We start from the raw sequence: 72,089 nt of genomic DNA on the forward strand, positions 1-72,089 counted from the left end.
ACTCATTCTTAATCTTGAAACTCCAGCAGAGAGGACAGTGAGTCCAAGAAGTGAGTGGATTGTCTGTAACTCAGGTGTCTCCAAGAAACAGACACAGCCCAGCCAGGAGATCTGATTTCTATTTTGGCCAGGGAAATCTCTGACCCATTGATCTGATTTCTGAGGCAGACAGAGAAAGAGAATGGAGACCTCTGGGGAGGGCTTTAGCTGTACTCACCCCAAGTCAGTGACCGGTAGTGGGTGGGCAGCAAGGAATGGAAAGGCTGAGCTCATATGGATCTCTCATCAATTCCCAGGTTTTGACATCAAATATGAAAAGTTGATGATTAGTGAAGATTGGTAGTGAGACAAGTAATCAGGCTCAGAAGGCTTCATTTGCCCATGCAGCAGCATGGGGCCTGGAATAGGCAGCATGTAGGAGGCATAGGTACAAGACAGAATATCCAAACCCCTGGCGGTTGGGGTTCTATTTCTTCTTGTGCTGAGGTGTGTTGTTGTGATTGGCCATAGCTTATGTTAAATAGGAGTTAAATCAATATCCAATGGAAGTTGTTGAGGCCTTATGTTAATTAGGTGTTTTTTCAGGTATATGATTATTGGTTACCTTAGCATTTAAAGTAGAGTTTCAGATGGTACCAATGACATGGACTTCTGTTGCAGTTATGAGTTCTCTTGTCTTCTGATTTTATGGGAAACTCCCACAGGAAAGGAATCACTATTTTCAGTATCTTTGGGTGGCACCATAAGGGGAAAATAGAATAGTTGAATCAGGCTCCCTCAACTCAGGTTTGGATGGGGGTCAAAAAGCACATTTCTTGTAAACAAGTTGTGTGTGTGTTTGTAGTGCACATGTGCAACAATGTACCTGTTTAGTTTTGTTGCTTTTGTGTGTTCTTCAGTTTGTGAAGGGTTGGCCAGCAGAGAGCTCGTTTCTAAAAATAGAGCATGTTTACTCTGCTGGCAGCTGCTCAGTTTTCCTTTGGAATTTGCTGGTAGCAGTTGAGTTTCTGAGTTTCTCTTCTGTGTGGCCTAAATCTTAGATGTGTGTGTGCTGAAAAAAGACTATTCCTACTTCAGTCAAGTCTCCAAGCAACATTTTATCTGGTTACCTAGCTCATAGAACTGCCTGTGAAGAGTTTGTGAATGGGCTTGAGGGATCTGTAAGCCCCAGACCCTGGCCCTAGCTCTACACACCATCTTAAGTATTTTTCCTGAAACGTAATACATAGGATGTCAAAAAAAATGATTTGGATAGCTAGAAGTGATGTTTACACACCATTCGGAATGTATCTAATTTTATGCAATTTTATGTTTAAAATGCTTCAAGTGGCAAAAACTTTGTTATATATTTTTTACAATAATAAATGTATTAATAATGAAAACTCCAAACATTTGGTATGATTTCTGGGGATCCTTTAAAATCAGAATGATTAGCAGTGGTTGGTGAGGGCAACTAGTGACTATATTCCATCCTCTAAAATATAGATTCTCATTCCTTTTGTTAGTGTGCCTCAGTCTTTTGTCCATAAAACTGGAGACAGTAATACACACTTGGATGTGTAGACTCACCTTGATCCCATTTTTGTAATATAAGGTTCATGAGTGAAATCTCTTTTCTCTGTCTATTAAGGTACAGTTCTCAGAGCCAAGGACAGGGGGCTCAGGAGTGATATGTAAGTCTTTCCACACTGGCCATGTGTTGCAGTTTTCACTGTTCAAGGTTACACTTCTTTTGTTTGAGTAAGTCGTATTTTTTGCTTGTGATATTATTTTACCTAAAATTTTTTTCTTAATTTTATTTTGGGACACTTTATTCTTATGTAAAGAAATTTGAGGAATGTCTGTACATTGATTTTTCTATCCTATTACTTTCTTCAGATTGTTTATTAGTTTTAGTATGTTTTACTGAATTCCTCATGGTTTTCTAAATACAAGAACATGTCATCTGTGAATAAAGATGATTGTACTTCCTCTCCAGTTTAGATGCTTTTTGTTTACTTCTGTTGCCAAACTGCCCTGGCTAGCACTTCTAGTACAGCAATAAGTAGATGTGGTGAGTAGATACATTGACCTTCTTCCTGATCTAGGAAAAGTATACTGGCTTTAACTATGAAGAATTATGTAAGCTGTGGAATTTTAAATTTGTTATTTTAATGCCCTTTATCTGTTAAAAATGTTTCCTCCTATTCCTATGTTAAATATTTCCATCATAAAAAAATGTTGAATTTTGTCAATTTCATTTTGTGCATCTATTGAGATGGTCATGTGGTTTTGTTACTTATTGTATCAATATGATATACCATGCTAAATGATCCTTAGCTGTTAACCACCCTTCGATTCCTGAGAATTTAAATTGTTAATGGGGAATAATTATTTTATATTTTGCTGAATTCTGTTTGGTTATATTGATTTTGAAGGATTTCCACTTATACTTACAAGATAAAGTGGCCTGAATTTTTTTCGTGTGTATGATATCTCAGTATGCTTTTGGTATCATAGTAAAATGACCTCATGTAATGAATGTAAAAGTGTCTCTACTGTGTTTCTATTTTTTGGACAGTTCAAGCAGACTTGATATTAAATCTTCTCCAAATGTTTGATAGAATTAAATAGTGATGTTTCTGAATGTAAAATTTTCATTGTGTATATATTTTTATTATTAAAATATTTGTAATATGTCCACTCAGAGTATTTATTATTTTCTTGAGAAAGTTTCCATAGTTTCAATATTTCTAAGAATTTCTCAATTTTATCTAAATTATCTAAAATTGTGGCATGTAATCCTTCATATTATTCTTCTCTAATATTTCTTTTACTTTTGTAATGTTGGTAGTAATGATATTTTTAATTTTTGATTTTAGGTACTTGAGATCTCTCTCTCTCTCTTGCCTTGGACTAGCTAAAGATTTTTCAACGTTTTGGTCTTTTATTAACCTCCTTTTAATGTTACTGTTATTCTTCATTGTTTTTTATTTCATATTCCATTGCCCAATTTTTGTAATTTTATTCTTTTCCTTTCTTATGCTTACTTTAGATTGTGTTTGCGGTACTATTCAATATCTTTTTGTGGAAGCTTAGGTTATTGATTTGAGATCGTTTTTTAAATATACATATTCACATGTATTAATTTACATATAGTCACCACTTTAGCAGCCTTAGAAAATTTTTATTCCTATTTATTGATAGACACTTTCATAATTATAAAATGTTCCTTATTTTCTCTATTTAGTTTTTATGTTTTAAAAGCTATTTTATATTTTCTAACAGATCTGATCATTGTTGATAGGTCCCAATAAATTTTGGCTACATCAGCTTGATACAAATAGAGAAATTAAGCTGCAAGGGACTCTAACTTTTTATTTCTTCATTAAGAAATCGTTACAAACATAATGGCTTAAAATAGTAGAAATTTATTCTTTCACAATTCTGAAGGACAGAAGTCCAAAATCAGTGTCATTGGACTAATAGCAAAGTGCAAAGTGCTGTCAGACCAACACTCCCTCCCAATGTCATAGGTGAGAATCATCCATTACATTTTCTATCTTCTGATGGCTGAAGGTATTCCTTGGCTTGTGGTTGAAAAGGTTTTGATCCAGCTCCTGAATGTTAAAAGTCTTACAAGCCCATTCACATAGAAAACGTTCAGAGTTCAAGCAAAGAGGCTCCTTCAGTCTCACAAGGTCTTGCTCCCATAGCATAGGAGAAGATAGATATTTCAGGGAGCTTGACAGAACTTGAGAGAAGGAAGCTAATGCACAGGAGAATGAGGGATAGGAGAAGGCCCCTGTGCCTGCAGACTAAAGCTAGTGATATAGGAGCCCTGAGGGAAACAGAGATGGGGAGATGACAACAGTGTGCAACACCTCAAAATTTTAAATGGAGGGCATTTGGAGGCAGTGGGGCATCCCAGACAGACCTAGATGAAGAGAGAGAGCTGAGTCTAGATGGAGAGCAGGAGACAGAGACCAGTCTACATGAAGCATCTCACCTGCAAGTTTGACTAGGCATGTAAAACATTTCCAGACCCCCTAGAGCCCTGTAGTGTTCCAATTATTGCTCTCTTTATCTTTTGCAAGCATCTCAATCTTCCCCTCCACAACACCTGCTCCCACCCCCGCAATGCATGTGGGGTGCTGTATTTATCCAAACAATCTGGAGGAGATGCACATATGAAGATATCTCTTTCTCCCTCTCCCTCTTTCTCTCTCTCTCTGCATTGCTCCTTCCTCTCCGGAACCCTGTCTGTAAATTCCTGTGGCCTCACTTTCTGAACCCCCACTTCTATCATTTCAACTCAGCACATGTAAATGCTCCCTACTCTGTGGTATGGAGAGCTGGTGCAGATTGTGAGACCCACCAGTTTTGAGTTTATTGTTCTCCATTTAAAAAATAATCTTATCTCAGTGGTTGTTGAGAAGAGACAATTTTATGTATAGGAGACATACGTACAAAGAGAGCGTATGACAAACTCTGGCCAGAGTGTTAAAGATCAGGCAGTGACTCTCACCACCCAATCCCTCCCAATCATGCTGTGTTTAAAGGATCCCCACATACCATACCAATAAGGGTTTGAGAGGCATGGAATTTAGGAGTTCAAAGATGGGGGTCTGTAGTTTCTAACATATGAGGCAAGAGGGCCGTGGAAAGATCAAGGCTGTGTTCCCTGCATCTGCAAGTAGAATCACTGAGGGGAAGTTGAAGGATCTACGAAAGCACAGGAATTTCGACAAGGCAGGAAATACATTAGGAAAAGAGAAAACCAGAGATTTTAAGCATGACTGCAGCCTCTCATACGCACCATCCACACACCCCCAACGTTTGCCCTTCTTTCACTCTGCCCCACATTCTAACACTCCAACCCGCATCAACCCTGATTACTGAAGCTGGGCATTTTTCCATGTTTTGTTTTCTTGTTCGGCAGCTGGCCAATACTGGGTTCTGAACTCTTGACCATTGTTATGAGCTCTATGTTCTCCCAAGTGAGCTAACCAGCCAACTTTATTTCCCTGTTTTAAAAGGAACTTCAGTGTAGCAGAAACTTTTATAAACCCGTGTACAGATCTCCTTGTCTAGTTTGCTGCAGAAACCAGAGAAGAAAAGGCAACGTTCTTGTCCACCACACACACACACACACACACACACACACACACACACACACACACACACACCCCAAGTTACTTGAAATTGATTTAATAGATGAACGGATAGGTTCATGGTACATGGGAATTTCTGTGCAATTAATTATCAGACCCTGCAAGTGTAAATTGGCAGAAGGCTTAAGAAATGCACCTACCCTGTGACCCGGCTCTTTTATGTCATTGTAAACACCAGAGCAGTTTTTCTAACTGTGTAATACAGTGCATTGAAACTCACAAATTAGTTTGTTGGATGAGATGAAACATCTTCTAATGTTTTGAAAGAAAATTACTACATCAATTTGTTGTTTAACAGATTTAAAATAAAATAGATATGATTTTTTCATACTTTAAAATGCATCTTTAAAAATAGATTTGGGTTCTATAACAGATACACCTGGGCCGCATTTGAGTTTCCCCATTACTGCCACAATGTCTTAGGTTGTCAAACCAAGACTTCATGAAAAATCAGAATTAAATCTCAGTGGAGTGGAGACTAGTCTGTCACGTGGGTAGAGACCAGTCTTGATCCAACAAGGCCTTATCTCCCAGTAACAAGATTTCAGCTGGGAAAATTTTAACAATTTTCGCAGTTGGTTCCCAGTTTAGGGCTGCAGCGTCTTCTGGGAAATGTAGTCTCGCTGGCCATTAACATCACAGGCACAGGTGTACTTCTGCCCCTGCGCATCCTCACTCACTGCGCCATGTGGGAAATGTAGTTTTGCCCAGCAATGACGTTACCCTCCGAGGACTACTACGGGACAGGCATTTCCGTGATTCTACTGCGCATGTGCTGCTACGCCCACTCCGCCATGTTTTGTCTGGAACTTCCGGTCGCTTTTGCCCTCCCCTCGCTGCTTCTCAGAGCCTGGGTTTGGATTGCGCGTCCCTGAAGGTGGGTTCGAGGGTGAAAGAGGAGCCCTCCAGGCCTCCGGACTCTGGGGGCAGGACGGGTGTCCCTGCACTTGTTGGGCAGCAGCGCTGTGGCCCTCAGGCGGGCGGGGCCTGACGTGTGACGCGAGCGCAGACCTGGGCCGGGCGGGGGATGGGGCACCCGGGCTGCGCTTTCCACAACGGCCCCGTCAGAGGACGGCGCTGCGGAAAGGCGGGCGTGCGCAGCCGTTTTTCAGAAGCCGGTTCCAGATGTCCCCGAACGGGGGCTCAGATCCAAGTGGCCACAGGAACGTGGGTGGGGGTGTGTGAAGACAGCGAGCCTGGGAGGTGTGCGGGAGGCCACATTCCAGCTCCGCCGTCCAGGAACCTGGTACCGACCTATGGGACGTTCACTTTACCCGTCTGTAACATGAGCGTGTTGACGTTAGTGTAATGCCCCCAGATTCTCATAGAAATAATTGTGAAGTGTGTGCAGGCTGATACTCTGTGTCAGTTTTGTTTGTGGGGTGTCTTGATGTCTCTTCAGGAAGTCAGGTTTCTCTCCCTTCCTGCACTGTGTAGCCTGCCTACCACTCCTGGTCTCAGTTTACAGAGGATAATGCAAGACCTCGTTTTCAGGGACAGTAACTTCTGGAGGGAGATTGAGGCTCTGCATGACATTCTGATTTTTTGGGGGTAATAGAGCTGTGACAAGAGCTTGAAGGAGGGCGCCCGATGAATAGGAATCCTGCCTGGGAGAACATCATTGTGGCCTGAACCCTCTCAGTACTGCTTCAGAGCAGAGGCAGAAGAGTCCCAGACAGGTGTAGCTTTGCATAGCCCGTGCAGTTATTTAGTCTAGTGCTTACAAATGCACAAGAGTTGACAGATAATACCGCATTCGGCAGCGATCGTGACTTGGTGACATGGGAAGGTTTGGTTCAATTTTGAAAAGGGTGAGTGAGTTTGAGAATAGGCAAGGACCTTGCAAATGTTACTTATTGAAGGGGTCTGAAGATGTTCTTTGGGGTACAGGAATAACCTGTCATAGATGAGAGACTCTGTCTACAGTGCTCTCTGAACACAGTCCCGTTCTTTCAGTCTTCCCTCATTGTTCCCAGGGTCTGAGCTCTCTCAAACCTAGACTATCACCAATTTTGGCATCTAGAAATATACTTATGGTTTTGTATCTGCTTTGTTTTTTTCTGGTAGTTCAGGAATGGCTTGTCTGGTATTTCTACCTTGTAAGAAAAGTGAAAATAAGTAGATTTTAGGAAATGTGACTTGCCCAGGGTCACATGATTTATTGATGTTAGATTTCCTGACTTTTTGTCTGTTCTCCATTTTGCCACACTTCAGTCAAAAACAAGTGCTTGTTCACTGTTGAAATTACTTTTGTAATGCTGAATGAAGTCAACTTAGAGCAAACATTGCTTTAACATACACTGTTTAAAACATCCCTATCCTTTTTTATCTCCAGTGCTTTCTGCGAATCATGTCACCACAAAGTGAATAACATTAAGTATTTCCAACTTAATGTCAGTATTCTGTTCTTAAAAATCAGAAACATTGCATATATGTATATCGGATCCAATTTTACATTACTTAAATGGGAAAATTACAATACTCGTGTGCTTCAAAAACTTCATGGAGATATTCCTTTTCACTTTTAGTTATCTTTTCCCATGAACTTTTCAAAGTACCATTTTATGGTTCACTACTACTTTATAAGAAACAGACCCTTTTTATATTTTTAAAGTAAACAACTTCTATATGATATATTAAAAAAAGAATAACAGAAAGTCTTACTCCGTAGTTCACTGATGTGTATAAAATTGCTTTTTATGATTCACATGGCCTCCATTAACATCAGGGGCTTCAATAAAGTAGTCCTTTTAGTTGACAGTCATTGAAATTTTCAAAACTCCTTGTGGTTATGAAGGTATATTGATTGTATTTGATATGTAATATAAGACTTTTGCCCACATAATTTTGTTCAAAGCATATTGAGTTCTGGAGACTTAAATGTATCATTTCGCATTTGTCACATACGGAACAAATGAAAACCCATATAGCTTAAAAAACCCAGCCATTTTATTATGTTGAAGTGCCAAGAATCCACATTTTGGGTGTGTTGAGCTGGGCAGCTCTCATGCTAGTGTTGGCTGGATTAAAAATTCAGCTTTAGTTACTTGGTCCCTTGACTGAGGCTGGTTGGTTCAAGATGGCTTCACTCACATGTCCTGTGGTTTCTGCTGACTCTTGGCTGAGTTCCATGTCTCCAAAAGTGTAGCCTCAGGCTTTTTCACACCATGATTGTGTTTAAGAGAGCAAGCACCAGTGGCCATTACTTATCAAACATGTTTGCATAACATTTTCTAATGTGTCATTGGCCAGAGCAAGTCACATAGCAAAGCCCAGTCCATTGTCAGAGCATACTATCTGAGGGTTTGGGTGCAGGGAGATCCATCGCTGGCACAGTGATGGTGTACCAAGAGAAATATACATTATGTATGTTACTTTACCTATATAATGATGGGCAAAAGATTTTGGATTACAAGATGCATACTATTTAGATAATTAGCTATATATAAATAAGATGTGTTGTAGTGGAAACACTTATCTGGATATATTAGTCTGTTTGTGTTGCTATAACAGAAATTCGTGAGACTGGGTAATTTATAAGGAAAAGAGGTTTATATGGCTTATGATTCTGGGACAGCTGCATCTCGCACGGGCCTCAGGCTACTTCTACTCATGGCAGAAAGTGGCAGGCAGCCAGTGGGTACAAACATATCACATGGCAAGAGGAAGCAAGAGAGAGGGAAAGCGCCAGGATCCTTTAAACAGTCAGCTCTGGAGGGAACTAATAGAGGGAGAACTCACTCCCTAATCCTCCCTCCCACAGGGAGAGCATGAATCCATTCATGAGGGACCTGCCCCCATGACTCAGTCAGTTTCCAACACTGCCACATTGGAGATCAAATTTCCATATGAGTTTTGGATGGGACAACACTTCCAAACCGTCATTCTGCCCCTGGTCCCCCAAAATTCATGTCACTCTCATATACAAAATACAATTACTCCATCCCAACAGTCCCAAAATTCTTAGCTTTTTCCCACACCAACTTAAAAGTCCAAAGTCCAAAGTCTCATCTGATAACAAAAGCAAAAGTCCTTCCAGCAGTGAACCTGAAAAACAAAGCCAAATTTATCTACCACCAAGATACAATGGTGGAACAGACATTGGGTATACATTCCCATTCCAAAAGGGAGGAATAGGCCAGAAGAAAGGAAAAATAGGTCCCAAACAAGTCTGAAACCCAGCAGGACAGACAGTAAATCTTAAAGCTCCCAAATAATCTTTTTTGATTCCAAGTTCTGCATCCTGGGCACAGTGGGGCATTTGGGCCCCCAAAGGATCAGGCAGCCTCACTCCCACAGCCAGGGACAGCCAAGTGAGCTGTGCTGGTGCCTGCAACTTTTCCAGACCAGTGTTCCACTCTGGTAGCTCTATAAGTCTGGGGTCTCCATAGTGGTCCTGCTGCCTTGGCTCTACTAGACATTTCCCTGGTGGGAGCTCCCTGAGGGGGGTCCAACCTCACTTTCCTGCTCAGCACTGCTCTAGTAGATGTCCTCTGCAGTGGCTCTGCCCTTTGGGAAGTCTCTGTCTTGGTCCCTTTGCTTTTCCATACATCATCTGGAATCTGGACGGAGGTTGCCACCCTTCCACTGCTCTCATGTCCTCCCAGCCTGCAGACAACGTAATGTGGATGTCCCCAAGATTTCAGGCCACTACTCTCCAGGGATGCTGCGTGAACCACACTCGGGGCTGCTCCAGCCAGAGCAGCTGGGATGCAGGGAGCAGGATCCCAAGGGCAGCTGCACCCCAGGTCTGTCCTCCAGGATAACTCAGTCCTTCTAGGCCTCAGGGTCTGTGTTAGGTGGGGCACCCTTCCAGACTTCTCAAATGCCTGCAGGGCTTTCCTCTCATTGTCTCCACTATTAGCATCTGGCCTCTTCATCACTAAGATAATGTCTTTAGCAACAAGTTTATCTGCTTCACCCTTGCATTTTTCTCCTGCTCTCCACTTCTCTGCCACATGGCCAGGCTGAAAATCTTCCAAATCTTTATGATCTGATTCCTTTTTAAATTCTTGCTTTACATCATGATTTTGCTGCTATAACTGAGAGTAGGCTCTTAAAAGCAACCATGCAACTTCCTTAATGCTTTGCTGCTTAGAAATTTGCCAAATGCTCTGGTACACAACTCTTCAGTTCCATCTTCCACAAAGTCCAAGGGCATGGACACAATACAGCCAGGTTCCTTGCTATGGTGTAGAAAGGGTGATCTTTTGTCCAGTTCCCAATAATTTCCTCATTTCTATCTGAGACTTCATCATGTGCATGGCCTTTACTGTCCACATTTCTATCAGCATTCTGCTCACCACATAATTCTATAAGCCCTTCCAAACTTTTCCTCTTCTTTCTGTCTTGTAAGTTCTCCAAACTCCTTCAACCTTTGCCCATTACCCAGTTCCAAAGCTTCTTCCACAGTTTTGAGTATCTGTATAGCAACACCCCACTTCTGTTGCGAATTTTCTCTATTAATCCATTTGTGTTACTATAATAGAAATACTTGAGACTGGGTAATTTATAAGGAAAAGAGGTTTATTTGTCTTATGACCCTGGGACAGCTGCATCTGGCCTGGGCTTCAGGCTGCTGCTACTCATGGCAGAAAGTGGCAGGGAGCCAGCGGGTAAAAGCAGATCACACGGCAAGATGAAGCAAGAGAGAGAGCGGAGGTGCCAGCGTCCTTTAAACAGTCAGCTCTGGAGGAAACTAAAGAATAAGAACTCACTCATTAATCCTCCCTCCCCCGGGAGAGCATGAATCCATTTATGAGGGATCTGTCCCCGTGACTCATTCAGCTTCCAACACGGTCACATTGGGGATCAAATTTTCACATGAGTTTTGGAGGGGACAGCATATTCAAACTCCATCACTGGAGTTGTTTATAGAGGCATTATATTAATACAAAAATAGTTAATATAGTATAACTATATTTCTGTAACAGTTTTAGTAAAGACATGATGTGTTTTTCTTTGGGTTTTTTTGTACTTCTGAAAATACAGTGCACTTGATTTTCATGCCCCTTTACCCGTTCCTCTCCACCCCGTGTCCTCTCCCCACACATCATTCACTTGACTTAAAAGTTCAAGGAATTTTTGTGGTTATTCTGTTTTCTCCCCCTGACCCTTTACTTGTTTGTGTGTTTATTTATTTAATTATTTTTATCTCACACAAATCAGTGAGAACGTGGTTTTTCTCTTTCTGTGCCTGACTTGTTTCACTTAATATAGTTTTCTTGGAGTCCATCCATATTGTTCCGAATGGTAGTGTTTCAGTTTTTTTTTTTTTTTTTTAATAGCAGAGTAGTTATCCATTGTGTAGATATACAACAGTTTCCTTATCCACTCATCAGATGATGGACATTTGGGATGGTTCCAGCTCTTAGCTATTGTAAATAGTGCTGCAATAAACATTGGAGTACATGTATCCCTTCGGCATGATGATTTGCATTCCTCTGGGTATATTCCCAGCAGTGGAATAGCTGGGTCATATGGTAGATCTGCCGGTAATTGTTTAAGGAAAGTCCATATCATTTTCCATAAAGCCTGGACCATTTTGCAGCCCCACCAACAGTGAATGAGTGTTTCTTTTTCTTGTCAATGTCTCCAGCACTTATCATATTCAGTCATTTGGATGTTAGCTATCCTAACTAGAGTGAGATGGTATCTCAGTGTGGTTTTGAATTGCATTTCCTGGATGTTGAGTGATGTTGAGCATTTTTTCATGTGTCGGTTGGCCATTCCTATGTCTTCCTTTGAGAAATGCCTGTTCAGCTCATTTGCCCATTTTTTAATTGGGTTATTTGTTTTTATGCTGTAAAGTTGTTTGAGTTCCTTATATATTCTGGATATTAATCCTTTGTCAGGTGTATATTTTGCAAATATTTTCTCCCACTCTGTTGGTTGTCTTTTCACTCTGTTGATTGTTTCTTTTGCTGTGCAGAAGCTTTTTAGTTTGATAGAATCCCATTTGTTTATTTTTCCTTTGATTGCCTGTGCTTTGGGGATCATACTCATGAAATCTGTACCCACTCCTACTTCCTGGAGTGTTTCTCCTATGTTTTCTTTAAGGAGTTTTATTGTTCCGGGATGTATATTTAATTCTTTAATCCATTTTGAGTTGATTTTACTATGTGGTGAAAGGTAGGGGTCATTTCATTCTATTTATGAGTATCATTTTCCCAGGACCACTTGTTGAAAAGGCAGTCTCTTCCCCAGTTTGAAAATTTGCTGCCTTTATCAAAGATCAGATGGCTGTAGGCATATGGATTGATTTCTGGGTTCTCTATTCTATTCCATTGATCCATTTGTCTATTTTTATGCCTGTACCATGCTGTTTTGGTTATTATAGCTTAGTAATATAGGTTAAAGGCAGGTAGTGTTATGCCTCCAGCTCTACTTTTTTTTTGCCCAGGATTGCTTTGGCCATGTGTGGTCTTTTGTTTTTCCATATAAATGTCTGGATAGCTTTTTCCATTTCTGAGAAAAATGTCATTGGAATTTTGATGGGGATTGCATTGAATCTGTAGGTCACTTTGGGTAATATGGACATTTTCACAATGTTAATTCTTCCAATCCAAGAGCATGGGATATCTTTCCATCTACTTGTGTCCTCTTTAGTTCCTCTCAACAGTCATTTGTATTTCTTTTTGTAGAGAATTTTCACATCCTTGGTCAGCTTTATTCCTAAGTATTTTATATATATATATATATGTATATGTATTTTTTTGGTGGTTATTGTAAAGAGGCTAGCTTTCTTGATTTCTTTTTCTGCATTTTCACTGTTGGAGTATAGAAATACTACTGATTTCTGAGTGTTGATTTTATATCCTGCAACATTGCTAAAATCATTCATCAACACCAAGAGGTTTTTTGTAGAGCCTTTAGGATGTTTGATATTTAGAATCATGTCATCTGCAAAGAGGGACAGTTTGACTTCATCTTTTCCAATCTGAATGCCCTTTATTTCCTTATCTTTGATTGCTCTGGCTAGGACTTCCAACACTGTGTTGAATAGGATTGGTGAGAGTAGGTATCCTGTCTAGTTCTTGTTCAGGATGATATTGAGAGTGGGCTTATCATATATGGCTTTAATCATGTTGAGATACTTTCCATCCATGCCTAACTTGTAAGGAGTCTTTATCATGAAAGGATGTTGAATTTTGTCAAATGCTTTTTCGGCATCAATAGAGATGATCATGTGTTTTTTGTCTTTGGTTTTATTAAGATGGTGTATCACAGTTATTGATTTGTGTTTGTTGAACCAACCTTGTATCTCTGGGATGAATCCCACCTGATCATGGTTTATAATTTTGTGTATGTGTTGCTGTATTCTGTTAGCTAGTATTTTATTGAGGATTTTTGCATGTATATTCACCAAGGATATTGGCCTGTAGTTTTCTGTTTTTGATGCATGTTTGTCTGATTTTGGTATCAGGCTGATGTTTGCCTCATAGAATAAGGTTGGGAGAATTGCCTCTGTTTCAGTCTTTTGGAATAGTTTGTGGAGAATTTGTATCAGTTCGTCTTTGAACATTTGGTAGAATTCTGCAGTGAATGCATCTTGTCCTGGGCTTTTCTTTCGAGACTTTGGATAACAGCTTCAGTCTCTCAGTGTTATCAGTCTGTTCAGATGTTCTATATCGTCTTGGCTGAGTTTTTTTAATTTGTATAAATCCAGAAATTTATCCATTTCCTCCAGATTTTCAAACTTCTTGGCAGATAGATGCTTACAGTTGTCTCTAATGATTCCTTGTATTTCTGAGATGTGAGTTGTAATATCACCTTTTTCATTTCTTATTTATGTTATTTGGGTTTTGTTTATCTTTTATCTCAATTTTATTTATCTTTTCAAAAAACCACCTTTTTCTTTCATTGACCTTTTGTATTGTTTTTTGTTTCTATTTCATTTAGTTCTGCTCCTATCTTAATTATTTCTTTCTACTATTTATATTGTTCTTGTTATTCTAGATCTTTACGGTGAAGTGTTAGGTTGTTTACTTGCCATCTTTCCATTCTTCCAAAGTTAGCATTTAATGTGATAAATTTCCCCCTTAATACTGCTTTTGCAGTATCCCACAGGTTTTGGTATGTTGTGTCATTATTTTCATTATTTCAAGAAACTTTTTGATTTCTTGTTTAATTTATTCTTGGACCCACATATCATTAAGTAGAATGTAGTTTAATTTCCACGAGTTTGTATATTTTTCAGAGTTTTGTTTATTATTGATTTCTAATTTTAATCTGTTGTGATCAGAAAAAATACATGGAGTCCAATTTTTATGAATTTGTTAAGACTTGCTTTGTGACGTAATATGTGGTCTATTCTGGAGAATGTTCCATGTGCTGATGGGAAGAATGAACACTCTGAGGTTGTTGGATGGAATGTTCTGTAGATATCTACCAAATCCAATTAGTCTGTAGTATTGTTTAGATCTTGTGTTTCTCTGTTGATTTTTGGCTGAGATGATCTGTCCAATGATGACAGTGGGGTTTTCAGGTACCCTGCTATTATGGTGTTAGTGTCTATCTCTTTATTTAGATCTATTAGTGTTTGGTTTGTTTATCTGGCTGCTCTAACATTAGTGCAAATATTTTTATGATTGTTATGTCTTCTTGATGGATAGATCCTTTTATTGTTATATAGTGGCCTTCTTTATCTCTTTTAATGGTTTTTGCTTTAAAGTCATTTTATCTGATATAAGAATAGCTACTGTAGCTCATTTTCCATTTCTATTTGCATGGTACATCTTTTTCCATCCTTTCATTCTTAGACTCTGTGTGTGTCTTTACAGGTGGGGTGAGTCTCTTGAAGGCAACAGATTTTTGGATCCATCTTTTTAATCCAGTCAGTCTGTCTGTGTCTTTTGAATGGGGAATATAATCCCTTTACATTTAGAGTTATTGAAAGGTGATGACTTACTCCTAGCATTTTACTGATTTTTGTTTAGATATCTTAAGTATCTTTTCCTTTCTTTCTAATTTTCTCTTTGTCTTCTGTATTTGTTGGTTTCTTGAGGTTACAGGTAAACTATTCTTTTCTTTTTTAGCATTTTATTTTGCTAGTAGTTATTCTTTTTTCTTGCATATTCATGGCAGTGATGGTTGTTTTTGTTGTAGCAAATCTAGTACTTCCTTGAGAATTTCTTATAGGGCTCTTCGTGTGGTAGTGAACTCCCACAGTTTTTGTTTGTCTGAGAAATATACTATTCTGATTCGGGCTCCCTTATAGATGAGTTGCTCCTTCTCTTGCAGCTTTTAAAATTCTCTTTGTCTTTTGAGTTTTGTCAGTTTTATTATCATATGTCTTGGAGAGGGCCTTTTTGGGTTGAATGTGTTTGGTGATGTTTGGGCTTCCTGAATCTGGAGATCTGTGACTTTCCCTATACCTGGGAAGTTTTCTGCTATTATTTCATTGAATCTGTTTCAATGCCATTTCCTTTTTACTCCCTTTCAGAAATTCCCATGATTCAGATATTTGCATGCTTAAGGTTGTCTGTAGTCTCTCTTAGATTTTCTTCAATTTTTTTTGATTCTTTTTTCTGGTCTGCCTGTGATAATTCAAACAGCCGGTCTTCAAGGTCAGAAATGATCTCTTCTGCTTGTTCAAGTTTGCTGGTTAAACTCTCTGTTGTGTTTTTCATTGAATGAATCCTTGACCTCCACAAGCTCAGCTACATTCTTTTTCAAGGCATTGATTTCTTTGTACATTTCTTCTTTCAGATCCTGTATACTTTTTCTCATTTCATTGTGTTGTCTAACTGAATTTTCTGATGTCTCATTTAATTTCCTTACAATAGTTGCTCTTAATTCCTTGTCTGTCATTTCAAAGATATCCTGTTCTATACCATCTAGCACTTGAAAGTTATTAATTTCCTTTGGTGTTGGTATACTTTCTTGATTTTTCATATTTCTGTTATCTTTCCTTTGGTGTTTTGTCATTGCTGCCAGGGGTATTACAGTGCACTTGTTTCACCCTGATGTCTGGCTTGGATCCTGAAAGGACTGCTGCATCTGGTCAGCAGAAACTAGCCTGGGCCAGAAGTTCTGCTCTGTCTGCCTTTTCTGACTTGGCTGGCTCAAGGTGTGGGGGCTCTGCACTCTTAAGTTAATCCCATATTCATGGACCAGCCTAGGCTTGGTGTCCCACCTCACCTGCCTTCTCTGGCTCGAGTGGCTTAGGTTGTGGGGGCTTAGAGCCCTTACGTCACTCTCAGAAGAGGGGCAGCCTGGGTCAGAAGTCCAACACCACCTGCCTTCTCCAGCTTGGCTAGCTTTGGGTGTGTGAGCCCCAAGGCTGTTAGGTCTTTCCTGGCAGCAGGACCATCCTGGGCTAGAATTCCTGCCCTGCCTGCCTTCTCCAGGACAGCTGGCTTGGGATGTGGGAGCCCTGAGGCTGTTACATCTCTCCTGGTGGTAGGAGTGACCTGGGCAGGAAGTCCTGCCCGACTTGCCTTCTCAGGCCTTGCAGGCTCAGGGTGTGTGGGCCCAGAAGCTCTAAAGTCTCTCTACAGAATGGAGAGCAACCTGAACTGGAGTCCCATGCTGGACAGTTCCCATCCACTCCAGCACAGATCTCAGGTCCTCCATTGCTGCTCATCATTAGCTGCAAATTGGTCACTCTGTGGGAGAGAGTGACACCAGGAACCAACTACTCCAGCATCTTGACTGGAACTCCCTGTTTTTCTTTGGTTTAAATGATGAAATTGTATATTTAGATATCACTGATTCTTGCTGAATCAGTAGGTAACGTATGTTTTCATTAACACCAAAATCAACTGTTTCTCTTTTTTTACCAATTAATGTACTTGTAGATGCACCTTTAATGGGTCTTTGTTGCACCTTATTGACCATAAAAGATTGTTGTCTTATAGGGAAGATTTTGTTTGTTTCTCTTTCCTAACTATTGTGTAGAGAGTTTTGGGCAGGAGAATCCAGGGCCAATCCACAACAGTTCTTTCCGTAATCCACTCCATTCTCTTCTCTCCCATCTAAGCTGCCAGAGTGTCCTATGCATTTCCAAGAGCAACAAAAGATGAATAATTCTCTGGTGAGTTGTCTATTTATTTATTTCTCTCTCTCTCTTTTTTTTTTTTTTTTTACTGTATTACCTGGTTATTGTGGGGAGCCTGAATTAAAATGAAAAAGTAGAAATGAATAAAACTCAGTTGGAAGGAAATGCACATGTATAAGATAACGTTTGCATGTAGATATAGCAAGTTATAAGACCTCAGAGTCATCTAAGTTCAGTAAAATTTTGTCTCTGGTCTTTCTGATGTTGTGGCAAAAAAGGCAGACACTTGTTTTACATGACTGGAATGGAAACTAATAAGGTAAAATACCAAATTCTCATGGGATATGAAGATTTATTGACACTAAATTCTGAAACACTGTCTCTATTAGAAGGTGTTTGACTGCCAACCTGGAAATGAACACTTTTACCTTTCTGCACAGGAAATGGTTAGTGAGTGCTAAGGCATGTGTTCCTGAATAAGTAGTCTGTAAAGGTCATGTAATGTAAGACTTTCTCCCCTACATAATTTTGTTAAAGCCTACTGAGTTCTGGGGACTTAGATGTGTCAGTTAACATTCACTGTGTAAGAACAAATGAAAACCCAAATGGCTTAAAATATCAGGCCATTTTATCTTCTTGAAGTTCTATGGATCCACATGTTGGGTGTACTCATCTGGGTAGTTTTCTTGCTAGCGATGCCTGGATTCTAAATGTAGCTTCAGTCACCTGGTGCCTTGACTGAGGCTGTTGCTTCAAGATGGCTTCACTCACATGTCCTGTGGCTTGTGTACAGCTTTGGAAGACTTGATTCACAGATAAAAACTTGAATTATCACCTAAATTAGTGAAATCCAGTGCCTATTCTCTAGTCTTTTTCTAAGTTGAATCTTCTGCCACATTTGAAACTGCTATTCATGACCTCTGGAAATTCTTCTGTGTTGGTTTGTCAGTTTCTCTCAAGCCCTTACTGATGGCTTTCTCTAGTTTCTCCTGAATTCTTCTCTTTTCCTCCTAACGTAGCTTATCAAAGTGCTTCACTCTGGGCACTATTGTCACTGTGCTCCTTTTCTTGACTGATTCAGTCCTCTGTAGTTTGTACTCTTGGTTCTCTTTAGTTTCTTCTCTTTTCTATTTCTTCCCTTTTCTTTCTATCATAGGTTGAACTCTGTTAACTGGTTTTTCTAGTTATTTAAAAGGCACCTTAAGGCCAATGAATCCAAAATGAAAATGACGTCTACTTCTTTTCTCTTACTTGTGGTAACAGTACCACCCAGCCAGTGACCCAAGCCACTGAAGTGGGATTTTTCCTGGCCTCCTCCCTGTTTCTGGGGTCTAGTCTTTTCTGGTGTTTATTCCTGTTCCTTTTGCTTGCTTGTTCTTTTCATTTTATTCTAATTTCTATATACACTGCTTGTATAGGTGTAGGAGATGTTGGCTCTTATAAAGACAGTAACTTTGTTCCAGTGTAAATATCATGTAAAAACCTAAGGGCATATTTACTGGGTGATGAGATTCAATCCATGGGGACCTGTGATTCTATTCAGCACCTGTGGTGACATCCTTAGGAGTGTGAGGGGAGAAAGTATTCAGGAGTTCGTGGGACATGTTTGATGAAGGGCCAGTAAAAAGGCATGCGAAGAAGAAAAATAGAAATGGCAGATTTTTATAATTTGTACATTTTGCATATAGAAATTTATATCTGTGATTCTGTGTGTAGTTTTCTTACTGTACAGTTCTCTGTTTCTACTTCAAGAAGACCCATTATGTTTTTAATCTTTTTTACAGAATGTATATTCTTCTTCTCCTATATCAGCTGATCACTTAGAAATCAATGAGAAAAATGGGTGTGTGCATTAGTCATCAGTATGTTTATAAAGCAGTACCATAGCTAACAGTTGGTTAAGAAAGAAAAATGACATACCAGTTAACTGAAAGTTTACATTCTCAACTAGACTTTGAGATGTAACAAGATGTGAAATGCTGGCTTTATTTATTTTGGATCTATTGATCAATGTGAAACTACATGCTTCCTGTTGCATATGAGAGTACTGTCTTTGGTCTCTAATGACTTGTCTGGTGTTCAGGTGATCAGCTGCATGACACAGTGACACAAAACATAGTTGCTTAGAATAAGAATTTTTTCCTTACTCCATGTTGCAATGTTGTAGGTAAGTATAGTGTGCAGGGTAGTGTGGGTTGGCTGCTGCATGATGTGTCTGGTCTAAAGTAGAAGAACACGACTGGCTGGGGACTTTGGGCAGACATCCAGGCCCTCTTTGTGGCCAGGTGAACTTCCTCAGAGTCTGGCAGTCTCCGTGTAGTCAGATTTGTCTGGCTTCTTCAGGGTAAGTGTCCAAGAGGCCCAGGCAGAGGCTGCAAGTCTTCTTGTTATCTCCACTCAGATCCCAAAGCATGTCTCCACCACATTCTCTTGGTCAAGCACATCACTAAGACCAGCCCTGATTCAAGAGGAAGGCAATTATATCCTACCTCTCAATAAAAGGAATAGTAAGTATTTCTAGCAGTCTTTAAGAGAACACTGTTTGGTCTCTGGCCACAAGTTTCTACCATATGCAAAATATAATTTGCTCCTATCAGGAGCCCTTGAAATCTACTGTTGTGCAATTGGCTGTAAACCCAATTAAATTATGTCCCGTGGCCTGTTTTCTTCATCTCCTCGACTTATGGCCATCTCACAGTGAGGAGACTGGCCTAAGCATGTGGGCACTTCCCTTCAGCAGGGTAGGTGGGAAGGGCTGGCATCCAGCAGGGTCTGGTCTGAGCAGTTATGCCCACTGGGCACCTGGTTTATTTCTTTGATTAGGTCCCCGTGTTGGTCTCTGTACAAGATGCTTCCTGCTTCTGTACTGTGCCCTGCGGGCTCTCACCATTCTCTGTTTATATTCATTTTTATTAAATGATTGGGTTTACAGTGGAGCAATGTCTTTTTTTATTTTATTTTATTTTTTTCATATAATACATTAAAAATCCAAAGACCTTTTTAAAAAGTTTTTTTTTGGATACTGGCCAAAGAAATTCCCCTGTGTACATCTTTAAAAAGCACGGACTTTCATTGTACTAAAATCCATACAACCAATCCTACCTCTGTGTTAGGCCCTATTTTCTCTGGCCTTCCATTCTTTCTTGGGCACCTATTTCTTAAAAAGTTGTATTGTTTATCAGGTGCTATCTATGTATCACACCCTATGGTACTTAGAAGGCTGGAAAGATATTTGTTTGTTTGTTTGTTTACAAAACAATTTGATTCTTTCCTCAAAGTAGTTTCTGTCTTTGAAAATATTTTGTTGAAAAAACTTGGATTGAAAAGCAGTTTTATTTCCAACTCAGCAAGTTCTGGCTCCTTTATATTCTCTTTAAATTTGTTTGAAAATTGACCATCCTTTTTTATTTTATTGTTGGCTATTTACTTATTGGCAGATGGCCTATATGGTGATCCAAACCTTGACCTTGGTTTTATTAAAACCATGTTTTATCCATCTTAATGAGCTGACCAGCCAGCCTTCTTTACTTTGTCCTTCTTATATTTTACCATTTTCAGAGAGAGGAGACCATGTAGCACTATTACCATTGTTCACATAAGTCTCCTTTGGCAGACCCCTGAGAGGGTGAGATACCTTTCCACTTTCCATGCTTTGGGAGGCAATAATGTGGCCCACATCCTTCAGTGTTCCATTTATATTTGGTAACATATTTTGTGGTGACACTTCTTTTCACAATTATTAATATTACCACTTAAGTTTTTCATAGTGTTTGTGTAATATTTTAAATTTTATTTTACTTTTTAACTTTCATTCTGTGTCTTTATATTTAAAGTGTATGTCTCTGGTTAACATATTGTTGAGACTTACCAAATCTGATAATTTTTGCTTCCAGTAGAAGATTTAATCTAATTCCATTTAAACTGTTATTAGGGTTAGATTTAGGTCTGCCATTTTACTATTTTTTTGTTATTGTCTAATCTTTCTTTTAATGCTTTGCTTTTCAGCTTTTCCTAAAAAATTTTTCCATTAATCAAATATTTTAAAATATTTTTGAAAGGACGAGTTGATACCAGTTGATGATCCACCGGAGAGAGATAGTTTATTAGGCGGAACACACACATATATATAGGGCTTTTAGGAAAGGCTGATTGGCTTAAAATACAATCCCTACATAGCATACCGCATGGGGCTTGGGGTGAGCTGATTGGTGTGCGATTCACGCTGGCGGGAAGGAGAGTACGGAAGAGAAGGGCAACCAGCGCCATGATGGGGTGTGGCCGAGAAGGACTTATGTGATCACTGTGTGATCCCTTGGGGCATTTGGGTTCTTAGATTCCTCAGTGTGATCCCTTGGGGCATTTGGGTTCTTAGATTCCTCGGTGTGATCCCTTGGGGCATTTGGTTTCTTACATTCCTCCCTTTTTCCTGTTTTAGGAAAGGGGACCTTGAAGTCATCGAGCTACTTCCTGCTGAACTGGGGCGTTGTGGGGGGGCCAAAGGGAGGAAGGTACATAAATACCCACTATGAAACCCCAAAGGAGGGTGGAGAAACAAGTAATTTCAAAAGGGGAAAAGTCCATAAACGTTCCTTGAAGCCAAAAGTTGAATATGCACCGGTTCCATTGTTCATAGTTGGAGACTGGAGGGAGCAGCCAGGCATTAGTGGCAAGGGCGTGTAAGAATGCGTTTCCTCTGTAAGGTGGTGTCTCTTCAGCATCGGCTGAGGTGCTCACGAGATGAGGCAGGGGGTTCATCGGTACCTAGAAGCTGGTAGTTTCTAAGCAAAAGCTGGTTAAAGGCCTGATTAGAGATTTTTCCCACTTGGGATTGAAGAAACCTAATGATGCAGGGCAAGAAAAGGCAGGTTATGAGGATAATGATTAGAGGTCCCAAAATGGGCCAAATCCAAGTTAGGATAGGGTTTAAGATAAAAGAAGAAAATGGGTTAGAACTGGATATGGTTCATAGGGTGGAAGCTAAGTCAGTGAGTTTGATGATGTTTGTTTCTACTAGGCCGGATTCATTGATATAATAACAGCATTCTTCCGTAAGGAAGATGCAAGTACCTCCTTTTTCTGCAGTGAGGAGGTCTAGTGCTCTGTGGTTTTGTAGGGTGACCTAAGCTAAAGAGGTGATCTGTCTCTGTAGAGAGGAAAGAGATTGGGCAGTGGAAGTCAGAGCCCCTTCAAGTTAGCATTGATGTCTTTGACCACCCATAAGCTGTGTCCTAAGTCTCCTCCCGACAGGCTGGCTTTGACTGCTGATGTTGTTAGGGAAATACCAACCATGATCGGGAGGAAGGCGGCCCTTTTTTGTCTTGAGGGGGGATGAAGAAGATGGAACAGTTCTGAACTGGTATACAGAGTGAGTTGAGGGACGATGGTGACAAGAAGGCATGGGGCAGTAAGATTAGGCAGGATGGAGGTAGAGAGGGTTCCATTCCACCAGAAGAAAGAGGCTGGTGGGGTGACAGTGTGGTTATAAATGGTTGAGGAAGGGAAGCGTTTAAGGGGACGAGCACCAGGAGCGGTCGCATGAGAGAAAACAATATCCGGGAGAGAGAGAGAAAGATGAGTTTTTCAGAAATGATCTGTTGCCAGGTGTAAATGGGTGGCCCTGGGGAGCTAGCAGAGGGGCCTGAAAGCTCCCTGGGTGAAATGAAAAGAACAGGAGAAGGTCAAGGAGAAGGTTCATGTCTCCGGAATTGGGGGTAAGGCTGAGGTCCGGGATAGGCAGAGTTTGAAAGGGTCGGTAGGATGATAGATACACTTAAAAGAATGGTGTGTTAAGTTCTTTTGCAGCTTGTTATTGGAGTTCTCGGTGGCTGAGGGCGGATCCTGAGTGTAGGGCTTCAGCCTGGAAATATGAATACTAATTGGCCTAGGCTGAGTGAAAGGTTATTTTTGGAAAGTGACGGATCTGGAAGTAGCCTGTCCTGGTACTTCCATAGCTTGGTGCGAAGGTGGGAGAGCAACGGTAAGGCCATGGTGGGTGGTATGGGTCCTTCAGTCGCTGTGATCCCCGGGGGTAGGAGGGGCCTACCATACATGACTTCAAAAGGGGAAAGATTGGAGGGCCTTTTTGGGAGAGCTCTGGTCTTGAGTAGAGTGAGAGGTAGAAGACGGACCCAATCAAGGTGTAATTCCAGAGACTATTTAGTTAGTATGTCCTTTAAGGTTCTGTTGGTTCTCTCTACCTTTCCAGATGCCTGAGGTCAGTAAGGGCAATGTAGGTGCCAGGGGAGAGAGAGTGACTGGGAGAGTTTCTGTATTACCTGGGCGGTAAATTCAGGTCCATTGTCAGATTGAATGGAAGTGGGCATCCCAAATCGTGGGATGATTTGGGAATGGAGAGTCTGGGCTATGGTGGAGGCCTTTTTATTGGATGATGGGAATGCCTCTACTCATCCTGAAAAGGTATCAACAAACACCAAGAGGTATTTGAGGCACCGGACAGAAGGCACGTGTGTAAAATCGACTTGCCAGTCGGCTGCGGGTGTGAGACCTCTGGCCTGGTGGGAGGGGTATGGCCCAGGTTTGAGAGGGGTGTTAGGATTGGTACGCTGGCAGATTGTGCATTAGGAGGAAATTTTTTGCAAGAGGGCTTTGTCAGATGGGGTGATTGAGAAGAAGGCTTGTGAAAACTGGGATAAAGCTTGGGGGCTAGAGTGAAACAGGTCATGGAGCAAGCGAAAGAGAGAGGACTTATCATCATTAGGCAGTTGAGGCTGAGAAGGTGTCTGTGAACCTTGGGAGTCATATGGAAGAATGGGAAGTTGGTTTTGTGTCTGTGAGTGCACTGCCGCAGTGCATGCCGCGAGGTCAGTCTTACAATTCCCGTGAGTGATTGGGGAATCGTCCCTCTGGTGGGCTCTGCAATGAATGACTCCTAATTCACAAGGTAAATGGGATGCCTCAATTAATGTAGAGATTAAAGCTTAGTTGGTGATTGTGTTATCCTTGATGTTAAGCAGACCACATTCTTTCCATATGGCGGCATGAGAGAGAAGTATATGAAAGACATATTTGGAGTCAGTGTATAAGTTGAGTTCTTCCTTCAGCTAGAACACAGGCTCACGTGGCAGCGATAAGTTCAGCCTGCTGGTTGGTAGTACCCTTGGGTAAAGGTTAGGCTTCTATAACCGAGTCAAGGGAGACTATGGCATGCCCTGTGTAATGAATGTTTCCTTCTTGAATGAGGACCCATCCGTGAACCATGTGAGATTAGCATGCGATAGGGGTCCCTCAGTGATGGTTGAGCGGTAAGGTATAAAATTTTGAAGGTTTTCTACGAAGCTGTGCAAAAGGGTCTTGGGGGAATCTGGTATAGGCAGTAGGGTGGCCGGATTTAGCGGTGGGCAGGTAATGAAGGATAGGGCAGGATTTTCCAGAAACGAGGATAGGAGGGTTAGAATTCTGGAAGGTGGGAGGGATTGGAGAGCCTTATAGGTAAGGAGGTCTTTGAGGTGATGTGGTGAGAGAATGGTGAGAGGTGCCCCAAATGTTAATTTGGATGTCTCCTTATGCAGTAACTGCCCCACTGCCAGGGCTCTTAAACAAGGTGCCCAGACTCATACAGTGGGGTCCAACTGTTTTGATAGGTACAAGGGGGTGAATGGGAATGACAGCGGCATTAACAAGGTGGAGATCTTGGACGAGATGAAAGGTGCTATTAGGTTTTTTTACAGCGAGTATGGGAGTATTGAAAGGAGAGAGAGTGGAATGGAGATACCCCCTTTTTTAATAGGTCCTGAATGATGGCACTTAACCCGAGGAGGGCTGCTGTGGTTAATGGATACTGAGCCTGGCAAATATATAGGTGGTGTCCACGGTTCGGGGGACTGTGGGGCAGTTGGTCCCTCACCCCTTCGGGCGAGGGGGCAATCAGATCCCCAGTGTCCCTTCTTTTTGCATTTTGGACATGGAGTGGTGGGTGGCCTTGGGATGGGGCAAGCCTTTGCCCAATGCCCTTCCTTTCCACATTTAAAGCAGGCTCCAGGTGGAGGCTTAGAGGTGGAGGCTGTGGGAGGGTGCCCAGGGGGTTTGATAAGCTGGTCCAACATCTGGAATTTGGCGTGGTCGGCCTTTTGTCTTTTTTCTCCTCCCGATTACGTAAAACCTTGAAGGCCACTGACAGGATTTCAGTCTGAGGGGTTGCAGGACCCTGCTCTAATTTTTTAAGTTTAGTTTTAATGTCTGGTTTGGATTGGGCAAGGAAATAGGTCATAAGGACATACTGGTCATCTTCTGAGTTGGGGTCTAAGTTAGTGTATTGTTGAAAGGCCTGAGTTAATCTATTGAGGAACTCAGAGGGAGTTTCCTCCTTTTTTGGGACAATTTCTTGAACTGTTTGGAAATTGACGACCTTGCGAGCCGATTTTTTGAGGCCAATTATTAAGCAAGAGGCAAAACGGTCTCGAGCCTGGATTCCCTGGGCTGTGTTATAATCCCAATTAGGTTCCTGTTCTGGGACTGCTTGGGGGCCTGGCGGGTGATCCGGATTGGTACGATGGGTGTCAGTGGCATGGGTTTGGGCTGTATCCCAGAATCTGCAGCGTTCCTCAGGGAGGAGGGTATTGGCTAGGAGCATGAAGATGTCATGATGTCTGAGGCTGTAGGCCTGCAGGATCCATTGGAATTCTTTAATGTAGGTGGTAGGGTTGGTAGAGAAAGGGCCTAGTCTTTTTTCTAATTCTGTAAGGTCAGCTAGGGAAAAGGGAACATGGACCCTAACTACTCCTTCAGCCCCAGCTACCACGCATAGTGGGGTGATTGTTAAATTGGTGGGGGGTGGTCCTTAGGAATGGGTGAAAGGGGGGCTTAGTGGGTCAGGAGTAGGTGAGGGTAAAGACGGGGGAGTGGATGGCCCAGGAGGTGCAGAAGGTGTCGCGGATGATGGGGGAGGAGGAGCAGGCGCCGGAGGGGATGGGCGCGGAGGGCTCGGTAGGGTGGACGTTCATCAGCAGGGTCAAAGGTGGATGAATCGAGGGGTGACTGTGAAGAGGGTTTGCAGGCTAAAAGGACTTGAGAGGGAGCACAGGAGGAGCAGAGGGCAGGGTTCTGAGCCTAGAGGTGAAAAGCCTCAATGTAGGCGATCTCCTTCCATTTTTTTAGGCACTGGCAGTAGTTAAAGAGGTCTCCTAGAATGTTAGGATCTAGTGTGCCCTCAGGGGACCATGTGTTTTGATTATCTAAAGGATAATAAGGACCACCTTGTGTACAGAATTTGGTGAGGAGTTTGGGCTCAATATCCGGCCTGAGGGAAAGGTTGGTGAGGTTTTTCAGAAGGCACTGAAGTGGAGAGTCCCCTAGGGAGGAGGAGGAAGCACCCATTCTGGTCTATTAATGGGAATTTAGACAGAAATCAGACAGAGATTTAGTGATAGGACAGATCCTTCGGCTGGTTGGGAAAGGCGGGATCCTAGAGGGCGTCCCCAGTAGGTCACGTCAGTCCCGGCAGGTTCAGGTACGAACCAGGAGGAGAGAAGGGAGGTGTGGGTCGTCATTCAAACCTCCACTTCTCTAGGGCAAAAGCCCGGTGCCTGAAGGAACCTAGCACCGGGATTTTCTGGTAGGGTCCCGGACCTGGGAAGTGGAGAGAAGAGAGTGGTGGACAGGAGGGTGAAGGAGAGAACAGAATGGGGCTTTTAACCTCCAAAAATGAAAGTACTCCCTGTGGTAGCCTGAAAAAGGGTTGGTGCCCTTTAAGAAAGGGGGCTTACCTAATAATGAGCCAGTGGTGAGTGGAAGGAGCCAGCACCAAAAAGAATGGTTGAGGGTGGACCGTCAATGGTGAGCAGTGGAAGGGAGGCCAGTCCTGGTGGGACGGAGTTCCCGAGGGGCGACTAGGAAGGTGTTGCCGCTGCGATCCGAAAAGTGTTGCTGCTGGAGAGAAGCTCCCTCCCGGGTTTCAGCACCAAATGAAAGGACAAGTCGACACCAGTTGACGATCCACCGGAGAGAGCTCATATATTAGGTGGCACACACACATATATAGGGCTTTTAGGGAAGGCTGATTGGCTTAAAATACAATCTCTTCTTAGCATACCGCATGGGGCTTGGGGTGAGCTGATTGGTGTGTGATTCGCGCCGGTGCGAAGGAGAGTACGGAAGAGAAGGGCAACCAGCGCCATGATGGGGTGTGGCCAAGAAGGATTTATGTGATCAGGGTGTGATCCCTTGGGGCATTTGGGTTCTTAGATTCCTCGGTGTGATCCCTTGGGGCATTTGGGTTCTTACAATTTTAATTTGTTCCATCTATAGCTTTTCAAAATAATTTACTTCAATTTTAGTTTTGGTAAAGAAAAATGCACATAACATAAAATGTAGCATTTGAACCATTTTTTTTACCTTTAAGTAGTGTTGTGCAGGAGATGTCCAGAAGTTTTTTTATCTTGGAATACCAAAGCTCTATATACATCAAATGACATATGTCAGTTTTCCCAGGCTTGTAGCCTCTGGTGTCTGCCATCCTATTTTGGTTTCTAAAAGTTTGACTCCTATCAGTGGGGCCATACAATACTTGTGATTTTGTGAGTGGCTTATTTCAGTTTGTGTAATGACCTCAAGGTTCCTTGTTATAGCATATGCCAAGATTGTATTTCTTTTTAAGGCTGAATAATATCTTTCTCTGTACATACCACAATTTATTTATCCATTCATTCATGGATGTACATTTGAATTGCAGCACTTCACTGCGTGACTAATGCTGCTATGAACACAGGTGTGGAAATATCTTTTGGAGATTCTGCTATTAATTACTCATGATATATACATAGAATTTGTAATTCTGAATCACACGGTAATTCCATCTTTAATTATTTGAGAAGCCTCTGTACTTTTTGTTTAAATGGTGCAGGCACTGCACCATTTTACATTGCCACCCACAGCGTACTAAGGTTCCAATTTCACTGAAACCTGTTATGTTCTTTTGATTGTGGAGTAATTTTTCCTTGTGATTTTGCATTTTCTAATGATTAATGATGTTAAGCATCTTATCATATGCTTGTTTGACATTGGTATGTTTTCTTTGAAGATATGCATATTCAATTTCTTTGCTGTTTTATTTGGGTGCATGGGGTCAGGTTGGCTGCCTGGTATTTGAAACTGAACTTTTTTTCATTTCTATCTCTTGTGATAGATTAACGAATAGGTTCTTTTGAAAATTTTTATTGAATCAAAATTGATTATATGTATTTTGGGGGCTCAACATTGAGATATGTTTATCAAGTTAATATTGCTCTCATATATATTGTTATTAATCGTAATTATAATTTATTCCCCTTGTCCATCTCTTGTCATCCCCATCTTCCTCCCCCCTCCCCCTTCTAATTACCCTTGATGTCTTCCTTCTGAAAGTGTAATGGTTACTCTGTTGATTTGTTGTCTAGATGATCTGTCCAATGGTGAGAGGTTTGATCAGGTCCCCCAATATTACCATAGAGCTGATACTTCTTCTGTCAGTCTGAAATGGGATTTGTGGGGAGCTACATTCTCTTTTCTTTATCTCTGATGGTGACTCTCTTTGTGTCAGTGCACTCCAGTGGCTGGCAGATTATCTGCATGGTGGTTGCAGCATCTAGCCAGTATCATGGTATCCATGGTTATTTTGGTGGCTGTGGTGGGCCACACAAATAGAGATGTTTTTGGCATGCTCCTTTGTGCTAACAGTGTGCCTGGTTGTGGAGAGTGTCTGGTCCTCAGCTCCATGCCTCAGGTCTCCAGGCAGGCCCTGACGCACTGGCAGTGTGCCTGGTTGTGGGAGTTGGGTCCACGTCCCTTCTCCATGCCTTGGGTCCCTGGGCAGCCCCTGAGACACTGGCATGTTGTGCCTGGTTGTGGGAAGGGGGTTTGGTCTATGGCTCCATGCCTTGTGTCCCGCAGTGGGTCCTGAGGCACTGGCATGGTGTGCCTGACTGTGGGAGGATAGTCTGGTCCACTTCTCCATGACTCAGGTCCTCAGACAGGTCCCAAGACTTTGGCATGCTATGCCTGGTTGTGGGAGGGGTGTCCTGTCCCCTTCTCCATGCTTTTTGTTACCAGACAGGCCCCAAGATGCATGCAGTGTGAGTAGTTGTGGGTAGGGTCCTGTACTCAGCTCCATGCCTCCTGTGACCTGGCATGCTACAAGGCACTGGTGGTGTTCCTGATCTTGAACTACTTTTTTGTCTTTTGCTTACTTCTAAAATGGGGAGACTTTCTGTGGGAATCATTACTTGAGCTGTGTGTATGAGTTAAACTGCTGCTTTGCTGCTCTTTTCCTAGGGAAGGCTTTTTGTTCAGCTGAGAGTTTAATCGTTGACCTTATAGATCCTTCTGGCTCTTCAGAGACTCAGTGCACCTGGGTTGTGTGGAAACTCTGATCTAGACCTGAATTTTTTCGTCAAATGCACCCCATGCAATTCTGCATTCCTGATCAGTCTCCTCTGAGTGATCCTTTGCTGATTGAGGCACAGATTGGCAGTCTTTGCTGTGTCACAGTGTTCTTCTGGTGGGCCTGTCTCCACCACCACCCATGCTTCAAATTCCTCCCATGGGATGGGCCCTGCACTGGTCCCTTAGGATGACTCACTGGCCTCTCAATGGCTCCCCTTTTTCAGCTGTTCTTGCTCCTCACTCCTGTATGGGTGCACAGGAACTGTATTAGTGGTCTTGCTGTCTTGGGGGCCATCAAGGGCCTCTTCTCCCCCACTGCCTCGAAGTAACTCCATCTGAAAGTCACAGCTGTGGCTTCTGCTGGCTCCTGCTCCATATGCTCAGCAACTTGAGCCTGAAAACTGCCATGGCTTGAAATGCTCCAAGCAATGTTTTCTTTCTCATCGTGGTTTCTCCCACCTTCATGGACTCTGTAGGTCTCTTCTCCTCTTCCCCTGAGCTCTAGTGGCCCCAACTTGGCTGATGTTACATTTTTATAGTCGTAAATTGGTTGATTTGTGGGGAGATAGTGATGCTGGGGACAGCCTATTCTGCCACCTTAACTGGAACTCTCCTGGAACTGAACTTGTAACTTGGTGTTACAGTTGTGCTTCCTAACCAACTGAGCTATGTTGCTTTGCCCCACATGGATTTGTCTCACCACTTGCCCTGGGTGATGGAGCCACAAAGGATTACTCAAATCCCTTCTCTTGCAAGCAGTGAGAGACCCTGAAGTGGTTAATCTCCCTCAGAATCCTCAAGTGAGAGGCATCCCTTCCTTGGGAAATTAACCCCAAATTGAGGTTCTCTTTCTGCATTTATTTTCCAGACCAGGAAGTTACAGGAAGAGAACATAGGTGGGGTTATAGTTAAACAACATAGGTTGGTAACTTTTAGTGAAACAAGTCAGATGACATTCCATTAGAAAATTAAGTGATCCATTAACAAGAGCTTGAGCTTAGCACACATTCCTTCTTACACCAGTTTTCCATATCTTTACATAACAATCAGTAAATAGACTGTTTTTGAGCAAGCAACCTTGCTGTTACAAATCTTTTATCTTACACCAGAGAATTTATAGCCTGAGGAAAATTTCCACTCCACCGCAAGATCAGTATTTCAAACTGCAAGGCTTTGGAAAACCAGGCCCTGTGAAGTATATTTAAGAATCCTCTACAAAGCTAACCAGCCAACCTCCTCTTTTGCTTGTTTTATACACAGGTTATTTATTTTGTTGTTGTATACGATGTGAAAGGTTTTTTTCTTTATGTATTCTTGATGTTTATTTCTTATGATGTAGATGATTTGAAGCTATTTTAGTTTTTGAGGTTCTAGCAAATACTATTTCCATTTTTATTTAAGATTCTACTTGGTCATTGCTGATGTGTTGAAATGTGATTAAATTTTTATTAACCTTGTATGCTGCAATCTTGGTGTACTACATTATTCTTTCCAGGCGTTTTTATATTTATTTACTAGAATTTTTTACACAGATAGTCATATTACCTGCAACCAAAGACCCATTTATTGATTTATTTTTCCCAGTCTGTAATTTTGTTTCATTTTCTTCTGTTGTCACAGTATAAAGTCCTTTTAGTGTGATGTTGAAAGTGGTGATTAGAGAGCACATTCTTCCCTTGTTCCTGATTTTCTGGAAAAACTTTTGAGTTTTTCACCATGAACAATAACATTAACTACAGTTTCCTGTAGATAATCTTCATCAAGTTGTGATGCTCCTCTCTATTTCTAGTTTACTGAGAGTTTATGATGAATGGGTGCTGTATTTTCTCAAAGGTTTTCTTCTGAATCTATTAATAGGACCATCTAATTTCTTTTTAGTATTTTGATGTGAAGGGTTGCATTAATTGATGTTCAAGTATTGAACAATCCTTGCTTACTTGGGATAAATGCCACTAGGTTGTGGTGCACAGTTCTTTTTAAACATTGTTCCATTAGGTTTGTGTATACTTTTTTGAATATATTTGCATGTACATTCACGTGAGATGATGGCTTGTTGTTTTCCATTCTTGTAATATTTTTGTCTGGTTTTGGAATTGAGGTAATGCTGTCCTTGTAAAATGAGTTGTGATGTATCTCATCTTTTATTCTCTGAAGTAGATGGTAGGGAGTTGGTATAATTTCTTCCTTTTAAATGTTTGTTTGAAAGCCCAAATAACACATCTTGCTCAGGTGCTTTGTTTTGAGGATTCTTATTTACAGTTTACTCAATTTTCATAATAGATATAATCGTATTGTAATACTGCACTTTACTATGTGTGAGTTTTGTCTTTCAAGGAATTGGTCCATTTCATCTGGGTTATCAAATTTTTGCCCAGCATTGTTCATGGTATTTATATTTTTAATGTCTGCAGGCTCTAGTGATGTCCTCTCTTTCATTTCTGATATTAGTAATTTTTGTCCTGTGTCACTATCATTTAGGCTTATCAATTTTATTGATGTTTTGGTGAATCAACTTTTTTGTTGATAATTTTCTCTTGATTTACTTTTTCAATTTTATTTCTACTCTAATTTATTCTGCTTCTTTTTAATTTAATTTGCTTTATTTTCTGAAGATAAAACTTTAAATATTGGTTTTAGATGTTTCCTTTTCTAAATATATGCATTTGATACTGTATAATTTTGAAAGTATTGCTATTTCTGCATCCCACAAATTTTAATAAGTTGCATTTTCACTTTTCTTTATTAAAAATATTAAAAATTTTTTTCTTCATATTTCTTTTTTTAAAAGCACACACAAATACAATTCCAATACTAACTTTCACCAGAGTACCTACATGGAGGCTACAGTACTGTGGCTACCAGAAGCCAGTTTTAAAACTCCCCATTCAATGGTCAATATAAAACACATCTAGAAAAGCAACTCCGTCTTCTCAAAGCTCACTTCAGAGTATTAGAAAAAGCAAGTGCTGTACAAGATGACTAGAGACCAACATAGAGATGCTACAAATATGAAACATAAAACTGATGACACCACCAAAGGAATATGATTTTCAAATACCAGACAGTATAGAGCAAGAAGTCCTTCAATTGACTGAAAAGGAATTTCAAGAACACCTAAGAAATTCAGTAAAATACAAGAAGAATCAGATGATACAACAAAATGAGGAAAAGTATCCAGGACCTGAAGGCAGAAATGTACAAAGATACTATTGGGCTAAAAAAAGAATGTAGTTGATCTAATGGGACAGGAAGTGTCATTCAATGAAATAAGAAACAGAACTGAGGGCATTAACAGCAGGCTAGAATGAGCAGAAGAAAGAATTTGTGATGTCGAAGACAGCCTTTTGAAATATCCAAATTAGACCAAAAAAAAAAAAAAAGAATTTTATGAAAAAGAAGAAAGTCAAAGACAACAAGCAGGCAACCTGACATACACAAATACCTAAATCATGGGTGTTTCAAAAGAGAAGAAAAATGAAAAGGAATTGAAAACATATTCAATGAAATAAAACCAGAAAACTTCCCAGATATAGGGAGAGATATGCTTGTTCAGATCAAGGAGGCTCAAAGATCCCCAAACCAGTTCAATCCAAAAACATCCTCTCCAAGACATCATAGTCAGATTTGCAAAGGTCAAAGCCAAAGAGAATCTTAAAAGCAACAAAAGTGTCAAGTCACCTGTAAGGGAGCCCCCATCAGAGTAACAACAGACTTTTCATCAGAAACCCTAAAGTCCAGAAGAGAATGTAATGATATATTTAAAATACTAAAAGGCAATAATTGCCAGCAAGGAGTACTATACCCAGGAAGTCAATTATTTAGAAACAAGGGAGAAAGAATACATTTCCCTCAAAAACAAATGCTGTGGGAACTCACCACCACCCAACCAGCCCAACAAGATATCTTCAAGGGAGTACTGCATCCAGTATCTGAACAACAAAAATCTTTATGATGGATACATGAGAAAGAACAAAACCCATTAATAGAAGAAAAATGCAAACATTAAAGAGAAACTTCTAATATCACCTCAAAAAAGGAACAAACATGGAAGACAAACTATGAAATGGAAGTAAAGGAAAAAATGTATTTAAAACATCCAAGCAAAGATCAATAAAATGTCAAGAGTAAGTCAACATAGTTTAATAATAACTCTTAATGTAAATGGATTAAATACCCCACTCAGAAGACATGGAGTGATTGGATTAAAAGGATAGAGCAAACTATATGCTGTCTCACCTCACCTGTAAAGGCACAAACATACTAAGAGTAAACAGATGGAAACAGAAATGTCATATGAATGGAAACCAAAAACAAGGAAGAGTAGCTATTCTTATGTTGGATAAACTAGATTTTAAACCAGAAACCATAAAAAGAGATATAGAAGGTTAGTATATAATGAAAAAGTATGTATTGAGAAAGAAGACCTAACAATACTAAATATATAAGCACCCAACTTTAGAGTTCCCAGATATATCAAGCAAACTCTATTAGACTAAAAGAGAGAGATTCTAATACCATAATAGTTGGGGATCTGAACACCCCTCTCTGAACATTGGACAGATCATCTAGGTGAAAAACCAACAGAAACAATATTTAAACTGCACTTTAGAGGAATTGGAATTGGCAGATATCTAAAAAGATTTCATCCTCCAACCACAGAATATATATTTTTCTCATCAGTATATGGAACCTTCTCCAGGATAGACCATATGTTAGGTCATGAATCAAGTCCCAAAACATATGAAGTTATTTCATATATATTTTCAGATGACAATGGATTAAAAATAGAAATCAATAATAAACAAAACTCTGGAAAGCTTACAAACACATGGAAATTAAAGAACATTTTCCTGTATGAACTATGGGTCCAAGAAGAAGTTGAACAGGAAATCAAAAAATTTCTTGAAACTAATGAAAATAAAGACATCACACCAAAACACAGGGGATACTGCAAAATCAGTAATAAGAAGGAAACTTAGTGTAATAAATGCTGATGTGGGAAGAGTAGAAGGACTGAAAATAAACAACAAAATACCTCAAAAAACTACAGAAAGATCAATTCCAAAAATAATAGATGGCAAGAAATAAAATTAGTGCAGGACTAAATGAAATAGAAACCCCCCAAAATGATACAAATGATCAGTAAAACAAAAATTTGTTTTTTTTGAGAAGATAATCAAAAGAAACACAACTTTATGTAGGCTAATTAAAGAAAGAAGAGATAAGACACGAATAACAAACATCAGAAATGAAAAAGAAGCCATCACGCCCTGTACCACAGAAACAGAAAGAATCATTGGTGACTGTTACAAACAACTATACATCAATAAATTTGAAAATCAGAAGAAAATGGGCAAATTCCTGGACACATAAAATCTACCAAGGCTGAATGAAGAAGACATAGAGAACCTGAACAAAGCAATAACAAGCAACAAGATTGAAGCAGTAATCCGCAATCTCCTAACAAAGAAAAGCCCAGGGCCAGATGGCTTTATTAATGGACTCTACCAAACTTTTAAGGAGGAATTAATACAAATTCTTTTGAAACACTTCCAAAAATTTGAAACAGAGGTTATTTTCTGAAACTCTACGAGGGAGACAGCATTCTGATCCAAAAGCAGACAAAGATGCCACACACACACAAAAAATGATATATAGGCCACTATATTTGATGAATATAGACAAAAAAATCCTCAATAAAATATTAGCAAATAGAATTCAGCAGAACATCCAAAAAAATAGACATTGTGATCAAGGAGGATTCATCCCAGGGACACCAGAATGGTTCAAGATATGCAATTCAATAAATGTGTTACCCAACGTCAACAAAATCAAGGACAAAAAGCATATGGTTATCTCCAAAGACACTGAAGAAGCACCTGAAAAAATTCAGCATCACTTCATGATAAAGACTGTCAGCAAATTAGGTATAGAAATTATCTCAACACAATAAAAACCATATATGACAAACTTAATGTCAGTTTTATCCTGAATGGGGAAAAGTTGGAAGCTTTTCCCTTAAGAAAGGGAAGAAAACAGGATATCTACCCTGAACTCTTATTTAATGTGGTATAGGAAATACTAGCCACGGTAATCAGTCCAGAGAAAGAAGGAAAGTGCATCCAGAATGGAAAAGACAAAGTCAAATAGTCTGTTTGCAGGTATCACGATCCTATGTATAATGAAGCCTAAATAGTCTACAAAAAAACCTCTTAGATTCAGTAAACAGTTTCAGTAAAGTTTCAGGATACAACATCAACATGCAAAGATCAGTAATGTTTTTGAACCCACAGAAAAAGAAATCAAGAAAGATGTATTCGATTTACAGTGGTCACAGTTAATGAGGGATGTGAAAGATCTCTACATTGGGATTTACAAATCATTGTTGAAAAAAATCAAGGAAGAAAAAAAAAGAGGAAAGATATTCTGTGCTCTTGGATTGGAAGAAATGGATTAAAACTTAAAAATAAGGGCTGAAACTACAAAACTCCTAAAAGCAAACATACTTGAGGAAGTAGGACTTGGCAAAGACTGTTCAAATATGATCCCCACAGCATAGGCAACTAAAGAAAAAATAAAGAAATGGTATTATATCAAATTAGAAAGCTTCTGCGTAGGCGAAAGAACAACCTACAGATTGGGAGAAAATATTTGCAAACTATTCACGTGAGAAAAGATTAATATGCAAAGTATACAAGTAACTGGAACAATTTAACAACAAAATAACAAATAGTCTGACTTTAAAAATGTGCAAAGGAGCTGAATAAGCACTTCCCAAAGGAAGGTATATAGATGTCCAGTAGACACATGAGGATACTCAATATCACTCAGCATCTGGGAAGTGCAAATCAAAACTATACCGAGATATCATCTCACTCCAGTTAGAAAGGCTATTATCAAAAAAGCAGAGAATAACAAATGCTGATGAGAAGGTGGAGAAAGAGGAACCCTCCTATCCTGTTGATGAGACTGTAAGTTGGTGCAGCCATTATGGAAAATGGTATGGATATTCTTCCAGCAACTACAGGTAGAACTGCCAAATGACTCAGCAATTGCACTGTGGAGTATATATTTGAAGGTATGGAAATAATCATGTAGGAGGGACACCTGTACTCCCATGTTTATTGCAGCTCCATTTGCAGTAGGCAAGAGTTGGAACCAACCTAAATTTTCATCATTGGATGACTTGATAAGGAAATTGTGGTATATTTATATAATGGAATATTACTCTGCCATAAAAAGAATGAAACATTTCCATTCACAGCAGCATGGATGAACTTAGAAAAATGTATGTTAAGTAAAATAAGACAGGCACAGAAAGAGAAATATTGCATGTCTTCACATATATCTGGGATCTAATAAAATAACTAAATACATAAGTAAACAATAAAGCATCAAAAGAAATACACAAGAATCACTATAATGTATTGAATTTTGAGAGAAGAAAACAGAAGTGTAGTTACCAGAGGTAGAAAATAGCAAGGGGGATGTTGGAAGAGAATAGAGACCCCAAAATCGATTACATTGTGTAATGAAGAATATAGTAATCACAATTTTTTTATTTATTTAAATTTAAAAAATTTTTATTGAATCAAAATTGATTATACATATATTGGGAGCTCAACATTTGAGATATGTTGACCAAATCAATATTACTAGCATATATATTGTTACAAATCACAATCATTCTTTATGCCTCTTGTCCAATCCATCCCCATCACTTTCTTTTCCCCCTCCCCTCTCTAATCAGCCTAGATTTCTTCTCTCCCTCTGGAAAAATAATGGTTACTCTGTTGAATTTCTGCCCAAATGATCTGTACAATGCTGAGAGGCACAATGAGGTCCCCAAATGCTATCATAGAGCAGATGTCTCTTCCGTCACTATGAAATGGGCTCTGTGGAGACAGACATCCTCCTCCATTCTTTATCTCTGCTGGTGACTCTCCTTGTGTCAACTCACTCCAGTGGCTGGCAGACCATCTGTGTGGTGGTTGTGGCATCTAGCCACCTTCATGGCAGCCATGGTTATTATGGTGGCTGTGGTGGGCCACCCACATGGAAGAGATGTTTTTGGCCTGCTCCATGGTGTTGGCAATGTGCCTGGTTGTGGAGACTGTCTGGTCCCTTTCTCCATACCCTGGGTCCCTGAGTGGGCCCTGAGGTGCGGGCACAGGTTGCCTGGTTGTGGGAGGGGGGTCCAGTCCCCTTCTCCATGCCTCAGGTCTCAGGGAAGGCCCTGAGTCACTGGCATGGGGTGCCTGATTGTGGAGAAGTTCCAGTCCCTGGCTCCATACAGTGGGTGGGCCCCAGGGTGCTGGCACAGGGTGCCTGGTTGTGGGAGGGATGTTTGGTACCCTTCGCCATGCCTCAGGCCCCTGGGTGGGCCCTGATGCACTTTCCCAGCATGCCTGGTTGTGGGAGGGTGTCTGGCCACCCTCTCTATACCTCAGGTCCTCAGGCAGAACCCAAGGTGCTGGCACAGTGTACCTGGTTCTGGGAGGGAGGTCCAGTGCCCTTCTCCATACCTCGGACCCCCAGGTGGGGCATTTAGGCACTGTCACAGTGTGCTTGGTTGTAGGAAGGGGCTTCGGTCCCTGACTGCTCACCCCAGGTACCCCGGCAGACCCCTAGGCATTGGTGGCATGCCTGTATATTGGAGTGGGATCCAATCCTTGGGTTCTTGGCTGGGGCTGTGAAGTGCTGGTGGTGTGTGGTTGTGGGTGGGGTTACTGGCCCCTTGCTCCATGCCTCATGTCCTATGGTGGACCCCAAGGCATTCATGGTTGCCTGGCCCAGAGCTAAGTTTTTGTCCTTTGCTTGCTTCTAACCTGGGGAAAGTTCCAGTGGGAACCAGGACTTTAGCTGTGTGATTGAGGTAAATTGCTACTTTGCTGCTGTTTCCCTAGGGAAGACTTTTTGTGCAGCTCAGGCTTTAATGGTTGACCTTACAGGTGCTTCCGGCCCTCCAGACAGTGCACCTGGGTCGTGTAAAAACTCTGATCTGGGCCTGAGTTCATTGAACTGCACCCCGTGCAATTCTGCATTCCTGACCAGTCTCCTCTGAGTGGTCCTGTGCTCATTGGGGGGCAGATTGGCTGTCCTTGCTGTGTCCCAGTGTTCTCCCAGTGGGCCCATCTCCCCAACCACCCATGCTCCAAACACTTCCCCTGGGACGGGCCCTGCACCAGACCCTTGTGGTGACTCACCAGCCTGAGTGGCTCCCCTTTTTCAGCTGTTCTGGCTCCTCAGTCCTGTGTGGGTCCATGGGAACCCTGTTAGTGATCTTGCTGTCCTGGGGGCCACCAAAGTTCTCTTGTCCCTTTCCACCTCCAAGTAATTCCATCTAAATGGCAGAAATGTGGCTTCTGCCACCTCCTGCTCCATATGCTCCAGCATTAAAGCAGCCATGGCCCAAAACACTGAGAGCAGTTTTTTCTTTGTCTTTTCATGGTTTCTCCAGTCTTCATGAGTTCCATAGGTCTCTCCTTCTCTCATCTGAGCTCCAGCAGCACCAGCTTGGCTGTTACGTTTTTATAGTTGTAAATTTGTCGATTTGTGGGAGTGACACTGGTGACCGTCTATTCTGCCATCTTGACCAGAAGTCCTCAACTAATTATCCTGATTTTAATGTCACATATTGCACACAGGTATTGATATTCAATGCTGTACCCCAAAGATATGTACAATCAACTATGTTGCAATAATAAAACTTAAAATGCTTTTTATTGTACCTTCACTTATTTCTTTAATTCCCATTATGGATATGCAGATTCTAATGCATGTCTTTTTTCTTCTCTGTAACAATTTTTTTTTCACTTTGCTTCCAGCACAGGTGTATTGGCAACAAATTCTCTCAATTTCTTTTGCCTGAGAAAGTATTTCTTCTTTTCCACAGCTTAATTTCATAGTGTACAGAAATCTGGGTTGTAGGTTGCTTTAATCAACAGTTTGAACGTTTCAGTATTCTCTCCTTCTGTGGATTCTCAGGAGATGCTGGGAGTAATTCTTATCTTGCTGCTTTTTAAGCAAGATGTTTTTTCCTCCCTCTGGCTTCAGTCAGATTTTTTCTCTATTTTTCATTTTATGAAGTTTGAGAACTACATATGAAGATGTAGATATTTGGCATTTATCTGGCTCTGTGTTATCTCAACTCCCTTTATCTTTGATTTTGTGCTTTATGTTAAATTGTGGAAGTCCTTAGACATTATTGTTTTAAGTGTTTCTTCTATTTTTTCCCCCCATCTCTTTTCTGCTTTTTTTTTTTTCATTACTGTTTGCTACAACTTTTGTCTTTGTCCATCAGTCCTCAGATATTGTGTTCTGTCCTTGGATATTATGTTCTGTTCTTTTTTGTCTTTTTGTTGTGTGTTTATGCTTTTCAGTTCTTAATTTTTTGATGTATCCTCAAGCCAAGAGATTTTTTTCCTCCGCTGTGTTCAGTCTATGAAGTTCATGAGAGTATGGTGCCAGTCATATCAAGGACCATAGTTTGATCCCTATACAGGTCAGTTGCCCACCGACCATGTGTCTTTATAATGTCTGTGTAATTATTTAAAGGAATTTAATTTATAGAACGATGAATATGTTGGATTTCAAAATGGACTAAATGCAAAAAAATAATAATAAAAGTAAATATAAGATGAATTATATTATTGGTAGACTTCTTAATACAGTGCTTTTCTTTAATGGTGTAATAAATTTAGAAATTTTTTTTTTGTTCTTTACAGTATTTCATTTTCTCTATCTTATGATTAACAATAAAGTGCTTCTGCAGACTCTGTCCTTGTTTTTTTTTTTTTGGTTTTGATTTGTTTTCTTTTTATTTGGACTCTCTTAGGTTTGTTCACTTATTCTGATGTCTTCAAGTAACATTGAAATTTTCATACTTTTGTTGTACTGAATGTCCGCCCAAAACCTGACCCAGAGCTTGACAGTGTTAAGATAGTGGGAAATCCAATTATGGTCATTGAATGTTGGGGCCTTCAAGATGTGATTAGATTGTAAGATCATGCCATAAGAAATGAGTTAATAATGGGGGGCAGAAGTTTGCTTGTGAGGGTTTTAAAAGAAGAAAACGTGAGAGCTGAGCCTCTCTCCCCTCTGCTGTTTTCTGCCATATGAGACCACTGGGTCACTGTCGTCTCCACCACACCCTTCCCCAGCTGTGTTCCCTGGACCTTGGGCTTTCCAGCTCTTGAGTCTGCAAACAGTAAATTTCATTTTCTTACAAATCTCCCAGTTCCAGGTATGTTGTTATAAGCACTGGAAATGGACTAACAAATTTTCAAATCTTTATCTTCAGCTTAGGTCTCTCTCACTTCAACTCTGGAATCATGTATCTGATTGGATTTTGGACACTCCCACAGATATTTTTAGTGTAATGTGTTCAAGTCTGCTTTATTTCTGCCCATCATATTTTTCTGCCATTCTTCAATTTACACTTTAGAGTGCCACTACCTAACTAACTATGATTATGTAGAGAGCCTGAGAGTAAAACACTTTTTCATTTTCTGCACAGGAATTTAATACCACAGTTTCTTCCTGCATTTTATTTCTCTTTCTTTTTCTTTTTTGTAGTATTACATCCCTCTTCTGGATGCATACTGCTCTGTATACTTTTTGTTCTTTTTTCTGTTTTCCTACTGGGTGTCCAGTGCTGGGATCTGAACCTGTGACCTGAGTGTTACCAGAACCACGCTCTCCAAAGTGAGCTAACTGACCAGACTTGCTCTATGTTCATCATCCTGTTTTCTTCCCATCTGACTCTAAGGTTCTTTCCATTCTCTTACTAGTGGATAGCTGTTAAATTGAAAATCTAGTTATGTGATTTTGGAAATACAAATCAGTTACATTATTTGCACCCTGTGGTTTCAAAAGTGGCAGTGTTCAGTCTCATGCAGACACAAGCAATTTTTTGATATGTAGGAAAGAAATTCTGGAAAGCACTTGAATGTGCCTTCAGTTTATAAGTAATTAAAAAACAATTGCATATGCTTTACTGTATGAAATGGACAAATATGTAAATGCAGAATCATTTCATGAGTTTTTAAAATAGTGTGTGTATTTGTTATCACAGCTCACAAGCATTCACCTAGACATGGTGCTGTGTGTAGTTCCATTAACATGGGGTGTCTTCCTTTGGTCTTGTGATGGCAGTTTTGCTGTTGTCTTATATTGAGGAAAACATGTGGTTCACATGGAAGAGCTTAATGTCTTTGTCATTTCAGTGAATTTCAAAGTACATTTCTGTGTTTATCTTACACACTGGCTCAGTTATATATTTACACTTATGTCTTCATACCTGATTGTAAACTCCTTGGAGAAGCATTTTATTCATACTTTTGTCACTAGCCACAGGGATGTTCCTTAGTTATAAGGTAAGATATGGAATTATATATTTAGTAATTGTTATATTATTACAGTAACAGGATATTCCTGCTGGTTTTTTCTCTCCACCATATGGAGTACCAAAAAGAAGCACCTTATTTAATACATAAGACACACACACACACACACACACACACACACACACACACACACAGGTGTGAACTCTGAGATTCCTGTGTTGTGACCCAGGGCTGGTGGCTTGAATTGAGATCAATGTGCCATTACAGGAATTGGTGTCATTTGAGGATGTGGCTGTGGACTTCACCTGGGAGGAGTGGCAGGACTTGAATGATGCTCAGAGGACTTTGTACAAGGATGTGATGCTGGAGACCTACAGCAGCCTGGTGTCTTTGGGTGAGTGAAACTCTTGGGTAACATTCAGGAGGTACAGGTTTTGTAAATTAATATAGGAACAATTTATAGGGTTTTACACTATTTGGTAAGAGTATATTTCATGAAAAAGATGTCATCCTTATCTCAGAATAGACTCAGTTGGCCTCTTTATTGCATACTTTCTGTAGCTGAGCTCTTGTCATTCTTCTAATGATCTCACTTTGCAGTTTTATAAAGTCCTGTGTTACTTCCTCTTAACAGGGTACTGCATTAGTGAACCTGAAGTGTTCCCCAGGTTGGAGAAAGGAGCAGAGCCACGGATGATCAAAGAACACCCAAACCAGAGCCTCCCAGGTTAGTAAGTACATCCTGGGTAGAGGCCAGGAAAAGTAAAACCCAGCAGATCCTGGCTGTGTTCAGCTGTTTCTAACAGTTTTTCCCCAGATCCCTGAGCTGAGGCTGGCTCATCTCCATGCATCAAATTCATATGTAATCTTTTAGATGGACTCACTCATGCATATCGCCATATTTTACTGTGTGCTATTTTTAAGATATATTTTCTTAAATTATAACCCCTACATTTATCACGTTTGACATTTATTTTTGCTGGTCATTTTTTCAATATTGTATTTGTGTCCTCACTCTCATAGATATGGCTTTTCAGACTCTATCCTTTTGTTTTGCTTAAAACTGACTATCTGATACTTGGTAATTTCTAAAGAAACAAAGTATCTTTCTCAGTTCTGCTCTAGGCCTTGGGCATTCCAAGGTCAGGGGGCTGCATGTGGTGAGGCCCTTGTTCCTGGTGTGGATTCTTTGCAGAATCCCAAAGTAGTGCAGGGTATCACTTACAGAAAAAAGGTTCACCTGTGAGCCCTGTATACCACCATATCAGAAATTCTGTAGCTGAGGAGGACCTAGCATAGGGGCATGGAAAATGATAATTCTGTATTTTAGAGAGGAACCAGGAGACTCTGGGTGCCAGGGCCAAGTCAACCATGGCTTTCAAGTTGAGAAGCTAAGATTGCTGTTTTGAAGTGGAATTTGAAGTTAGTATTTTCCTCTTCTTTTTGTAAAAGTCATTTTTAAACAACAAAGAAAATGAGAGGTGTACAGGAGGCTCCATTTTTTATGAGAGTACATCATTCAAAACTCTAGTGCATAATACTAAAGCTTTTATGAGCAATTATCAAGTGGAAGTGCTTATTTCAGAATTTGGGAAGACAATACAACTGGATTTTAGGAGTCAAAAAAAAGCTTTTTCAAAGGTGGTGGGCATATCCTTGGTTGTAGAAACAAATAGTTTAGACCAGCAGGAAAAGTGTGTCTCAATGAGTGGACTGAGGTTTCCTGTACAGTAATGGTTCTGAGAAGCACATGAAGTCAGGTTTAATGAGCAATTTGTGGGTGGCTATGCTTAGAGTGGAAAAAAGTAGATTTTCTTATTTGCAAAACTTCCACATATACCTGTAGCCCTTTCCTACGGAAGAGTAAAAAGTATAATAATGTGAATGTAAAATTCTTAACCTAAGTCATTTTCCTTAATATGTAATTTAAAATTGGCTTGCTCCTGCATCTGAAAGTAGCCAATGAAGGAAAATGTAGCCATATTCAAAACAAAGTAATGAGAAAAGAGCAGCAGGAGAAAACCACTACTGTTATAAAAATAAAACAGTCTAAGAAGTGTAAACAAATGGAAGGTGATAACCAAGTGTTTCAAAACTACAATTAAGAAGATGGTAAAAATTATCAAATATTTTATCTTGATTTAAAAAAGAAAAAAGTGAATAAAGAGGCAAAGAAAAACATGATGCAATTTTTGAAAATAAATACAACATAACATTCTCAGTAGGAAAAAAACCTATATACTCATGAAACCAATACCCATTATTGACTTGTACAAATTTGTTTATTACTAGGATTGTGAGAAGCTTCTCTACCTTTACAAAAGTATGCAATGAAATATTGATATGGGTTTTTTTTTCTTTTTGTCATTTCAGATTTTCAGGTAGTTAATGACCTAATTAAGAGCAGCCGAGAAAGTCATGGTAGATACTTGTGGCAAGGTGTAATCCTCAATGGGAACCGATCAACTGAGGAGAGAGTTGATTTAGGAAAATCATTTAATTTGAATTCAAAGCATATTTTAAATTTGGTTATAAGTAATAGAAACTATTCAGGAGTGGGCCATGAGGAGTTTAATGTATGTCAGAGTACACTTCTTACAGAGACTGATGCCATGCGTGCTGGAGAGAAATCTGATAAGCATAATATAATTGGGAAGTCACAGAGACATGATGAGAATCTAAGTCAGCATTCCAGGTTTCAGACTGGGCAACATTTTGAATTTAGTGGAAAAGGGAAATTCTCCAACACAGTGCCAATGATACGTACATATGAGAATATGCATATGGGCGGGACCACCTGTAAATATAATGAATATGGAAAAGCCTGTGATAAGCCAGCTGCCATTGCCCAAGAGATAACTCAGGTAGGAAAGAAAACTTTTCAGTGTGTTATATGTGGGAAAATGTTCTATGAAAAGATTAAACTTTCTCAACATCGGATTACACACACAGGAGAGAAACATGATAAATATGGCAAATGTCAGAAATCTTTTATTAGGACATCATATGCTACTTCATATCAAAGAACATCTACAGGGAAGCAGCTTTATCCATGTAATGAACAGGAGGAATTTTTCTATCAGAAGTCAGACCTTACTGTGCATCGCAGAATTCACACAGAAGAAATGTCCTATGGATTTAAGTGTGGCAATGACTTTGATGAAAATTCACTTCTCAGCTGTCATCAGAGAATTCATACAAGTGAAAAATCATATGAATGTAATGAATGTAGAAAATTTTTCTACCATAATTCTGCCCTTACTGTATTTCAGAGAATTCACATAAGTGAGAATCCATATGAGTGTGAAGAGAGTCATATTTTCTACAGTAAGTCAAAACTCAAAAATCATGAGAGAATTCACATTGCTGAGAAACCGTTTGAATGTAACAGATGTGGAAAAACCTACCAGAATTCAGACTGCAGCAAGCATGAAAGAATTTATAAGGAATGTGGAAAATGTAACCAAAAGTCAAATCTGAAGACAACTCAGAGAATTCACACAGGGGAGTACCCAAATGAATGTAAAGAATGTGGGGAAGCTTTTAGCCAAAAGTCAGCTCTCCAAAGGCATGAGAGAATTCACAAAGGCAAGACACCATATGAAGGTAAGGAATGTGGAAAAGCTTATAACAAAAAGTCAGCCTTCAGCATGCATGAAAGAACTCACCCAGGTGAGAAGCTCTACAAATGTAATGGATGTCTAAAAACCTTTAACAAGTCATACTTCAAGATGCATTGGAGTACTCAAATGAAAAAAAAACATTATAAATGGAAAAAAGGTGGAAAAGTTTTAAACCAAAAGTCACATCTCAGCAGGCATGAGAGAATTCAAACAGGTGAGAAACCATATGAATGTACAGAATGTGGAAAAGCTTTTAACCGAAAGTTCACCCTCAGCATGCATCAGAGAGTTCACACAGGTGAGAAACCATATGAATGTAAAGAATGTGGAAAAGGTTTTAACCGAAAGTCACACCTCAGCATGCATCAGAGAGTTCACACAGGTGAGAAACCATATGAATGTAAAGAATGTGGAAAAGGTTTTCTCCAACAGACATCCTTCTGGTTTCATCAGAGAGTTCACACAGGTGAGAAACCATATGAATGTAAAGAATGTGGAAATGCTTTTAACCGAAAGTCCACCCTCAGCAGGCATCAGATAATTCACACAGGTGAGAAACCATATGAATGTAAAGAATGTGGAAAAGCTTTTAATCGAAAGTACACCCTCAGCATGCATCAGAGAATTCACACAGGTGAGAAACCATATGAATGTAAGGAATGTGGGAAAGCTTTAAAGCTAAAGTCACACCTCAGCATGCATCAGAGAATTCACACCGTTGAGAAGCCATATGAATGTAAAGAATGTGGAAAAGCTATTATGCAAAAGATATCCATCCGGTTTCATCAGAGAGTTCACACAGGTGAGAAACCATATGAATGTAAAGAATGTGGAAAAGCTTTTAACAAAAAGTTGATCCTCTCTAGGCATCAGAGAATTCACACAGGTGAGAAACCATATGAATGTAAAGAATGTGGAAAAGCTTTTAACCAAAAGTCGATCCTCAGTAGGCATCAGAGAATTCACACAGGTGAGAAACCATATGAATGTAAAGCATGTGGAAAAGCTTTTAACCAAAAGTCAAACCTCATCGTGCATCAGGGAACTCACACAGGTGTGAAACCATATGAATGTAAAGAGTGTGGAAAAGCTTTTAACCAAAAGTCGACCCTCAGTAGGCATCAGAGAATTCACACAGGTGAGAAACCATATGAATGTAAAGAATGTGGAAAAGCTTTTAACCGAAAGTCAAACCTCCTCATCCATCAGAGAACTCACACAGGTGAGAAACCATATGAATGTAAAGAATGTGGGAAAGCTTTTAACCGAAAGTCAAACCTCAGCATGCATCAGAGAATTCACAAGTGAGAATCCACATGAATGTAAACAATGTGGAAAAGCTGTTAGCCAACAGGTATCATTCAACTTGAATCAGAGAGTTCACACAGGTGAGAAAACATATGAATGTAAAGAATGTGGAAAAGCTTTTAAGTGAAATCTTACCTCAGCATGCATCAGGGAATTCACACAGGAGAGAAACCATAGGAATGTAAGCAGTGTGGAAAAACTTTTAAGCAACAGGCATCAGAATTCACATAGTGAGACACCATATGAATGTAAGGAATATTGAAAAGCTCTAAACCAAATGTCAGCCTTCAGCATGCATTAGAGAATGCACCCTGGTAAGAAACCCTATGAATGTAATGGATGTCAAAGAATGTGTAACTACAAGTCATACTTCAGGATACATCGGTGTACTCACTAACACAAAAAAATATTATGAATGTAAAGAATTTGGAAATGCTTTTAACCAACATTCAATCCTCAGGTGGCATCAGAAAATTCAAACTGGTGAGAAGGCCTACAAATGTCATAAATGTGGAAAAACCTTTAAAAAGAAGTCATCCATCTTGGTGCATCAGAGTACTCACAGTAAAACTAAAAACCTTATGAATGTAAAAAACATGGAAAAATCTTTTAACTGAAAAAGTCCAACTGTCAGACTGCAGCAGAGAATTCATACAGGTGAGAAGCCCTATGAATGTACTGAATGTGGAAAACTTAAAAAGTCACACTTTAGAAGACATCAGGATATGCACACAGGAAAAAAATCCTTATAAACGGAACAAATATGATGTCTTTTATTGTAACTCCCCTTAATTGACATAAAAGAATTCACACAGGGGAAAATCACAGTGAATGTAATTTGTATGGGAAAATATTGTGCCAGAAGTCACACCTCAATATATATCAGATAACCTACATTAAGGAGACCTGTAAATATGTACTTGTTTTCAGGTATTGGGGAATGTTTTGAGGATTCCCTATTGATATAAAAATTTGCTGATGCTAGAGTCCCTTCTTCAAATGGTGCAGTGTTTGTGTCTTATCAATTCATGTCCTTCCATGTACATTACTTAAGATGTTGGGGAAAATGTGAGTACTCTGTAAATAATTGTTATAGTGTGTTGTCTTTTTTTTTTGTAGAATTGTTTCCTTTATTTCATAATTGTATTTTTAAAGATTTTTGATGAGTCGTAGGTTGACTAACGCGATGTGTAATACTCATGGAAGGAGGACTGGAATGAGTGTGAAAACATATTTTCTCCAAAGTCTCAAGGCCGGCTATTGTTAGAGCATTTTTGCTTATAGCATTGTGCTCATGACACAGTCATGCCCCCATCATTACAATCATCCCCATAGCAGCCACTCACGAAAAAATAAATAAAAATAGAAAATGAGTCACATCATGCAGGCATTAGAGAATTTTCACAGTGGAGAAATTCGGCATGGATTAGACTATGGGTTTTCTAAATACAACCACCTTTTTCTCTTGTATACATAGCCTGTAATTTGAGCCTTCTGTGATTGGGTGGATGACCGTGTAATTTGGCTCTGTTCAGCGGAACATAGATATAAGTGATGAACATTACTTCCAGGCCAGGCAATAAAAAAAAATGTCCTTTTGCACAGGCAGGTTGTTTCCAACTGCCACCATTGTGTCCCCAAATCTCTTTTAAAAGTTGGCAGAGAGTACAGCACCATCATTTATCATTTTTCGCTCTAATCGTTTTTTCTTCTTTTTGTTTTTGGGGTTTAATTTTCCACCTTTATATACTTTTTTAGTTGGAAGGTTATTTTTGATTTCAGATTGTTCTTTTCTAAAGTATAGACATTTACAGCTGTAAAGTATATTCTATCCCTTTTTTACTTATGGTATGTTGTGTTACTGTTTCCAATGTCAAAATGATACTAATCTTAGTGTCATTTTTATGGCACACTGGCAGTTTGGGTGTTTGTTGTTTAACTTCCACATCATTGTGAACTACTCGAATATTCAGCTAATGGTTTTCATGTTAAATCTAGTGTGGTCAGAAAACATACATCTTATGATTTGAATCCTCAAATTTATTGAGGATAGTTTGTGGCCTTAGCAATGGTCTTTTCTGGAGTATATTCCATGGGCACTGAATAGATTTAGTTTCCTCTTGGTGGTGGTGTGTTCTACATATACATATGTGTAAAATCAAGTTGTTTTATAATGTTGTCCAAGACTTCTATACTCTTGTCAATCTTTTGCCTAGTTGCAAAAGTTAAAATGAAACTTTTGACTAGATAGTCAAAAGTTGCACTTGGCATTGCTGAATATATAGAACTGTCTGTCTATCCCTTAATTTCTCTTTTATTTGATGTTGGGCTTATTTGTTTGGTGCCTGTATACCTATAATTACTATGCCTGTATACCTATTATAATTATGTAAGTGTCCTTACAGCTGACACTTTTGTCATAAAATCACCCTCTTTATTCCCAGTAACATTTTTTTTATATTAGTATGGTCAGTCAGTCTATCTGTGTTATTTTTCTGTTTATGTTGTATATATTTTCCCATCCACCAACTTTCAATCTGTTGGTGTTTTTGAACATAACATGTTCTCTTGTGCTCAGTCTATAGTATTTTGGGGAGATTTTTTTGTCCTTTTTCAAAAAAAAAATACTATTGGACTATTCTTTTTAAAATTTTTAATTTGCTTTATTTGACATGTTATAATGGTATATTCTTATGAGGTAAAATTTGATGTTTCAACGCATGTATACATTGCGAAATGATTCATATTCGTTACCTGTAACACATTTCTTTGTACTGAGAATATTTAAAATCCACTGTTAGCAACTTTGATATATTACTATGATCAATATTAACCATGCTGTGTGCTAATCAGAAATTATTCCTCCTGCTGAATAGGACCTTTGTACTCGTTGACCAACATGTCCCCATTGATCTTTGATGCCATCCTAACCCTCAGTTTCAGTAAACTTCATTCTTCTATTAGTTTGACCTTTTAATACACATAGAAGAAAAATTAAGAGGTATTTGTCTTTCTGTGCCTACGTCATTTAACACGATGCATTCTAGATTCATCTTTGTCGTCACATTGACAATTTTTATCCCTCTTTAAAGGCTGAGTAGAATTTTATTTTATATGTAAACATTTATTTTGTCCATTTATTCATTGATGAGGACCTCTGTAGTTTAGATTTCTTGGCTGCTGTGAATAATGGTGCAATAAACATGGGAGTGCTGACATCTCTTTCTCATACTGATGTCAGTTCCTTTGGACATATACACAGATGTGGGATTGGTGGACCATTTGGTAGTTTTATTTATAGCTGTTTGTGAAAACTTTATGCTACTTTTGAAAGTGGTGTTCTAATTTACATTCCCACCTAGTGTTGTATTCACACCATGAACAGTTAATTTTATCTTTTTTATAATACCTGTTCTAACAGGTTTGATGTGATCTCTTTGCAGTTTAAAATTGCATTTTTCTGTGGATTAGTGATGTTGACAATGTTTTCATACATCTGTTGGTCATATCAAGTCTTTTTTGGAGAAATGTCTATTCAGATTTTTGCCCACTTTTTGAGTAGGGTTATTTATTATTATTATTGAGTATTTTGAGTCCATTTTATGCTTTAGGTTTAGCCTTTTTCAGATGTAAGGCTTCCCAATATTTTCTCAATCTGTAGGTTGTCTCCTCACTTTGATATTTCTTTCATTTTCTGTGTAGAATCTTTTCAGTTTGATCCTATAAATTTCTTCTAATCACAAGATTAGCTAAATTGAAGTTTTTACATGTGATGTCTGTACTGTTATTCAGCGTATTCTCTAATTTCAACTGAATGTAAAATTATTTTGATCATCTGTCAAGATTTCACCTATAATACAGGTTTGGTTACCCCATATCGTATTTTTTGAAAAAGAGAGGTTAAGATTTAGTTTTTTTGCTTGAGGCCTCAGACTGGCTATAAAACTTTTTGACTATGCCTCATTTTTCCATTATTTTGTGGAAACCTTGCTCAAGAGTCTGAAAGCATGGGTTGGTCTCTCTCTTCAAACCCCACCAATTTGCTGCCTTACGTGGTGTGGGTGCTTGTCAAAAGAAGGGATCTCTTTGTCCTTAAATCCATGTGTTTGGACCCAGGAGATTCACACTTTGGCTTCAGTCATTGGCCTTAGTTGAATTAATGCATATTGGTGGATTTGAAACTTGCATGAGGTGTACACAATTTAAGACCAGGTTGATTGACTTTCTGCACACTGAATGTATTAGGCATATTCCTTTCCAGAAGTCAGTTATATATCTAATGTCTATAAGGGAACAAACTACACACATCCTCAAATGATATTTCATTTTCTTCAGTGAACCAGTGGGAATTACAGCATGAAATTGGTTTGCTTTTAATTCCAGGAATTTGACCTTTTTTCTTCTTGTTTGTGAGAGTCTGGTGGGGTCTAGTACCTCTAGGCCCAGACAGAGAGGGTCTCAGTCCTCGTCTCTCTACCTTGAGAGCCCAAACACCTGTCACTTCCTCTGTATCATCATTCCAGTTGCCCAAGAGGTGGGAGAAACTCTGGCTCAGGCCAAAGGCAGAGACAAGCCAAGGCTTTATGAAGACTCAGGGTCTTGGTGTTGGACCGACCTCCATCCCTCCCTCAGCACAGTCTTAGGTGAAGTGGGTTGCACCAGAGAAGGGTCTTCATTTCCCACAGTCCCCTCTGGTAATGTCATGGTGAGGTGTGTCCTCCTGGTCTGGAAGGGCATCATGTTGTGTACAATGAGTGGCTGTGGGTCATTCTCCTCAAGGTCTTCTAGGAACTTGGGAGCTCTCTTTAAGATGCCAGGATCTGGGTAGGGGGTCTCCACTATCTCTGCACCCATACTAAGCTCTCTCCACCCAATCACCAATGTGCCTTTGTGACTTTTTCTTGGCTGTGTCCACTGCAGGCGTGTCCTTACTTGCAGACCCTTCTCTTAGGACTCCTGGGGCCCTCCTTGCCCTCCTTCCTCTAGGCCCATTTAGGTGCTGCTTTTGCTCTCTTTGACTGAATTAGAAAACTTTCCACCTTTCTTGGATCGACTTCTTGAATGGTTGGGGCTTGGGCAGGATCCTGCACACCGTACTTGTCAGCTCTTCCTTCACCTGGATTAAAGGGGTGGCATGGGAAGGTGCAATTGGGAAAAAATTGGGGAAGGGTGGAGGAGAGAAAAGATGTAGTTAACAGACAGAGACAGGTGAACAGGAGAGGAGAGAACCCCTCCACTACCTTTTTTGTGTGCCACAGTGTCTCTATGCCCACTTCTGCCACTGCAGCTGCATCTGTTGGTGATGCAGGGCAGTAGACTCCAGAAGCTCCTTGACCTTCTTGTTCTCTTGCAATAGCTGCCTGTGGTTCTGTGATAAGGGATAAACACCTTTTTCTCATTCTACCCTTTCTGTCTACAACTATGCATCTTACCCCATGGTTGCCGCCTCCGGGCTGTGAAATAAGAGCCCCTAAGTGATGAATGGTCCCCTGTCTGACTCAGGGAGTACAGCTGCATCTTCAAGGCCTTCACCTTTGCCTCCACCAGCTTCAATGTACAGAAAGGTGCAGGTGATCAGGTGAGGAAAGATAAGATCCATCCTCCTACCCTGACCTCATGTCTCCTGAGCAGCTGCCATCTGCAAATTAACTATACCTCCCACTTTCATGAATGCTACAGAGAAGACTACCTGGATGTGCTTGTTTACACACCAAATTCCACGTTCCACCACCTGTATAGATTACATAAGTGGACCTGCCAGTAGGGTTGAATATTGTCATCAACCTTCAACTCCCATCCCCTGTCTTACCTACTCAAAATAGTAGTTGCCAATTTGGACGGTAGAAATGTGAAATGGGTCAGTCTTCTTAAAACGTTTCTCGTTCTAGGGTCCAACCCATGGTTCTCTTGGGAGAGTGTGGTGCTGATAACAACAAGGCCACAGGTTTGGATCCCTATATAGGTATGGCCGGTTAGCTCACTTCGGAGAGCATGGTGCTGACAACACCAAGGGCAAGGGTTAAGAAACCCTTACCCGTCATCTTTATAAAAATAAAAAAATCATTCCTTGTTCTCCCAAATGTGTGTGTGTGTGAAATGTTACTGAAACGAATCCCAAATTTAAGACTCATTAGCAATATGCAGTAATATAACATATTCATTTATATCCTTTATATGCAATAATTCACAGATGAAAGAATTGTCTGTGCTTTTATCAGCTACATTTTCTTTTGCAGGTGGGATATCTCAACATGGGCTTCCAGATGTTTAAACAGCTGAAAAATAGGCCAATTGTGGGGGCGTGCCTGGGGTCCTCCCTCAGACCCAGAAGGCCAAGGAACCCACAGGATTACTCCCGGTGTTGGGACCAAGGGATCTCGGGGAAAAGTGAGCCTGCTGCTGACCAACCGAGCCCTATGAAAGACATTCAGACGCAGCAGGGGTTTTGTCAGGGCAGTTCCACTTTATTGCCATTACACTGCAATTTATATAAGCAAGCAAGTAGGGGCTCTCCATGAACTAACGAATCAATTAAAGGATCACGTGGGCATGCATTTTGTACTAACATGTTGAGCATAGCGATCATGCCGGGTTCACGAGTGCGGAAATACTGGAGGACCAATAGAAAACTTTTAGAGCTATCTTGGGTTATGGCTCCCCTACTTCCCGTGGGCGCCATCTTCATCCTCCTCCCATAGGCACCATGTGGCTCAGAGATAATGTTTGCTCCTAAAAATGGGCCCAACAGCCAATATGGAAGGGGATATTGGATTCCTCTATTATCAATACATAATGGATCTAAAAGAAATCATTGGAATAATTATTGGGCTAGTTCCCTTTCACTACAACAAAGCATCAAGCATGACTTTCCTGGTGACTCATGGAATGTTGAATTTGCTTCTTTTGGCAGGTCTCTTGAACAAAGAATGTTGTAGCCACTAATGAAGAGACAGTAAGAAATCTTATCTGCTATCATAGGAATCTTTGCAGGCTCCACTGCAAAGGCTGATGCTGCCCAACAGCATGTTAACACTTCTAGTTTCGGTATTCTCAGATGATAGAATTGTTCTTGATTATTAACTGAGGAAGGTGATGTCTTCATTATTGCTAATACTGCAAGATGTACCTAAATAAATTCCTCTGAGGAAGTTGAGACTCATTTGTACAAATGAATAGAACAAGCCACATGGCTACCATAAGCTTCACCTTGTTCTCCACTGTCATTAGATCTATTTAATTGCATGTCTTTTACTGTAGGTTCATGGCTTAAAACCATCATGCAACCTAGAATGTTCACATAATTGACATCTTTCCTTTATACTTTCCTTTTTAGACTATGTGCCTGTTAACTATTAAAGCTCTGCAGAAATGCAACTACTGACAAAATAATGTTTGCCCAGTGAGTGCTCTGAGATAAAAACCAATACTACAAAACAGATAAATCAAATTTAAAGATAACACCCAAATAACGCACGCAAAAAACACCTATTTCTGGCTTCCTTGTTGGTCAAATGTAATTAAAAGTGTCAGGACACTGACTTCCACTCCTTCATTACCTCCCCCGCGTATGAGATCAGATCCAGTGACTGGAACATGTTCATCCCAGCATCAAGGGACACATAAAGTCTGACAGTGGTCTAATTTATCGTTGACATTTTCAAAGAAAGGTCTTGAACAAAAGTTGGAAATGTAAAACTTCATAAAATCAATTTCTGTAAGATCCAGAAAAAAAAAAAAGCCTGGAAAGTCACAAGAAGAGGGCCCATGCTTACTTGTCTGAGGTAAGAATTGTTTCCAGGGATCTTCTAAAAACCAGTCTAAAACCTTCGCATTTTAATGCATCTCCTGATTTATACAAAAGTACATTTCTGTAATGACGTTTATCCTTAGACATTGTTTGCCATTGCAGTAATTCAGTCAAGATGCTCCAAAAAGAAACTGTCCAGTAATGCCATCTCAAGCAATGAACCTATGACAAATCTGACTCAGCCTCCAAAACCAATGAACTCTGTCTTATGTGAACTTTTCTCATTATGCCAGTAAAATTTCTTTCTTCGCCTTCTCTCACTGCAGGCCTTTGTGGCTTGCCGTAGTATGCATTCCAGATTTTAATTTAATTTTACATTCACAAAGAAACTCGAGGTATTTGAAGGTATTTTTCTCTACTGTATTTTATCTAGGTTGACAGTGTACATTAACACAATAAATGCCATACATGTCAAGCCCAAACCTAGGACCATCCTAAGCAGTGAAAAGTTAAAACCTTTCCAGACAGCCAGTAAAATACCAGAAGATATTTTTAACCAGAGATATTGGACAAGAAAAAAAATGAAAGGCAAAGAAATAAAAAGCAAAAAAGTCATGATCTTTTACATAGAAAAATCTAAGGACTCCACCTAAAAATCCCACAAAAACCAAAAACAAAATACGTCTTTGAGGCTAACCCAAATTTAGTGTAGTTGCAGAATACAAAACCAAGATAGCAAAACCAGTATCATGTTTATACACGAACAATTATCCGAAGCAGAAATAACACAATCCTAATTAGAAAGGATTTTGTTAATCCTTTTCCACATAAGAAAATTAGAAGTGAATTAAATGAAGAATGTGAAGAATGAATACACTGAAAATTATAAAGCATTGATGACAAAATTGTAAATGACAGAAATTGTAGAAAGAGATCATATGTTCATGGATTACAATATTTAATGTTATTATACAAAGCCATCTTCATATTCAATAAAATGCCAATCAAAATTTCAGTGTCTTTTTAAAAAAGATGATTGGTAAGGAGATCTTAACCCTTGACTTGGTGTTTTCAGCATCATGCTCTACCAAGTGAGCAAACTGGCTTTCCCTATGTAGGGATCTGTACCAATGGCCTTGGTGTTATCAGCACCACAGTCTCCCACATGAGCCACAGGATGGGCCCAGTGTCATTCTTTGCACAAGCATAAAACAAAATTTAATATCTGTATGGAATTGCAAAAGACCACAGACAGCAAATTGCTTTCCTAGAAGAAATCTTGTGGGAGTTGTCCATGACAGTGGTCTGAGCAATGATGTTTTAGATATCACTCCAAAAGGACAGACAACTAAAGCAAACATAGACCAATGGGATTGCATACATCTCAGAATTTTTTGCATAGCAAAGTGAACAACCAAAACAATCAAAAGAGAAAACACAGGCTCAGAAAAACTATTCGCAAATCATACATTTTATAAGGTCAAAATATTCAAAACATATAAGAGATTCAAACAACTCAATAACAGGAAAACCTTGTTTAAAATGGCCAATAGTCCCTAATAGATATTTTTGAAAAGAACATAATCAAACCACAATTGAAGTATAGAATCAAAGATTAACAGAGGCTGAGGGGCAGGATGAGAGTTGATGGTGGTCAGAGTGTACAAACTTTGAGTTAGGCAAGACAAAATACTTTTGGTGATTTATTGTACAACATAGTGAATATACTTCATATAAATTAATGTGTTGAATATTTCAAAGTTGTTTTGTAAAGTCTATTTTAAATGTCTTACATCAAAAATGATGAGTATGAGAGATCATAGACATGCTAATGAGTCTGATCTGCTCACTGCACAATGTATAATGTATGGAAACATCACACTGTGCCCCCATCACTGCATTTCTAACCTGGTGTCCTAGGAATGGCCCACACAGTCTAGATGCAGTGGATGACCCCCTAAGAGTTCAGCTGAATGTAAATCACATCAGATTCAGGTAGGCATTTGTGGATGTGGAAAGGAAGTTGACACTGATTTTTAAATAAAAATAAGAATCAATGTAAAAGTGATAATGAAAAAGAAAAGATTTGCTTCACAATATATTAAAAGGGGTGGAAAGCTACTATAATGTCAGACATTATCACATATATGTAAAAGTATCTGCAAGTACTTCAGTGAGAAAAAAAAAAGCAGGTAAGAGGAAGGCCTGAAAAATACAGTCAATTTAGGACTTATATACAAATGGGAGTAACCCACCTCACATTTGAGTGTAAGCAAACCAAAACACAACAAAATAAAAAAAATTTTTTAAAGGAAAAATACACTTGTCCAATAGCAATTACAGGAAGAGGAATGTAGTGATGTCCTCAGAAGTGTCCAGCCGGTCTGGACTTGAGGACACTTGGTTTTCAGCGGAATATAAATTTATATCTTGGTGTAGTTCTAATGTCCCCCTAGAACTCAGATTGAAGCTTGATCCCTGTTGTATCAATGTTAAGAAGATGGATAATTCAACTCTGGTATTTGAAAAATGGGGCATGTGGAACATAATTAGATAGTGAGGGCTATGGCACCACAAATGCATTAATTGATCATGGACTGATGAGTTAGTACTTTATGGGTTGTCCACAAACAGACAAGTGGCTTTATAAAAAGAGAAAAAACATGAGGACACAGTTTGGCCACTTTCACCATGTGACACATCACATCTGCAGAAAACCCCCAAAGAGAGAAGGCCCTCAGGAGACAGACCTGCATGACCTTAGACTTAGCCTGCATAACTACTAGAAATAAATTTTGCTTCTTAATTAGTTACCCAGACTTAGGGCTTTATTTGTTTGTTTGTTTTTACTGAGGAATAGAATATGAACTTACACAGTCTGAAAAAAATATGCATGAGAATGGAGGAAAACAGAGCAACTGAGATGAGTGAGAGTGAATAGCAAAAATATGTAAATAAATAAACCGTGAGAATAGGAAAGTAGGAATTAGATTTGGGGTAAGTATAAAAGAACTTCAGGAATATAGAAGGTGAAGGTAGACATATGAGAGGCAACTTTGGAGATTACATAACACATATGTTTGATACAGTCAGACCAGCTGTTGTCAGCTCTAGGAACTGATGAAAAAGTTGGTTAAAGGCTGACTATGGCCAGCATCTGCTGGGCCTTACACTTCCCAGCTTCCCTGCCCAGTGTGTGGTGGCTGAGCTGGGAGGTGCTGGTTTGGAGATTCCTTAGCCAGCCATTGCTCTGCTTTTTGCTCCAACTTGAAGATCACCTCCAGTTTGCTAATGCAGTGCCCTGTTAATGAAAAATAATGTAGAATTCTGTAAAACTTCTTAGTCGGATTCTTGTGTTACATGAACTCATCTTCAGAAGCTGTTCAAAGAGGCCAATTTTAACCTTTTGTAAGAGAGGGGGGACTGTCATATTTTTCATGATATAGAATCTTTCCACATAGCATTAAAGTTTATAAATGAATCCTGTGTTTACCAATGGGAAACATGTGGCTGCTGAGATTTACTAAGGAGCTTCATTCACCCAACAACACACTGTAGGTCTGCAGCATCATAAACCTGTACAGGGTTCTCTTAACATAATCCAGGTCGTGGCACTCCTCAGGTGAAGTCCACAGCTTTGTTCTCAAATGACACCAACCCCACTAACAGCACATTTCTTCATAACTCAAGTCACCAACCTTGGGCCCAAAACAGGAATCTGAAAGTTCACACTTTTGTGTGTGGCTGTGTCTTATATGTATCTTACATAAAGTGCGGCTTCTTTGTACATCATATGGTGGGAGAAAGCAAAATCAGAATAAATACCCACCCACTGTAATAATTTATTAATTACCAACAATGCTATCACAAACTTACATTATAAATCTTGAGCCATCCCAGTTGCTAAAGATGAAAGTACGAATACAATTCTGCTCCTCCAAGGAGATTACAATCTGGTATGAAGACATAAGTATAAACACATGCCTGGGATAATGTGTTAGATAAACCAATTTAGACAAAATTTCAATGTAGACTTATTTAAGAAAGAGCGAAAGAATACAATTCTATTGTGTATTCAGTTTGCACTTCACTGCAGAAACAAAGATGTTCAATTCTTCCAAGTGAACAATGTGTTCTCAAGATTATGAGGCAACATCAAAAGTTCAATCAGAAGAGCACTAAGAATACAACCTGCATTAACAGAACTGCAAACAGCATCGTGTGTAGGTCTATGGTCCTGGACCATGATAAGAAATGAACAAATGTTGATGAAACTAATTATGTAGTGGTTCTACATGAAAATATTTGACTTTGCTCAAACTGCAAAACATTTCATGTGCATATTGTTGGTTTTTAATTACTTATAAATGAAAAGAATGTAGATAGACAGATGAAAATTTTTCTCTATATGCCAAATAATTGCTTGTGGCTATCCCAGGTTGGAAACAGTGCCACATTTCAATAATAATGAGTGGGTCCTGCAAAAGCAGGTGAGCTACATGAGCAGATTAGCATTTAACACTCATCCCCCAGAAAGTGAATGGGATGTGCAAGTCAGAGGGGAGGAGGACAGGGTGACAGATGAGCACCTATGTCAGGACACAGAGCAGCAACCCTACAGAATAGGAAAGAAATTCTATAAAAAAGATAAAAAGAAAGAAAGAGGAGAATATAGTAGTAATTTGCTGAGCAGAAGGTAAGAAGTTTTATTTCCAGGCTATGTGCATGATCACAGCTACACATACTGGTCTTCTCAAATGAAATTTGGAAGATGAAAAAATAAGATGCACAAAATTGGCACAGACATGGACACACCATACTTGATATTTCTGTGGTCCAGCACGTGGGATGTTCAGCTGGCAATAGGTATATAATTCCACAGTTTACATAAATCTAAGCTAAGGATGAAAAATGTGGAAAGGAGCAGGATTTCAGTGGTTCTTGAAGTCATCCAAGTGAATAAGATGGCTCTAAGAGAACCTAAGAGGTTGAAAAAAGAGAAAAAGACCAAGTAAAGAATCTGAGAAAAAAAAACATGTTTTCTCTTATTTCTTTTTTTAATTGACAAAAACTAATTGTACATATTATGGGAAACAGCATGATGTTGTGATACATGTACCACATACTATGTATAAGGATTAAGTGATGTTACTTGGTACATGTATCGCCTCACTTATTATATTTCTTTGTGTTAAGAACATTTAAAATCCTCTCATTTAGCTCTTTGAAAACATAAATTATTGTTAATTAATAGTCACCTAATGGTACTATAGAACTCTAGAACTTATTCTTCCTATTTGCCTATAAGGAAAACTAATATTGACTGATAGAAAAGGAGAAAGAGATTGTAAAGAGTGAAAAGGATGTTCTGAGTTCATTCCATGAAATAAAAAATCTCCATGTTAAGAACGCTATTAATATAATTTATTATAGTTACAATGCTGTGAAGAACATATTTGATTATTCACATAGAATGATAAATCACCATCCACATTTCTAGTTCCACATGTAAGGAGCTTAAAAGTAATTTCTCTCCTTCAACAAAAAGTAAAAGCTAAAGAAATTAAAAAATCAAAAACTCTTCTTGGATTCATAAGAGAGAAGATGACACAGGGAAAAGTGCTGTCCTCAAATTCAGAGAAACAGTGGAATGAATATAGGCACTCACACCTTACAGGAGTAGAGACTCACCTGGGAATCCACCATGGGAACGAGTGCAGGAGAAAGAAGACCTGATGTGACATTGTGACTGACCAATTCCTGAAGGCTCAGTGTGGACAACTCTGAGAGTTAACTCCAGGGGGACACAGTCATACGCAGTCCACCACAATATTGTAAAATTCCTTTCCAGGACCTTGACCAGGATCCCAGTGAATAAAGGGGACCTCGTGTTTCTAGCAGGGGAAGAACAAAAAGCAAATCATTTTGAAATATGCCAGAGCACTCTGTTAGTGTGCCTTAACCTGCGTAACATGACTGGCATCCAGCTGTAATAAAATTGTGGTGAACAAGGCCCCCTTTGCATAGTCACCCAGTGTAACCTGCTGCACCAAAATTTGGTAACCGTCCCAGAAGCCATACTGACTTTGATGTCTCAGTTTTCCCTAATGCAACTAACAGAGGTTAAAGAAATCATGAAATTGATTAACAAGAGAATAAGGAACGGGAGAGGGAAGAGTATAATTATTCACCCCAGGAAGGGGGAAAATTTTAAATAGTTATTAACAAATACTCCTAAGATAAATTAAGAAAATTTTGACAGATGTGAAACTAAGGTGAAAACCAAAGGGGAAAGTCTCATCCCAGGAGGGTAGAAATCTTTAGATGATAATTAAGAAACAAGGTCTATAATTATGTACATCGTTGTGGTTAATGAAATGGCTTAATACGACAGTATCAAAGATTGGGCAGGCAAAACGGACACACTGTTAGTCTCCTAACATTATAGGCCCTCAAACAAGTCCACTCTGCTTATCCCAGTTGGAGAAATTTGAAAAAAAAATTATAAAAAAATCAACTCTGAAATTAAGACAATATTCAAGCAGTGTAATGATGATAAAGGTTGACAAGGGAGCCGGAGATTTTTTTTACTCTAAACCTCACTCAGAACCCAAAGTCTTCTACAAAGTGTGAATAGAATGGTTGAGAGGGGATTATAGGTATGAAGGGGCTGGCTCACACACACACACACACACAGTATGTGCTCACACTCATCATTAGACAAAGAAAGAGACGGTCCCAGTAGATAGATTTTTCTTTTTTTAAGTGGATATGGAGATGAGGGGGTGAGAATGGTGCTAGTATACTTTTTGATTTTTTCCCCACATGACCTCAGCTTTCTTGTTCCTACTTGATATGATGTTCACAGGACCAGAGCTACAACTGCAAGTGCAGGAATCAGAAATTATTTCAAGGCAAGGAACTTATTTTATCTTTAAATCTTTGTGTCATAATTCCTAAGTGAATGATAAAGCATGTTGTCTTCTGAAGCTATCTGATAGGACTGGGGTTAACAGTCAATGTAACTGTATTGCCAGCTGATAAAACAGCCCAGTGAATCTGCACCTGTGTAAACCTGTCCTGTATGAATGGGAATGGACTAGCAGACGGAGTGTTTATTAGACTAAAACTGCTGCCTGCAATGTGGAGCAGCACAGGAGACAAATCTAATGCCCCAACCAATGTTGAATAAGTTTGGGTATAAATGAAGAAAAAGAGAAATAGTGGCTGAAAGTAAGAGAATTGAGAAATGAATTATGTGATGAGGGAAATTCAGTATCACGTCAATGCCTTGGAGAAGACTCAGAGCAAGAGATGCTATTGTTTTTCAGCTCAACTATATGAAATGACTGAGGGTCATTTCTGAAACCATATATTGCTAAGACCAGTCCTGGATTTTGAACTTGATGAGGTATAATAGAAGCCTGAAACCTAAGTATCCCCCTTCTGTTAGGTTGAAGATTGAGTTCTGTCACTAATGGACAATGGTTTAGTTAATAATGCCTTTGTAGTGTAACCTCCCTAAGTATCCCTAAGGACTGGGTTCAGGAAGATTCTGGGCTGGTGAACACATCAAATTGCTGGGAAGGTGACACAAGTGGTGAGAGCACAGAGGCTCAGAGACTGGTTTATATCAAAGTCAATGGAAGTGTGGATTTACTTGGGACCTCCTAAAAAAAGATTATATAAAGATATAAATGTGGCTGGCCCATTAGCTCAGTTTGTTAGACCGCTGTGTTCTTTTTTTTTTTTTAAGATGACTGTTAAGGGGATCTTAAGCCTTGTCTTGGTGTTGTCAGCACCACGCAGTCCCAAGTGAGTGACAGGCCAGCCCTTAGAGGGCTGTGTTCCAACAGCAAGGTCAAGGGTTCAGATCCCAATCCCAACCAGCCACCTTAAAAATAACCGATTGGTAATAAAGTGATAAGTATTTTAATCCATGAGTTGTACATACTTAAGATTAATAAATGGTCTTTTAAAGCTAAAAATATAAAAAGATAAAGATAAAAAGCTCAACTTACCAGAGATACATATGCGCCAAACATGAAAGATTCTTTAAAAAACAAAAGCAATCTAAATAGGAGATTTCAATAATCCACATACAATAATAAATGTAACAATCAGCCAAAACACTAATAAGTAAATAGAGGATTTGAACAACAATATTGAACAGTTTTGTCCTTAACAAATTTATAGAACACATCATACAACAACAGCAGAACACAATTTTCTCAAGTGTTAATAGAATATTCTTTAAGATCAACTATATGTTTGGACAGAAAGCAATCCATGACAAATTTAAAAATACAAAATAATAGAATATCTTTTCTAATCACAATACATTTAAAATAAAAATCAATTGAAGAATAGCTCAAAAATCCACAAATATTTAAAAATGTAAAAACACACTCAAACTGTTAGATAAATAGATGACATCAGAAGAGAAATCAAAATATCTTGAGAGTGAGAGAAACAATCAGCATTGTGAAATGGTAATAAAATGGTATGGATAGAAAATATTTCCAAATTGTGTATTTGATAAAAGAATGATTTAAAAAATACAAAAACAACATCAACAAGAACAAAAATTCTTTTACGGGCCAATAGCAAACAAACAGCAAAACAAAACAAATCCCTAAAACTAAAGAACAAACAACCCAATTTGGCTAAATTTTTGAGAATACACATTTTTGAAAAAAAAAATGTTCAAAGGACCCATAGATATCTCAAAGTGTTCTCAACATCACTGTCAGGAAAATGTAAGTCAAAAACTAAATGAAATCTATTATAATGACTATTATCAAATAGACAGTAGATAACAAGTGTTGGTCAGGATGTAGAGAAAAGAGAAAATTGTACACTGCTGGTGGAAATGTTTATTGGTAAAGACAATAGAAATAACAATATGGAGTTACCTCAGAAATTAGAAATAGATGTACCATATAATATAGCAGTTTTCCATCTGTATATATGTGCAGAAGAATTGATATTAGGATGTTGAGCTATCAGCATTATTTACAAAGGTCAAAACATGGAAACAAATTAAATGTCCACCCACAGATGAGTAGATAACTGATAAGTGCTTAGTAATGAATCATAAAGAAATAAGAACTATAGACAGAACAGTAGTAAGTGTGGTGATTGAACCAGTAATCAAAAACCTCCCCACAAACATAATCCCAGCTTCAGATGACTTCACTGGAGAATTCTACCCAATGTTTCAAGAAGAATTAACACCAGTCCTCCTCAGACAGTTCAGAAGAATTACAAAGGAAGCAATGCTTCGAAACACGTTCTACCAGGCCAACATTACATTAATAGCAAAGCCCAATAAATACCTTTAATAATTGCTTATTTATTGTCTTAACAGTTGATTGACAACAGACAGCTTACTCAGAGTTAGCAAGGTGCACATTAATTGCTACATCAACAATTTTAAGAATATGAATCACATGTTTAGGAACAGAATGTCTCATACAAGTCATGAGCCCCCACTTCAAGGCTGTGAATATTTTAAAAGAACTGCTTGTGTGTAGACAAGGTATTATTTCCCCCTTTTTGATAAAACCATTCCTCATGAAGTATTGATGATCAATTTTCTGAATTAAAAGGTCTTACTTTTCTTTGTATTGATCCTGTGGTGCTGGAAAGGCTCATTCCCAGGTTGTGGTATTCCACATTTGGGTGTGTGTGGGGGGTGGGATGCAATGGCAGTCAGGCCACATTAGGGTAACATGAAGTGGAGTCAGGAACTAGAAGAGCTACGCTGTTTTATACCCAATATTTCCAATTATATCTTGTTATAAAGAGAGGGGAAATGCTTATGAAACATATTTGTGTAAATAAACATATTGCAATAAAAATCCTACTGATACAAACAGCTTTGGATTGTGCAGGACTCAAATACTTTTTTTAAAAAAGGAAATGTTTCCATCTTAGTACATAACAGTATATTTTACCAAATTGTTGTAAGTTATAGATAACTTAAAAGAGAAAATTTCCTTAAATCTGAAAAAGAAAACATTTGAGTAAAGAACCAAAAATGGAAGTTTCAAAACTTTGTCTATATTATTTCACTTCATGTAATTAATTTTTGTCTTGATTGATGTTAAGTAGCAGTTTTTTAACCCCGTAGATATTTTATCAGAGTTTGCCAAAACTTTCATTTTGTCCCCGATCTTGAAATTATTAGAAATCTGTTTTAAAATACTTGTTATAGTTTTTTTAGATGGTCTGAGTGTAGATACCTTTAGAGAAAAATCAGAACTTCTTGTAATCTTACTAAGAGCAGACATCAGAAAAACCATGTCCTAATATGGGGGAAATTTTAGTTCTACATCTGTGCCTTTGTAATGTAAAGTTAAATCTTTAAAAAGTAGAAATAATTCGCTTCTAATTGCATCCAAGTTTATCACACTCACTTTTCTTTCATAAATTCACCCTTCAGAATACATTATTATGACTTAGACATTTTCATAACATGCTTTGGACATTCTGTTTTGTCTTATTTTTCCTCCTTCCTAAACAACCAGTCATTTTAAGGACAAAGATTCGTTACAAAAGATGTGTTCTGAGACAAAAGTATTCTCTTTTCTTTTTAACCTTCCTAACCAGAACTACACCTTTGTATCCATAGCTTTATTCATATCTCTCTCTTCTCCTACACAGTGATGCATTTCTCATCAAAGACACAGCTTATTATTTTTAATACACATCTCTACAGAAGTATACATACTAATTAGACTTTTAACTTTTAATAACCACAATTTTCAATGCAAACCTAGGAAGCAAGAAATATTAAACTTTCTGTCATATATCAATATTTTATTTATCAAAGGTTATCCCATTTTAAAAATTCAACATATGATTTTTTAAATGACAAAAAACAAACGAAACAAATTAAAAAACAGAACACACCAAAAAACCAATATGATACACACTCAAAGACAACAAAACAGTAATACTGGGTAGAACAAGTTTACTAAACAGATGGTACCAACAAATGACTTAAGAGCCCAAAAGATGAGAAAAGAGAGTTTCCAGCATTAGCACCAGAGCAATTTCTTCAAATTCCGAGACACATCACACAATATAATAAATGGACAAATGTGTAAACCAAACTAAACACATATTTGTATACTCACAGACCTTAAAGCTTTCATTTCAGTCAAGAAATAATAATACAAACTCACTAGTTCATAACATAGAGTTGAATGCAAAGCATACTTCAGACAAAATGGGAACTTTTCACGTGGCCAAACTTTATTTGCTCCAATAGGTAATCAAATAATGGCTGTGGAACAAACCTTAAGTAAAGCAATTTCCATAGCAGTCTGAATCAGAATTTTGCTCATTTTTTATCTTTCAGTTTCAAAGAGTTTTGGGTTAAATTCTCAAATATTACACACAGCTAGGACTGGCTGAATTGTATAAGAAAAACAATCTACAAGTAACCTCAATTCTTTCTAATGAAGAGTTTCTCTTTTTTTCTTGTCTTGGCTTGATTGCCAGTAACAGTGAGTTCTGTTTTAACACTTGCAGAACTCTGTACACATATAGACAGATTTTGCTGAGATACTTAGCCAATTTTAATGGTTTCTGTTTCTCTAGCCAAGACAAACTCAGAAAAAAATTTTCTTTTAGGTCATCAGGTCTCTTCTGACTAAGAGGCACAAACTTACTCAAACTCAAACAGACTAAGCTCACAAACTCTTTGAAAGAGAAAGCTGATTATTAGTCCTTGAGTAACTTTTCACACCCAAGTGGTAACTTTAATAAAAAGAAAAGTGCAGAAGAGTCATTTCTGACATTCCAGTGGTACCTCCCACAAACCAGCATTGTAGAAAGAGGACTACCAGTGGGACTTGCCAGCTCAGAATCCATCAGTCCCTTAAATGCTGCCTTCCACTACCAAACAAAGACTGGGACATTGATGGTTGACAACACTGCTAAAAGACCAGGGAATGTCCCCAAAATCCCAGCCTCAGGGCTCAGCTAGCCCAAGCAGGTGAAACCCCTAGTTTGACCCAGACTCACTCCCACAGAAGTTGGCAGGGCAAACCACCCAGGGCCCTCTTCTTGTGGCTTTGTTTACAAAAACTTATTATGGGGCAGTACTCAGCTACTGGATGAATGCTGTCCAAGAATCTTTTACCAAACCCAAGTTCACTGCCTGCCCCCCCCCAAAAAAAACAAAGGACTCAAAAGTCAAATGGTGGTAAAAATGGAAGTCAACTTCCATTCAGGAAGAGCAGTGACATGATGAGAGATGTTAGGTTAACACACCTGCCTGCTAAAACTGAAGGAAAACCGTCACACAAAAGCCATCTCAAAGACTCAGATTTAAAGAGCAATATTTAAAGAGAAGGCTGAGGGAATGCAGTGTGGGAAATGACAAGCAGGAAGGACAGAGATGTGCACTGTGTACACCCCACTAAGAAACCTGGCACATGGTTTTGCCAAGTCTCTGTCCAGCCTCCATTCTCCTCCTTGACAATATCATAGGGTCCTGCAGGATCTTGCTTTGGCTTGGGATAGCATCAACACAGCTTGACTGGTGTCTTCCTTGCTTTCTCAAGGTCTGGATAGTACATGTCTGGTGGCACGTTCATATGTCCTGGCTAACTGAAAAACAACTTTACATTTATGTAAATAGTGTGATCTTGCCCCATCTCCAGGGTTCAAAATAGCAAGTAATTGTTGGAAAAGAGGAAACTCAGAAAAATGTACACTGAGTGGTTTTTCAAGATGGCGGTGGCTGCGGCAGTTGGCGTGGAGTACCTGAGGTGGAAAAGGCAGCCACTGGGCCTCAGGCAGCTGGGAAACTTGTGGACCTTCCTCTTGCCATCTCTTAAGGGAGGACCGCAGCTGCTGGCCAGTCATGGGGGCTGACCACCACTTTGCCCCCGGCAGGAGAGGCTGCCTCATTTACAGGCAATAGCTTTGAAGTGTGGAGCAGGAAAAGAACTGTTTCTTAGCTGCAAAAGTGAGTCTCAAAACAGGGAACACGGAGCCAGGGCTGCTGTGGATCCAGACAGGATCCTGGAGGCCCGGGCCGTGCTGAAGGCGGCCAGCTGCCCTATTCAGGATTCGAGGTTTCAGGCTGGCATTAAAGAAGATTCCTGAGAGCACCTGATCCGCGCCGTGACTGAACAGCCCAAGGCGGCAGCAGCCGAGAATGGGGAAGGCAACAAACCAGAGGCAGAGGGTGAGCGCCTGACCTGGCACAGCCCTGTGAGTGAAACCTGGCCCAGCCCTGTTCGGGGGGCTGATGCCCACCCGGCCCCCGCCTGCATCACTGGTTCACACACCACCCCGGGATTGCCTCCATTTTCCCAGGTGCTGGCAGCTCCGCCCGGCTCGGCCGTCACTGAGCCTTCCCACTTGCTTGGACCGACGCGGGGCTTTCCAGAGCCTGTGGGCCGGCCTCCCCCCCATCCCTCCACTGTTCTCTGGCGGGGCTGGTGGCATGGGGCATCCCTGGCCAGTGTCGGGAGGGCAAGGAACTACGGGCGGGCCGACTGTCACTCCACCACACCCTGGACTCCGGCCCCCGGTAAACTTCCTGTTACTGGGAGGCAGATACCATCTCTGCAGCCACCAGTTCGGAAAAACGCCTAACCAATTGCTGGTTGGGAATAGTGTGGTAGGAGAGTTCCCAGGTCCGCTTGAACCTGCTGGAGAGATGGATGCAGGTGGGCGCTAGATACGGTCAATGCCGGGGGGAATACAAAGGTGAACAAGTCCCGAGAAAGATCTACACAGTGCTACAAAGGCACCCATAGCTACCGGTCGTCTGTGCCTACCAGAAACCTGATAGACTTCCTGGGCAAGGCGGGGCCGAGCAGGGTCTTGAAGACCCAGATGATAGACGAGGGTTACAGAAGACACGCCCCAGCCCAGCACAGTGCGCACAGAGTGGGGAGATGTGCAGCCAGGGAGGCAGAGACTCGACAGAAACCACAAACCCGGTGGGGTCGCCACTGCATGATCCAACAGCCTGGGCCAGAGCACACGGAACAGGGAGAAGTCCTGCACAGGAAGTGAAAGCTCAACAGAGATCACACACAATGTGGTACGTGATCCACCAGCCCATCAGAGTCCAAGCTGACCAGAAAGGTGGCTCCCCAGAGAAGCCCAAGACCTGAGGCAACCACACACACAAGGCACTAGAGTCCAACTGAGCAGTCATGGAGGTAGCCATACGAAATTGGCAACCACAGCAACATCTTAGTTAGTCAATAGTCTCAAATTGGTGGACTGTGAAACCCCCTGCCACAATGAATAAACATAAAAAAAAAATACCAGAAATACAAAAAATCAAGAAAGTACACCACCAAAAGTTAATAAATCTCAAACTCTAGATCCTATAGAACAAGAAGCCCTTGAAATGACTGACAAGGAATTTTGAGTGATAATTCTAAGGAAACTGAATGAGATACAAGAAAACTCAGCTAGACATCATGATGAAATGAGGAAAAGTATACAGGATCTGAAAGAGGAAATGTACAAGGAAATCAATGTCCTGAAAAAAAATGTAGCAGAACTTGCTGAACTGAAGAAATTATTCAGCGAAATAAAAAACACAATGGAGAGTTTAACCAGCAGGCTTGTCAAAGTTAAAGAGAGAACCTCTGAACTTGATTATGGGCTGCTTGAATTAACACAAGCAGACAAAAAGAAAGAAAAAGGAATCAAGGACATTGAAGAAAATCTGAGAGAGATATCAGACAACCTCAAGCGCTCAAATATCTGAGTCATGGGTATTCCAGAAGGGGAGGAAAAAGGAGATTGCATTGAAAACATATTCAACAAAATAGTGGCAGAAAACTTCCCAGGTATAGGAAAAATCACAGATCTGCAGATCCAGGAAGCTCAGTGATCTCTAACCGTATTCAACCCCAAAAGGCTTTCTCCAAGACATGTCATAGTCAAAATGGCAAAACTCAGAGACAAAGAGAGAATCTTAAAAGCTGCAAGAGAGAAGCGTCAAATCACCTATAAGGGAGCCCCAATCAGGCTAACATCAGACTTCTCATCACAAACCCTAAAAGCTAGAAAGGAATGGGATGATATTTTCAAAATACTAAAAGACAAAGATTGCCAGACAAGAATACTCTACCCTGCAAGGCTATCCCTCTGAAATGAAGGGCAAATATTATATTTCACAGACAAACAAAAACTGCGGGAGTTCACTACCACACGACCACCCTCACAAGAAATCCTCAAGGGAGTACTGGGTTTGGTTCCTGAAAAATAACTACCACTGCCATAAAAACCCAAGAAAAATCAATACCTACTAGTATAATAAAAATGGCATTCATAAAGAGAAAACAAGCAAGCAAAAATGCTATCTACAACCTAAGGAACCAACAAACACAGAAACCAAACAGTAAATCAGAAAGCAAGGAACAAAAGACACCTAAGATAACCAAACAACCAATAAAGTGCTAGGAATAAATCAACACCTTTCAATAACAACTCTTGATGTAAAAGGCTTAAATTCCCCAATCAAAAGACACAGACTGGCTGACTGGATCAAAAAGGAGGACCCAACTATATGCTGCCTACAAGAGACCCACCTCACCCATAAAGATTCACACAGACAAAGAGTGAAAGGATGAAAAAAGATTTACCATGCAAACAGAAAAGAAAAACGAGCTGGAGTAGCTATTCTTATATCTGAGAAAATAGACTTTAAACTAAAAACCATAAAAAGAGACAATGAGGGACACTACTTAATGATAAAAGGACTGATCCATCAAGAAGACATAACAATCAAAAATATGTACGCACCCAATGTTGGAGCAGCCAGATTTATAAAACAAACTCTATTGGACCTAAAGAAGGAAATAGACACTAATACCATAATAGCAGGGGACCTGAACACCCCACTGTCAATATTAGACAGATCATCTAGGCAAAGAATCAGTAGAGAAACACAAGATCCCAACAAGACTCTAGACCAATTGGAATTGGCAGGTATCTACAAAACATTCCACCCAACAACCTCAGAATATTCATTCTTCTCAGCAGCACATGGATCATTCTCCAGGACAGGAGACAAATCAAGTCTCAATAAATTCAAAATCATTGGAATTATCCCATGTATCTTCTCATACCACAATCGATTAAAACTAGAAATTAATAACAAATGAAACTCTGGAAACTATACAAACAAATGGAAATTAAACAGCATTCTACTCAATGACATATGGGTCCAAGAAGAAATCAAGCAGGAAATCAAAAAATTTATTGAAACTAATGAAAACAATGACACATCATACCAAAACCTGTGGGATACTGCAAAAGCAGTATTGAGGGGGAAATTTATTGCATTAAATGCCAAGTTCAGAAGAATGGAAAGATGGCAAGTGAACAACCTAACACTCCACCTTAAACAACTAGAAAAACAAGAACAATCCAAACCTAAATTTTGCAGACGGAAAGAAATCATTAAGATCAGAGCAGAACTGAATGAAATTGAAAACCAAAAAACAATTCAGAAGATCAACGAATCAAAAAGTTGGTTTTCTGAAAAGATAAATAAAATTGACAAACCATTAGCATGGCTAACAAAAAAAAAGAAGAGAGGAGACTCAAATAACAAAAATTAGAAATGAAAAAGGCGATATTACAATTGATCATCTGAAATACAAGGAAGCATTCGACACTACTATAAACAACTATACGCCAACAAATTTGAAAATCTGGAGGAAATGGATAAATTTCTGGACACACACAAGCTCCCAAAACTGAAACATGAAGACGTAGAAAATATGAACAGACCAATAACAATAAAGGAGATTGAAGCTGTTATCAGAAGGCTCCCAACAAAGTAAAGCCCAGGACCAGATGGATTCACAGCAGAATTTTACCAAACATTCAAATAGGAATTGACACCGATTCTTTGCAAACTATTCCAAAAGATTGAAAGGGACGCAAATCTCCCAAACTCATTCTATGGAGCAAACATGATCCTGATACCAAAACCAGGTAAAGACATAACCAAAAAAGAAAACTACAGGCCGATATCCTTGATGAATATAGATGCAAAAATCCTCACTAAAATACTAGCAAACAGAATACAGCAACACATACGAAAAATTATTCATCACGATCAAGTGGGATTCATCCCAGGGATGGAAGGTTGGTTCAACATACGCAAATCAATAAATATGATACACCATATTAATAAACTCAAACACAAGGACCATATGATCATCTCTATAGATGCTGAAAAAGCATTTGATAAAGTTCAGCACTCATTCATGACAAAGACCCTCTATAAGTTAGGTATAGAGGTAAAGTATCTCAACATAATTAAAGCCATATATGCCAAACCCACTGCCAATATCATCCTGAATGGGGAAAAGCTGAAAGCTTTTCCTTTAATAACAGGAACTAGACAAGGATGCCCACTCTCACCACTCCTATTCAACATAGTGTTGGAAGTACTAGCCAGAGCAATCAGAGAAGAGAAGGAAATAAAGGGCATCCAGATTGGAAAAGATGAAGTCAAACTGTCCCTGTTTG

The 72,089-nt window shown here is 39.5% G+C and overlaps 2 protein-coding genes across 2 annotated transcripts; both read left to right on the plus strand.

The window, feature by feature from the left end:
* Window positions 1–5,993: 5,993 nt before the first annotated feature.
* LOC134376132 (zinc finger protein 717-like) lies at window positions 5,994–44,484 on the plus strand. Its single transcript, XM_063094796.1, has 6 exons — window positions 5,994–6,030; window positions 17,137–17,190; window positions 42,144–42,270; window positions 42,511–42,603; window positions 44,250–44,388; window positions 44,478–44,484. The coding sequence occupies exons 2-6, from the start codon at window positions 17,152–17,154 to the stop codon at window positions 44,482–44,484; spliced, it is 405 nt and encodes a 134-aa protein (XP_062950866.1). The 5' UTR covers window positions 5,994–6,030; window positions 17,137–17,151.
* Window positions 44,470–47,806, plus strand: LOC134375089 (zinc finger protein 345-like). The gene has a single exon (XM_063093249.1). The coding sequence runs from the start codon at window positions 44,489–44,491 to the stop codon at window positions 46,805–46,807; it is 2,319 nt and encodes a 772-aa protein (XP_062949319.1). The 5' UTR covers window positions 44,470–44,488; the 3' UTR covers window positions 46,808–47,806.
* The last annotated feature ends 24,283 nt before the right edge of the window (window positions 47,807–72,089 follow it).

Source organism: Cynocephalus volans, chromosome 4, assembly GCF_027409185.1.
Source record: "Cynocephalus volans isolate mCynVol1 chromosome 4, mCynVol1.pri, whole genome shotgun sequence".
Classification (NCBI taxonomy): Eukaryota; Metazoa; Chordata; class Mammalia; order Dermoptera; family Cynocephalidae; genus Cynocephalus; species Cynocephalus volans.

Bases quoted from the DNA above. Each gene is read 5' to 3' on its own strand.
- LOC134375089 (XM_063093249.1), top strand. From the start codon at position 44,489: ATGCGTGCTGGAGAGAAATCTGATAAGCATAATATAATTGGGAAGTCA.
- LOC134376132 (XM_063094796.1), top strand. From the start codon at position 17,152: ATGCATTTCCAAGAGCAACAAAAGATGAATAATTCTCTG. The intron at 17,191-42,143 runs GTGAGTTGTCTA...GTGCCATTACAG, and splicing joins AAAAGATGAATAATTCTCTG to GAATTGGTGTCATTTGAGGA. The intron at 42,604-44,249 runs GTTAGTAAGTAC...TTGTCATTTCAG, and splicing joins CCCAAACCAGAGCCTCCCAG to ATTTTCAGGTAGTTAATGAC.